The sequence below is a fragment of the Phyllobates terribilis genome, unplaced genomic scaffold, assembly GCF_046119375.1.
Source record: "Phyllobates terribilis strain yellow unplaced genomic scaffold, ASM4611937v1 Scaffold_12__6_contigs__length_324123572, whole genome shotgun sequence".
Classification (NCBI taxonomy): domain Eukaryota; kingdom Metazoa; phylum Chordata; class Amphibia; order Anura; family Dendrobatidae; genus Phyllobates; species Phyllobates terribilis.
The window spans coordinates 205,108,734-205,163,132 of NW_027362772.1; the positions used below are offsets into that span (position 1 = coordinate 205,108,734).

The 54,399-nt window shown below is 45.9% G+C and overlaps 1 pseudogene; it reads left to right on the forward strand.

Moving 5' to 3' along the window:
- The first annotated feature begins 21,884 nt into the window (after positions 1–21,884).
- Positions 21,885–21,986, forward strand: LOC141173239 (U2 spliceosomal RNA; annotated as a pseudogene).
- The last annotated feature ends 32,413 nt before the right edge of the window (positions 21,987–54,399 follow it).

Sequence of the window (54,399 nt, forward strand, 5' to 3'; positions counted from 1 at the left end):
GCTGATTCACAGTACACACGTGTGCGTGCTGATAAGGGAAAATTGAGGACTCTTTCCTACAGGCAATTACATCAGGTTAAAAGAGCAAAAAAGCCTTGTCATAGCAGCAGACAGGTTTTTGAAGCTTCTGGTGCCTCCAACGTCCCCCGAACATCAAGATGCAGGGTCCTTCAGAGGTTTGCAGCTGAGCGTACGCCATCCTGTCGACCTCCTCTATCCACTGCACACAAGCAGAAACGGCTCCAGTGGGCCAAACAATACATGAAGACTGATTTCAAAACTGTTTTGTTCACGGATGAGTGCCGTGCAACGCTCGATGGTCCAGATGGATGGAGTGGAGGATGGCTGGTTGATGGACACCCCACGCAAACACAGCTACAGCGCCAACAAGGAGGAGGTGGAGTAATGTTTTGGGCTGGAATCATGGGGAGAGAGATTGTCGGCCCCTTTAGGATCCCTGAAGGGGTAAAGATGAACTCCATAATGTATGTGGAGTTTCTCAAACAGCACTTCCTACCATGGTTCAAGAAGAAGAACCGTGTATTCCACAGCAAGATCATTTTCATGCATGATAATGCACCGTCTCATGCTGCACATAACACATCTGCATCTCTGGCTGATATGGGCATAAAAGGGGACAAACTTATGGTGTGAACCCCATGCTCCCCTGACCTCTACCCCATTCAGAACCTCTGGAGCATCATCAAAAGGAGTGTCTATGATGGCGGGAGGCAGTTCACATCTAAGCAACAGCTCTGGGAGGGTATTCTGTCCTCATGCAAAACAATTGAAGCAGAAACCATCCAAAACCTGACAAATTCAATGGACGAGAGAGTTCAGAAGCTCCTTTCGAACAAGGGGTCCTATGTGCAAATGTAACATCACCTAGAATAAAGTTTGGAGTTTAAACCTGTTTGATTTCAGTTTCTATTAACCTGCTAATGCTTATAATTTCAAAAATGACCATTTTTTTGGTCTTTATTAAAATGAAAAGGTTGATCGAAGAGTGTGGGTGATCTAAGAGTGTGGCAACCCAGTAGTCAGGATTACTTCGAATTCTGACAATCTGAGGGTCATGTTGCAGGTAGTGCAGCAAGAAGGCACTTATGTGTCTTGCGCATCTCGGAGCCCCAAAATTATTTTCCGGGCTAGATGTAGCTAAAAATTATTATTAATTTTAAATCTGGTGGAGCTTAGTATAGATGGCCTAATAGAATCAGTACTGCACACTGCTACAAAGCCCAAATTATTTTCCAGCCAAGATACAGATAAACATGATTAGTAATTTTAAATCTGGTGGAGCTTAGTATAGATGGCCTAATAGAATCAGTGCTGCACACTGCTACAAAGCAAAAATTATTTTCCAGCCAAGATACAGATAAACATGATTAGTAATTTTAAATCTGGCGGAGCTTAGTATACATGGCCTAATAGAATCAGTACTGCACACTGCTACAAAGCCCAAATTATTTTCCAGCCAAGATACAGATAAACATGATTAGTAATTTTAAATCTGGTGGAGCTTAGTATAGATTGCCTCATAGAATCAGTGCTGCACACTGCTACAAAGCCCAAATTATTTTCCAGCCAAGATACAGATAAACATGATTAGTAATTTTAAATCTGGTGGAGCTTAGTATACATGGCCTAATAGAATCAGTACTGCACACTGCTACAAAGCCCAAATTATTTTCCAGCCAAGATTCAGATAAACATGATTAGTAATTTGAAAGCTTAAAACGGTTGGTGAGGTGATTTTAACCAATCATCAAGCTTTTACTCTCCCCAGGATGACACAGGGGTAGAAAAGTCGTTTCGGATCCATGATTTGTTCATCTTTATGAACGTGAGTCTGTCTACATTATCAGTGGAGAGCCGTGTGCGCTTATCTGTCAGCACACCACCAGCAGCGCTGAACACACGTTCAGACAGAACGCTGGCTGCGGGGCATGACAAGATCTCCAAGGCGTAAGTGGCTAGTGTAGCGTCGGCGTCCCTGCCTCCTGCTAGGCAGGGACGCTGTTCCCCTCACCTCTCCGCTCTGTGCCCGGCGTCTTCCTTCCGCTCTGCTGGCAGCGCGCGCTGCTTCCCGGCCACGGTGCTTAGGGCGCGCGCGCGCGCGCTCCCCCTCTCTTAAAGGGGCCGCGCGCGCCGTCCTAAGGAGTCCCCGGCCAATGGCCGGAGGACTTCACCATATATAAGGCACCTCCTCCAAAATGGAGGTGCCCGAGCAATGTTGTTGCAAAGCCTTCACTCTGCTTCAGCCCTCAGGTCCTGTTTCCAGTTACCTGCCAGTCACCTGCCAGATTCCTGCCTGTTACCTGCCAGTCACCTGACAGATTCCTGCCTGTTACCTGCCAGTCATCTGACAGATTCCTGCCTGTTACCTGCCAGTCACCTGCCAGATTCCTGCTTGATACTAGAGATGAGCGTTGTTCTACTCGAACTGTTCGCCAATCTCAAATTCGAGCTGTTTTGGGCGGTGTTCGAGCCGTTCGGCGAACACGAACAATTTGAGAAAAATTCGGCTGTTCGAGGTTATGTTCGATAACTGTTTGTGCACCAAAATCATAACTGGATTTTTTCTCAGTAATGATGAAAATTAATGTTAATACGCAGTTTGAGTGTACAGCGGGGTGGGGGGAGGGGCAGGGGATGGATCTCTGCAGGAACAATGAAGATCTCCATTTTTTTTTCTCTTTCCCGCATTTGCAGTGGGGAGGTGCAATCTGTCAGCCTATCAGCAGCGCACACACGGAGCGAAGTGCTTTTTGTCACACAAGCAAGGGCATGTGTCATTGGCAGTGTATGTCACATGTCCTTGCCCTATAAGACCAAGCCATTTTCCCCGTCGCCACCATTTTCTCACTGCTGCAGCTGCGTGTTAGACGGCACCGCTGTTGCTGTGTGCGCTATACCTTGTTAATTTCAAGCCAATTTTCGCACAAATATACAGATAGCTTGGGAGTAGGGAATTGTTGTGATTGCAGTCCTTTTAAGGACTAGGTTACAGCATTTCCTACGACTTTTATCAGGGAGGTCTGTGCTCTTAAATAGATAGGTTGTGGGAGTAAAGACTAATTGTAATTGGAGTCCTTTTCAGGACTAGGTTACATGAGTTCCTATCAGTTTTTGCCAGGCAGGTCTGTGCCAGTGCTGTGCAAGTTTTTTTCACAGCATTTGGCTGAATCTAGCAAAGCTAATCCTTTTTGGCCTATTGCAGAGTGTGTTAGTCAGTGGAGTAGCCTATCTGTGTTGCAAGATATAACACCTGTGTATAGAATACCAATTTTTTTACTGCACCTAGTGAAGTAAAATCTTTTGGGCATAGCATCATTCTATTAGTCCATCTATACTGACCTCCATCAGGTTGCAAACTGAATATAATTTTTTTCTGCATCTAGCTCTGAAAAAATATTTGGGCTTCTAGCGGTGTGTGGGACTTGGTCTATTAGTCCATCTATACTGACCTCCATCAGGTTGCAAATTAAAAATAATTTTTTTCTGCATCTAGCTCTGAAAAAATATTTGGGCTTCTAGCGGTGTGTGGGACTTCGTCTATTAGTCCATCTATACTGACCTCCATCAGGTTGCAAATTAAAAATAATTTTTTTCTGCATCTAGCTCTGAAAAAATATTTGGGCTTCTAGCAGTGTGTGGGACTTGGTCTATTAGTCCATCTATACTGACCTCCATCAGGTTGCAAATTAAAAATAATTTTTTTCTGCATCTAGCTCTGAAAAAATATTTGGGCTTCTAGCGGTGTGTGGGACTTGGTCTATTAGTCCATCTATACTGACCTCCATCAGGTTGCAAATTAAAAATAATTTTTTTCTGCATCTAGCTCTGAAAAAATATTTGGGCTTCTAGCAGTGTGTGGGACTTGGTCTATTAGTCCATCTATACTGACCTCCATCAGGTTGCAAATTAAAAATATTTTTTTTCTTCATTTAGCTCTGAAAAAATATTTGGGCTTCTAGCAGTGTGTGGGACTTGTTCTATTAGTCCTTCTATACTGACCTCCAGCAGGTTGCAAATTGAATATAATTTTTTTCTGCATCTAGCTCTGAAAAAATAGTTGGGCTTCTAACGGTGTGTGGGACTTGGTCTATTAGTCCATCTATACTGACCTCCATCAGGTTGCAAATTAAAAATAATTTTTTTCTGCATCTAGCTCTGAAAAAATATTTGGGCTTCTAGCAGTGTGTGGGACTTGGTCTATTAGTCCATCTATACTGACCTCCATCAGGTTGCAAATTAAAAATAATTTTTATCTGCATCTACAGTACCTCTGAAAAAATATTTGGGCTTCTAGCAGTGTGTGGGACTATTTGTATTAGTCCATCTATACTGACCTCCATCAGGTTGCAAATTCAAAATAATTTTTTTCTGCATCTAACCCAGCCAATAGTTTTGGCCTAATACCACAGTTTGGCCACTCAGCTCTGCTCGGTTACCATCCATTGTTTTTTTGTGCAAACAACTCCAGAGTTGTGAATTAGTTAACCACCAAAATGAGTGGAAAAAGGCCTGCTGCTGGTGGAAAGGGGAATAGGCGTGTTGGGAAGGGGAAAAAAGGTTGTGTCCGTGGGGTAGGTGTTAAAGCAACAGTAACATCTGCAGAAGAAAGACCATCTTCCAGCCAAACTAAAATGTCTACTTCTTTTAGCGGACAATGTGATAAGATCCCTTTCTTACGGCCACGCCAATCGCTACAAATTCCAGATGAGGCACAAAAACAGCAGGTGCTTCAACGGATATCAAGTGCTCCTTTAAGTGGGCTCTCCTCCACATCAACTTCAACATCACAAATACTCCAGTCCTCAAAGGTGTCACCCAAATCGCACTTGCTTCCTCACAGCTCCCAAGTCTCCAGCTGCCCGTCTGAGTATGAGGTAGAACAGATGGTTGAGTCTGCAGAGCTGTTTACTCATACTATAGCCTGGGAATCAGAGGTCGACTCCAGTGCTTCTGTGAATCCAGACGAGGAAATGATCTGCACTGATGCCCAGAATCTTTATGAGTCGGATCCAGGACCAGACGCAGAAGGTTCTGACCATAATGTAGACCCTCATTCCCAAACTGTAACTCCTGTTGGTGGAGACAATGAGGAAGACGATGATAAGACTCAAATACCTGATTGGAGCGACAACTTTAGTTTTTTGTCAGGGCAGGAACAGGTTGGCTCTGAGGACGACGGGTGTGATAACGCACAGGGTGATGATGATGAGGTCGGAGATCCCACTTACTGTCAACCCACAGTCAGCCAAGAGATGAGGTCAGCAGAGGAGGTGGAGGAAGATGCTAGTGACGACGAGGTCAGGTTGCGCCTTCCTGGACAGAGACGTAGTACTGGAAGCACGTCAACAACTGCATCCTCAAACACAACTCTGCCTCTCACCACAAGTCGTGGTGGCTCTTCAGGTCGCATGGGTGCTAAGCCTTGCATAGCCTGGGCATTTTTTCAGATCGATAAAGATGACCCAACTCGTGTTATCTGTAACATTTGTCAGCAAAAGCTAAGTAGAGGCCAAAAAATACATAGTTTGAGTACTTCATGCATGAACCGGCACATGGACATGAAGCATAAGTTGCAGTGGGAAGCTCAGTGTGCTACAATGCGGCCTAGCCGGCCGGGCCAATCACCGTCTGCCATATCTTGTGCATCCGCGGCCTCTTCATCCTCTGTGACTGGGGGGACAGCAGTCACACCTGTTTTGGGGCGCAGACCTGCCACCTCTTTACCCGCAACAGCCAGCGTGATTGGCAGGTCATCATTTTCTTTGGAGGTGGTAACACCAGCTGGTCTTGAGCGCTGTCCGACATCGATAGCACCACCTTTGGATCAAGGCAACCTAACATGTCCGCCTGCATCTTCCTCACAGACCGGCAGTTTGCCGGGGACACCCTTATCAACCCCGTCTAAGCACAATAGCCAGCCCTCGGTCCCTCAGATGTGGACAAGTAAAAGACCATTTCCTCCTAGCCATGAGAAAGCTAAGAGGTTGAATTTCACCATCTGCAAGCTCTTGGCTACAGAAATGCTGCCTTTCCGCCTGGTGGACACAGAGGATTTTCGAGACCTTATGTCCGTCGCAGTGCCCCAGTACCAGATGCCCAGTCGGCACTACTTCTCAAAGAAAGGTGTGCCTGCGCTCCACCAGCATGTCGCACACAACATCACCGCTTCTTTGAGAAACTCTGTGTGTGACAGGGTGCATTTCACCACAGACACTTGGACGAGTAGGCATGGACAGGGGCGTTACATGTCACTGACTGGGCACTGGGTAACTATGGTGACAGCAGGACAAGGGGCTGCTGTCCAAGTCTTGCCGTCCCCACGAGTTGTGCGTCAATCCTCTTTATGTCAAAGTTCCTCCACTGCTTCTGCCTCCTCAACCTCCTCTCGGTCTTCCACCTGCACCCAAAGCCTGTCTGGTCATGCCACAAGCTTTCTAACTGCGCAGAAGGGACCCTGCACACCTCCTTACTATGCTGGCAGTAGGGCTCAACGTCATCAGGCGGTTTTTACATTGAAATGTCTGGGAAATGTGAGTCACACAGCTGAGGAGTTGTGGTCAGCTCTGGAGAACCAATTTCATGAATGGTTGTCTCCACTGGACCTGAAACCAGGGAAGGCCGTGTGCGACAATGCTGCAAACCTGGGTGCGGCCCTTCACCGGGGCAATGTCACACACGTGCCTTGTATGGCTCACGTGTTGAACCTGGTTGTCCAGCAATTTTTAGCCCACTATCCCAGACTAGATGGCCTTCTGCAGAGGGCACGGTCGCTGTGTGCTCACTTCCGCCGTTCGCATCCCGCAGCTCAGCGACTTACATCTCTACAGAAGTCGTTGGGCCTGCCACTTCACCGGCTAAAATGCGATGTGCCTACCCGGTGGAATTCAACTCTGCACATGTTGCAGCGACTGTGGCAGCACCGACAAGCCCTGGTGCAATACGTTCTGACGTATAGCCTGGGCCAACGAGATTCAGAGGTGGGGCAAATCACGCTGGAGGAGTGGTCTCAGATCAGGGACCTATGCACCCTTCTGCACAGTTTTGAAATGGCGACGAAGATGTTTAGTGCTGACGATGCCATTATCAGCATGACTATTCCGGTGATTTACATGCTGGAGCACATGTTAAACAGAATTCGGAGTCAGGTGGTGGCACAAGAGGAGGTGGAGGAAGTAGAGGAGGAGTAGTTGTATGCGGAAGGGCTAACATCTGCAAGGTCCAGACGGTCGGCAGCACCAAGGCGGCAGGCATGTGAGGGTGGGGGAGATGGTTTTACCAGGGCGCATGGTAGCAGCCAAACTAGTGAGGAAGGTGCAGGAGCCCAGGAAGAAGTGGAGGACGAACTGATGGAAGACTCATCAGATGAGGGAGACCTTGATCACATTTCTGTTGTGCAAGGTTGGGGGGAGAGGACAGAGGAAGGAAGCATGATTGTTACCTCGCCACCAACACAACAGGGACTTGGTGCTCCTGGATGCGCAACACACATGAGTGCCTTCTTGCTGCACTACCTGCAACATGACCCTCGAATTGTGAGAATTAGAAATAATCCTGACTACTGGGTTGCCACTAGTGTTGAGCCACCCCCGTAGTGTTCGAGTTCGGTTCAGTTCGTCGAACACCCGTGTGTTCGCCGAACTGTTCGTCGAACTGTTCGTCGAACACCTTCGAACACCGTTAAAACCAATGGCAGGCAAACAAAAACACATAGAAACACATAGAAAACACCTTCAAAGGTGTCCAAAAGCTGACAAACTGCTCAGAAGACACAACTAACACATGGAAAAGTGACAAGTACATATAGTCATGCGAAAAGAAAAGAGGTGGAGGAGTAAAAGGAGGGGGAGACACAGATATAGGCATGTCATGCCCTTCTAAAATCCAAAAAGTGAGAAGCCGACACGGCCAGTCCGCTCCTGCCCGTGCCACCTCCGTGTCGCCGGGTTTGTGCCAGAGCCGCGGTGAACCCTGACGGCCAGCCCCCCTTTCCCAATACTGGTGCCTGTCCGCTGGTGGGTCGAGAGAGCCCCCCTGTGGTGGAGGCAGCTCTAAGCTTTTTAATTTAAATTGTCCCTCTAATTTGAATGAATACACTTTAAATCCATTTACAAGGATCTATTGGAGGGCAAGTCTCATGCCAGCAGCCGCGTAATTCCAGCTCCAGTAGCGTCCACTAAAGCTGCTGCAGTTAAAAAGCTTTTATAAGGATCGAGCTCGGCTGTCCACCGCAAGGCATCCTAGTGCCAGTCCCAGCCCCTATGCCTTGGGGTGCCTCCTGATGCTCTTCACTGAGTATCCCGTGGTCCCGAAGCATTTCCTTTGAAAAAATTAAGTGTCCAAACTACAGGTGGTGTAGCTTGCTTAACAGCCGGGATAATCCGCTGACTAGCAGACACTGCTACTAGGCACAAAGTATTTCCTGGGATAGATGCAGTTAAAAATTTGTAAGTAGATACTCTCGTTGGATGCTGAGAAAGCATTCCATAGAGTCTCCTGGCACGCCATATATGATTCTCTTAAAAAGCTTGGGGTAGGGGTCTAGGGGACCCTTTTATAGCCAAAATCACGGCCCTGTATCACAATACGTCACCTAGGCTGAAGATAAATGGAACTGTAGCACCGAGGGCTCGGTTGCTACAGACGTATTGCACCTCACCCAGAGGTGTGATATCTCACTCTCAGATAAGGATGGAGTGTGGATCAGGACCCGACACCTGCATGCATTACACCACATTGCCGTGGGGCAGGGCGACCAATATGCCCCTGAGATGGGCACGACAGTCCCTGTCCCTGGCTGGAGTGGGGGGAGGGAACACTGAGGAAGGGGAACCCTGCAGTGCAGGAGCAGGGAGGAAGCAGTTCCTGGGTGCATTGAGAAGGGAGTATAAAAGGTGGGCACCATCTTAGTTCAGTGCAGAGAAGTCTGAGCAGAAGTGGCAGGGAGCAGGGGCTCTGCATGAGCTCTGCTCCGGAGGCGGGCCTAGTAACAGAGGCCCAGGCCTGCAAGAGGGAGAAGGAAGGAAGAGGAGCGGAGAAGGCTCCAGGAACGAGGAATGAAGGGATCCCAGGGGTGCGGACGGGCGAGTCGCCACCGCACGCCCGAATCCACCTGCGTGGAGGGGTCAGGCCAAAGGGGGAGACCGGTCCCCGAACTAGTGGAGGCAGGAAACGACCCTCAGCTAGAAACCGGAGGCTCTGACATTTTATGTGGCGCAGCCCCTTGCTCCACCCGCTAGGAAGGCACCACATAGGGTCAGGGAAACTGGCGCCAAGTTTACCAAGAGGAGGCCCGAGGCAGCCGGACAGAAGTGTTGGTAAGAAAGGCCAGACAAAGGACACACAAAGGGGGTCCTGTGAAGCGCTCCAAAGTTATCTGGGAGTTGTCTGAGCCCCTCACCTGGTGAGCACAGTACGACGTGGGCAGCCGTTACCTGCAGACGTGGTCTGCATAATAAGAACTGTGAGTAAAGGCCCTGAACTGCATCACTGACTCCGTGTCGTTACTGCTGCTGCCCTGCACCATCACCCCCATCCTCCGCATACACTGCCCTGAGGCTATACTCCTCCCGTGGGGAGTTATGCTACGCTCTGCTGCACCCACAACACCAGCCTTAGCGGTCTGCCCTGTAGCGGCGGTTCACTCTGACCGCAATCCACGGGTGGCGTAGTCGGACATTTAAACATCAAAACCACATAAATAGTTCCGCCACTGGTTTGACCGCCCTGAGCCACGGAACCGGATCGCCGCCACGAAGACTACAACCACCAGCATCCACCAAAAAGGGTCCGGCTCCGGGTGTCCCAAGGCCCAGGGGGTGCGTCAGAACATTTTCATCACCTTTCACAATCACCAATGGGACAAGGCAGGGATGTCCTCTGTCCCCTCTCTTATACATCCTAGTGACGGAGCACCTGCTCTCATCAATTCGCCATAACCCCAATATTAGGTGGATTGAGGTGGGAGGCACCGAGTACAAGTGCTCTCTATTTGCTGATGATGTCCTAGTATATATCACTCAATCACATATATCCATCCCTGCTGTTATGGCTGAAATAGATCACTTTGTTACATGGTAAAATTTTAAAATCAATGCAGCAAAGTCTGAGGCCCTCGATGTCTCCCTCCCTAAATCCATATAGGATTCCATCCAGTCCAACTTTCCCTTTGCCTGGCCCTCACAGGGTATCAAATACTTAGGAATTCCTATTCATAGAGACCTCTCCCATCTATGTTATCTTAATTTTGGGCCCTTTATTGAACAATTCCATACAGACCACGGTTGGCAAGTTAGAACTGTAAGATTCACTACGTGAACCACTGGTGTTTTGTGGAAAAGCACATGTACACCGCGTTCCAAATTATTATGCAAAAAGTGTTTAGGAGTGATAAGGGAAGAATTTGTTTGTTTGTCAGTTAAACTCATTGATGGTGATGTGTGTCAGGGCTCTTTATATCACTGTAAGCAATTGCAGACACCTGTGCTAATTAGTTTGGCAGGTGTGTCCAATGAAAGGCAAGACTACTTAAGAAGGCTCTCTCACATTATTAAGCAGCCTACATTTTCTGCCAAAATGGGAAAGAAAAAGGATGTGTCGGCTGCTGAGAAGCAACAAATTGTGGAGTGTTTAGGTCAAGGCATGACTACAATCAACATTGTGCGATGATCAGGATGAAGTGTCTTGGCAATCAAGAAGTATGTAGCTGATTCACAGTACACATGTGTGCGTGCTGATAAGGGCAAATTGAGGACTCTTTCCTACAGGCAATTACGTCAGGTTGAAAGAGCAGCGGCAAAAAAGCCTTGTCATAGCAGCAGACAAGTTTTTGAAGCTGCTTGTGCCTCCAACGTCCCCCGAACAACAAGATGCAGGGTCCTTCAGAGGTTTGCAGCTGTGCATACGCCATCCTGTCGACCTCCTCTATCCACTTCACACAAGCAGAAACGGCTCCAGTGGGCCAAACATTACATGAAGACTGATTTCAAAACTGTTTTGTTCACGGATGAGTGCCGTGCAGCGCTCGATGGTCCAGATGAATGGAGTGGAGGATGGCTGGTTGATGGACACCCCACGCAAACACGGCTACAGCGCCAACAAGGAGGAGGTGGAGTAATGTTTTGGGCTGGAATCATGGGGAGAGAGATTGTCGGCCCCTTTAGGATCCCTGAAGGCGCTAAAGATGAACTCCATAATGTATGTGGATTTTCTCAAACAGCACTTCCTGCCATGGTTCAAGAAGAAGAACCGTGTATTTCACAGCAAGATCATTTTTCTGCATGATAATGCACCATCTCATGCTGCACATAAAACATCTGCATCTCTGGCTGATATGGGCATAAAAGGGGACAAACTTATGGTGTGACCCCCATGCTCCCCTGACCTCTACCCCATTCAGAACCTTTGGAGCATCATTAAAAGGAGTGTCTATAATGGCGGGAGGCAGTTCACATCTAAGCAACAGTTCTGGGAGGGTATTCTGTCCTCATGCAAAACAATTGAAGCAGAAACCATCCAAAACCTGACAAATTCAATGGACGAGAGAGTTCAGAAGCTCCTTTCGAACAAGGGGTCCTATGTGAAAATGTAACATCACCTAGAATAAAGTTTTGAGTTGAAAACTGTTTGATTTCAGTTTCTAACAACCTGCTAATGCTTATAATTTCAAAAATGACCATTTTTTTGGTCTTTATTAAAATGAAAAGGTTGATCGAAAAGTTTGGGGGATCTAAGAGTGTGGCAACCCAGTAGTCATGATTACTTCGAATTCTGACAATATGAGGGTCATGCTGCAGGTAGTGCAGCAAGAAGGCACTTATGTGTCTTGCGCATCTCGGAGCCCCAAAATTATTTTCCGGGCTAGATGCAGCTAAAAATTATTTTTAATTTTAAATCTGGTGAAGCTTATTATAGATGGCCTAATAGGATCAGTGCTGCACACTGCTACAAAGCCCAAATTATTTTCCAGTCAAGATACAGATAAACATGATTAGTAATTTGAAAGCTTAAAATGGTTGGTAGGGTGATTTTAACCAATCATCAAGCTTTTACTCTCCCCAGGATGACACAGGGGTAGAAAAGTCGTTTCGGATCCATGATTTGTTCATCTTTATGAACGTGAGTCTGTCTACATTATCAGTGGAGAGCCGCGTGCGCTTATCTGTCAGCACACCACCAGCAGCGCTGAACACACGTTCAAACAGAACGCTGGCTGCGGGGCATGACAAGATCTCCAAGGCGTAAGTGGCTAGCTCCGGCCATTTATCCAGATTGGAAGCCCAAAAAGAGCAAGGGTCCAGTGACACAGTCGTGGCTTCAATGTTTACTTGGAGATACTCCTGTACCATCGTCTCTAGGCGTTGACTATGTGTCAGACTTCTTGTCTCCTGTGGCTTTGCAAAGGATGGGCTAAAAAAGTGGTGAAATGATTCCGCAAAATTGATGTTACCAGCAGATACTGTGGTTCTGTTACGGTTTGAGTGCTGAACACTTGACGGTCCCACGGTTGGCAAGTTGGAACTGTGAGATTCACTACGTGCACCACTGGTATTTTGTGGAAAAGCACATGTAAGATTCTGCAACAGTCTCTGCTGATACTCCTGCATGCGTGCATCCCTTTCTATGGCAGGAATAATTTCTGCAAATTTACTTTTGTACCGGGGATCTAACAGTGTGGCAACCCAGTAGTCAGGATTATTTCTAATTCTCACAATTCGAGGGTCATGTTGCAGGTAGTGCAGCAAGAAGGCACTCATGTGTGTTGCGCATCCAGGAGCACCAAGTCCCTGTTGTGTTGGTGGCGAGGTAACAATCATGCTTCCTTCCTCTGTCCTCTCCCCCCAACCTCGCACAACAGAAATGTGATCAAGGTCTCCCTCATCTGATGAGTCTTCCATCAGTTCGTCCTCCACTTCTTCCTGGGCTCCTGCACCTTCCTCACTAGTTTGGCTGCTACCATGCGCCCTGGTAAAATCATCTCCCCCACCCTCACATGCCTGCCGCCTTGGTGCTGCCGACCGTCTGGACCTTGCAGATGTTAGCCCTTCCGCATACAACTCCTCCTCCTCTACTTCCTCCACCTCCTCTTGTGCCACCACCTGACTCCGAATTCTGTTTAACATGTGCTCCAGCATGTAAATCACCGGAATAGTCATGCTGATAATGGCATCGTCAGCACTAAACATCTTCGTCGCCATTTCAAAACTGTGCAGAAGGGTGCATAGGTCCCTGATCTGAGACCACTCCTCCAGCGTGATTTGCCCCACCTCTGAATCTCGTTGGCCCAGGCTATACGTCAGAACGTATTGCACCAGGGCTTGTCGGTGCTGCCACAGTCGCTGCAACATGTGCAGAGTTGAATTCCACCGGGTAGGCACATCGCATTTTAGCCGGTGAAGTGGCAGGCCCAACGACTTCTGTAGAGATGTAAGTCGCTGAGCTGCGGGATGCGAACGGCGGAAGTGAGCACACAGCGACCGTGCCCTCTGCAGAAGGCCATCTAGTCTGGGATAGTGGGCTAAAAATTGCTGGACAACCAGGTTCAACACGTGAGCCATACAAGGCACGTGTGTGACATTGCCCCGGCGAAGGGCCGCACCCAGGTTTGCAGCATTGTCGCACACGGCCTTCCCTGGTTTCAGGTCCAGTGGAGACAACCATTCATGAAATTGGTTCTCCAGAGCTGACCACAACTCCTCAGCTGTGTGACTCACATTTCCCAGACATTTCAATGTAAAAACCGCCTGATGACGTTGAGCCCTACTGCCAGCATAGTAAGGAGGTGTGCAGGATCCCTTCTGCGCAGTTAGAAAGCTTGTGGCATGACCAGACAGGCTTTGGGTGCAGGTGGAAGACCGAGAGGAGGTTGAGGAGGCAGAAGCAGTGGAGGAACTTTGACATAAAGAGGATTGACGCACAACTCGTGGGGACGGCAAGACTTGGACAGCAGCCCCTTGTCCTGCTGTCACCATAGTTACCCAGTGCCCAGTCAGCGACATGTAACGCCCCTGTCCATGCCTACTCGTCCAAGTGTCTGTGGTGAAATGCACCCTGTCACACACAGAGTTTCTCAAAGAAGCGGTGATGTTGTGTGCGACATGCTGGTGGAGCGCAGGCACACCTTTCTTTGAGAAGTAGTGCCGACTGGGCATCTGGTACTGGGGCACTGCGACGGACATAAGGTCTTGAAAATCCTCTGTGTCCACCAGGCGGAAAGGCAGCATTTCTGTAGCCAAGAGCTTGCAGATGGTGAAATTCAACCTCTTAGCTTTCTCATGGCTAGGAGGAAATGGTCTTTTACTTGTCCACATCTGAGGGACCGAGGGCTGGCTATTGTGCTTAGACGGGGTTGATAAGGGTGTCCCCGGCAAACTGCCGGTCTGTGAGGAAGATGCAGGCGGACATGTTAGGTTGCCTTGATCCAAAGGTGGTGCTATCGATGTCGGACAGCGCTCAAGACCAGCTGGTGTTACCACCTCCAAAGAAAATGATGACCTGCCAATCACGCTGGCTGTTGCGGGTAAAGAGGTGGCAGGTCTGCGCCCCAAAACAGGTGTGACTGCTGTCCCCCCAGTCACAGAGGATGAAGAGGCCGCGGATGCACAAGATATGGCAGACGGTGGTTGGCCCGGCCGGCTAGGCCGCATTGTAGCACACTGAGCTTCCCACTGCAACTTATGCTTCATGTCCATGTGCCGGTTCATGCATGAAGTACTCAAACTATGTATTTTTTGGCCTCTACTTAGCTTTTGCTGACAAATGTTACAGATAACACGAGTTGGGTCATCTTTATCGATCTGAAAAAATGCCCAGGCTATGCAAGGCTTAGCACTGATGCGACCTGAAGAGCCACCACGACTTGTGGTGAGAGGCAGAGTTGTGTTTGAGGATGCAGTTGTTGACGTGCTTCCAGTACTACGTCTCTGTCCAGGAAGGTGCAACCTGACCTCGTCGTCACTAGCATCTTCCTCCACCTCCTCTGCTGACCTCATCTCTTGGCTGACTGTGGGTTGACAGTAAGTGGGATCTCCGACCTCATCATCATCACCCTGTGCGTTATCACACCCGTCGTCCTCAGAGCCAACCTGTTCCTGCCCTGACAAAAAACTAAAGTTGTCGCTCCAATCAGGTATTTGAGTCTTATCATCGTCTTCCTCATTGTCTCCACCAACAGGAGTTACAGTTTGGGAATGAGGGTCTACATTATGGTCAGAACCTTCTGCGTCTGGTCCTGGATCCGACTCATAAAGATTCTGGGCATCAGTGCAGATCATTTCCTCGTCTGGATTCACAGAAGCGCTGGAGTCGACCTCTGATTCCCAGGCTATAGTATGAGTAAACAGCTCTGCAGACTCAACCATCTGTTCTACCTCATACTCAGACGGGCAGCTGGAGATTTGGGAGCTGTGAGGAAGCAAGTGCGATTTGGGTGACACCTTTGAGGACTGGAGTATTTGTGATGTTGAAGTTGATGTGGAGGAGAGCCCACTTAAAGGAGCACTTGATATCCGTTGAAGCACCTGCTGTTTTTGTGCCTCATCTGGAATTTGTAGCGATTGGCGTGGCCGTAAGAAAGGGATCTTATCACATTGTCCGCTAAAAGAAGTAGACATTTTAGTTTGGCTGGAAGATGGTCTTTCTTCTGCACCTACCCCACGGACACAACCTTTTTTCCCCTTCCCAACACGCCTATTCCCCTTTCCACCAGCAGCAGGCCTTTTTCCACTCATTTTGGTGGTTAACTAATTCACAACTCTGGAGTTGTTTGCACAAAAAAACAATGGATGGTAACCGAGCAGAGCTGAGTGGCCAAACTGTGGTATTAGGCCAAAACTATTGGCTGGGTTAGATGCAGAAAAAAATTATTTTTAATTTGCAACCTGATGGAGGTCAGTATAGATGGACTAATAGAACAAGTCCCACACGCTGCTAGAAGCTCAAATATTTTTTCAGAGATAAATGAAGAAAAAAATTATTTTTAATTTGCAACCTGATGGAGGTCAGTATAGATGGACTAATAGACCAAGTCCCACACACTGCTAGAAGCCCAAATATTTTTTCAGAGCTAGATGCAGAAAAAAAATATTTTTAATTTGCAACCTGATGGAGGTCAGTATAGATGGACTAATAGACCAAGTCCCACACACCGCTAGAAGCCCAAATATTTTTTCAGAGCTAGATGCAGAAAAAAATTATATTCAATTTGCAACCTGCTGGAGGTCAGTATAGAAGGACTAATAGAACAAGTCCCACACACTGCTAGAAGCCCAAATATTTTTTCAGAGCTAAATGAAGAAAAAAATTATTTTTAATTTGCAACCTGATGGAGGTCAGTATAGATGGACTAATAGACCAAGTCCCACACACTGCTAGAAGCCCAAATATTTTTTCAGAGCTAGATGCAGAAAAAAATTATATTCAGTTTGCAACCTGATGGAGGTCAGTATAGATGGACTAATAGAATGATGCTATGCCCAAAAGATTTTACTTCACTAGGTGCAGTAAAAAAATTGGTATTCTGTACACAGGTGGTATATCTTGCAACACAGATAGGCTACTCCACTGACTAACACACTCTGCAATAGGCCAAAAAGGATTAGCTTTGCTAGATTCAGCCAAATGCTGTGAAAAAAACTTGCACAGCACTGGCACAGACCTGCCTGGCAAAAACTGATAGGAACTGATGTAACCTAGTCCTGAAAAGGACTCCAATTACAATTAGTCTTTACTCCCACAATCTATCTATTTAAGAGCACAGACCTGCTTGATAAAAGTCGTAGGAAATGCTGTAACCTAGTCCTTAAAAGGACTGCAATCACAACTATTCCCTACTCCCAAGCTATCTGTATATTTGTGCGAAAATTGTCTTGAAATTAACAAGGTATAGCGCACACAGCAACAGCGGTGCCGTCTAACACGCAGCTGCAGCAGTGAGAAAATGGTGGCGACGGGGAAAATGGCTTGGTCTTATAGGGCAAGGACATGTGACATACACTGCCAATCACACATGCCCTTGCTTGTGTGAAAAAAAGCACTTCGCTCCGTGTGTGCGCTGCTGATAGGCTGACAGATTGCACCTCCCCACTGCAAATGCGGGAAAGAGAAAAAAAAATGGAGATCTTCATTGTTCCTGCAGAGATCCATCCCCTGCCCCTCCCCCCGCCCCGCTGTACACTCAAACTGCGTATTAACATTAATTTTCATCATTACTGAGAAAAAATCCAGTTATGATTTTGGTGCACGAACAGTTATCGAACATAACCTCGAACAGCCGAATTTTTCTCAAATTGTTCGTGTTCGCCGACCGGCTCGAACACCGCCCAAAACAGCTCGAATTTGAGATTGGCAAACAGTTCGAGTAGAACAACGCTCATCTCTACTATTAAGCTCCGGGCCTTCTTGGTCATGGTCCTTGACCGGGTTGAGACATTCATTGTCTACAACCTGCCCCTCGACCCAAGGCTGAGGTACGAGGGACGTGTCTCCATCCTCTGCAGGCCCACACAGGATCTACGCTCAGGAAGGGAGATCACAATACCAAGACAAAAGACAAAAGACCAAAGACAAAAGACCAAGAGCCAAAATGGCTGTATATTAAATATGAAATTTAAAGTGTCACTAAAATGTGAGTCCTCCACCCTCACCCACTAATTTGGTTCCCCTAACTCTTGGTTCCCCAGTCTCCCTGTAACCAGGAGGGCAGCACCTATTGCATTCTAGCCCCCTCTGGTGGAGAAGTGTGGTGTTGGATGCGGAGGTTGAGTCCTGACCATCACACTGTTCTTACCTCAGCGGAGGAACACTACACTCCATTAAAGAAGCGCAGCATCCCTGTGGCGGTCGAACCCTTAGGGGCACCACATTCCCCCCTGGTGAAACACAGCACGTCCGCGGGCTGCAAAAGAGTAACACCTAGGAAAGTTTTCTTTTATATATAACAACAAACTATCTTCCCTTTATGGGAGGCACTTCTTCTTAAACGTTGCAAACATGACATAACATTATAAAAGTACAAAAGTATAAAATTATAAAAGTGCTAGCATTTTCCAGAGACATTTATGTGCAGACAGACGGGTTAAAGTGCAAGGACAAGAGTCAGTTCAGAAGCACGAGGGACCTGTACCAAACCCCCAACGTGGGCCCTGGGGTGGCTGCAGGGCATGAAGTTCCCGAGTTGGACCTCCAGGAGAGCCACCCTGACTGGTTTTTCTTCTGAGGTCTGAGGTACAAATATGTACGCGGTTTTATATATAACCAATATGGAGCACCTAAAGAGATGCAAACTATATACAGGAAAGGAGTCTGTCTGCTGCAAGTCCGCAGGGACCAATGTCTCCAGAAACTGGGGATAGAAAAATCAAAACATAAATGTCAACATTTTAACTTTTTAACAGGTTACAACCGCTGGGGCTGCTTAAATCTTGGGTTCCGTCCTGGGAAAAGGCTCATTCCTCCCGAAAGGGGCTGACCCGTCCCCTGATGCTGAGCGCGAGGGGGCGTCGCTCCCGAACACTTAGTGGACATCCAGGGCGTACCACCCCCGCACCCCATGGTGGCAAAAGTAAGTCACTACATCGCCCGGGAAGAGGTTCTGGCCAGGGTGTCCCTTCTTCAGCTGTGGCTCGACGTCCCGCCGGCTGACAAAGACATCGTACTGGTACTGGGGACTCCTGATGAACCCCCACCCCGCCTCATGGTGGAAGCGGATGACTTGCCCTTCCACACGGGGACTGGGATGGGTTGCCTCTTCCTGTCGGGCCCGGGACTTGGCAGCTTTGGCCCGCACCTCGAGGCGCTCACAGTGGAACTCCCTCTGGCGTTGCGCCTGAGCGAGTTGGAGGATCTGCTCACTGCACCGCTCACTCCTCCTCTGCGCTTCAGCCCGGGTCTCCCGGGGGAAGCCCATCAGGTCCCACCCCCTGGTTGTCCCAGGCCCACTCCTCAGCCTCCGGCCTGGTGACTGTCGGTGCGGGTAGCGGTGTCATTAGGGGCTGCTGCGGGTCCTCTGCAAGCGTGGACCAGTCCGGGTTGGGGCCGGTGGACACCTCTGCAGCTTCAGGTACTTCAGGTTCGGGAGTAGGGAGGCATCGCAGGTCCCCACCTAGAGTTGACGCTTACAGCTCCGGAGCAAAGACCTGCTCCCAGGTGACCGCACCAGGCAGGAGATATTCTGCCATGAGGTCCAGGATGGGAACAGTAGGCTCAGCAGCCGGGGCAGGGGTAGCACACTCACCCACCTCTGGGCCGCTCACGACCTCTGTCACCTTGTCTCCCTGAGCTTCAGCTCCTTGGCGGCGGGCCCGGATGCGCAGCAACATTTCTTCCCGCCACGCAGCCGTCGCCTCCTCCTGGGCCTCTTTCTGTCTCTGCATGACACCTGGGGCTTCCTGGTGGAGAAAATCCAAATCTCCCGCTGTTAGAATCTTGCCGCGTCGCTCCCTGCCGGGTGAAGGACCTGAACCGGGTTCAGAAGGCTCGGTAGGTTGCGCTCCAGAAGCGTCCATGTCTGCTCCCGAAGATTGCCAACCTCCGACTGCAATGGCCGCACCTTGTTGTTTTTCTTCTTCCTCCTCTTTCGGGGCGGATCCTGGGCGGCATGCTGACAGGCCTGCCTTCGTTCAGCCTATCCGGTTTGACGGGCATTGCCCCGCGGACAGTCTCTGATGGAAGGGGCGGTCCGCATGTTTGGTGCCATGCGGGAGCCCAGCCCACGATGGGGGGTGTTTGAAGACCGTCTTTTCACAGCATTATGACAGTTCAAGGTGTAAGGCACACAGTACCCGGTAGCAATGGGTAATTCCTTCCTTTGCTGCGGGCACGCTATTCTGCCGACTACGCCAAGTTTGTGATGCCTCTACTCGAAAGCCCCTTTTTACCCTGGGAGATGGGGACTAGGAGTCGGGTCCTAAGTTGGAGAGATGGGGTGCAGCCGTGGCCCATACCCGCTCCGTGCCCAGGGCTGTCACAATTAAAAGGATGGTATGGGCTTATCCGGGTTGAGTGGCTGATTACGACTACGCCACCTGTCGCACCTGGTGAGGGCCACCAGCGCCGCTGCAGTCCGCTGAGGCATGGTGATATGGCGGCCGTCATTGTTACTACTCCCCACAGGTGGAGCAAGGCCTCAGGGCAGAGAGGGAGGGGGTAGAAGTAGAGGAGACCGGGTGCTGCGTAGTGCGGTGTAGCGAAGAATAAAGAGTCCGGAGGCCATAGGGGTGAACTTCCAAGGCTTTACTCACATAAGAGATGGCAGAAGGAAGGCGACTCCCTGCTCCTCACGGAGTTCTGCGGTCACCAGGGACGGGGGTCTGACAACCTCCGAGTAAGTCCATCGTTCAATCAGGACCCTGCACCAGAGTGTTCCTGAACTACAGACCGAATCCTTTCCTGTCTGTGCGTGTCTAGATAGGCCGGGTCTCCCTCTGAACTTCTCTCAGAAAAAGGGTACGGGTGGCAGCTCCGCTCCTTCCGTTACCCAGTGGGATCCTCAGGGCCTACCGGCTTCCTCGACCAGGACATGGAGTAACAAGGTCGGGTGTCGGGGGCCGGTACCCCTCTTGCAGCCGGACTCCCTCTGAATATATCAGGCTGGCGAGGACAGGTGGCGTATACCGCTCCATCTGCATCCTCCCTGGGATCCTTTTGCTATGGAGCTACACTCTTAAGCTCCGGGCCTTCTTGGTCATGGTCCTTGACCGGGTTGAGACATTCATTGTCTACAACCTGCCCCTCGACCCAAGGCTGAGTTACGAGGGACGTGTCTCCGTCCTCTGCAGGCCCACACAGGATCCACGCTCAGGGAGGGAGATCACAATACCAAGACAAAAGACCAAAGACAAAAGACCAAGAACCAAAATGGCTGTATATTAAATATGAAATTTAAAGTGTCACTAAAATGTGAGTCCTCCACCCTCACCCACTAATTTGGTTCCCCTAGCTCTTGGTTCCCCAGTCTCCCTGTAACGAGGAGGGCAGCACCTAGTGCATTCTAGCCTCCTCTGGTGGAAAAGTGTGGTGTTGGATGCGGAGGTTGGGTCCTGACCATCACACTGTTCTTACCTCAGAGGAGGAACACTACACTCCATTAAAGAAGCGTAGCATCCCTGTGGCGGTCGAACCCTCAGGGGCGCCACACTTGCATGAGCAGCTGACACATATTCTGCTTCTGTAGAAGACAATGCGACTGACACTTTTTTTCTGCTGGACCAAGAAATTGAATTTTCTCCTCACTTGAACAAGTAACCACTTGTTGATTTCCGATCACTTGTATCTCCAGCCCAATCTGCATCCCCATAACCTCTGAGAGTGAGATCTCTTGATGCAGATATCTTAAGATTTAGCCTTTGAGTTTCCTTAAGATATTGTAGAATTCTCTTAGTTGCATTCCAAGTCTCTTTGGCGTGGCTTGCTTACACGTCGGCAGAGAATTCCTACTGCGGCTGTAATATCTGGATGAGTTGTGGTTGCTATATACAAAAGCGCCCCCACTGCTTGTCTGTAATTCTCATTGGTGGGTAGTAGAACCTCTTCTCCTTCCAACTTTAAGTAAGATGGATCCATTGGTGTTGACGCACCTTTGGCTTCTGACAGTCCAAATTGGTACCTTTGTTTGGTGTTTCTGATCTCCTGACCGGAGGTTGACTTGGTTCTTCTGTTTCTTTCTTGCTGGCTTCGGAGCTTATCCAGACTTCAGTGTTTTCTTTTTCAGTGTCTGGGTTTGGTGATTCAGATTCTTGTTCTTGTTTCTTGGCTTGAATGACTGGTGTAACTTCATGGAATTTGAGCGAAACTGAGTTCTCATCAATCACTACGTCTCTGCTGATTGTTACTGTGTTGGTCTCACCCAGGCAGATAGATTGCTTGCATCTATCGCTTCTCGGCCTTTTGGCTAACATCAAGTGTAGTATCTGTTCTCATTTAGTATATGTGCTTTGCTTTTACCAATATATTGTATTTTATTGATATCTATCTATCTATCTATCCCTTCCTTCCTGAGATGAGCTGCAATAATGCATTTGTCCTTTGCCACACCGTTGCACACACACCGTATACCTAGTCAGTGGCCTTGTTATCAGCTGCTACTCTTTTAATTCAACTGTCCCATCAGTTGGGTGTTGCTGAGTACCACGCATTTAAAAAAAATGTGGGGGCCGTTATGATTTCTTTAGTGAAATGCTGGCTCCCTCTGGTGGAGCACTGACTTCTTTAATTTTCTATCTGTGGATGAAAAAAAGATTAAAAAAAAGTTTGGTCTGAGATGTTGTTTTAAAGTGCTACCTATGTCTGTCAATCAGAGCATCCTATTGGTTTTCACCCAAGCAGATAGATTGCTTGCAATAGATGTAATGAGTGAATCTAACTGTAAAGGACATATTGATACTCATGCTAGAGCAACTCCATTTTGTCTGCTTGCTTTAAAATCATGTTATTATCATTCCTTGCATAACATACATTCTTTCTTTCTCTTTCCATCGAACTTCTCTCACACTAACTTTTTCTCAAGAGAACATTTTGTCAGACACTCTGTTATCTAACTTGCTTACGCCAGGTTTGACCTTGTAAAATTTCCATAGTGCTTCGAACTAACGATGATAATATGACCGTATATGTGTTTCCGTAATAATTGTACTAACATTAGTAAGCATATAGTACTGTAGTATGGCTGCAGAGTTGATTGGCTATTAAAATACTCAAAACAATATAAAATGCTAAGCAAAATAAACGGGATCAGAGATTCTTTGAATCCTCCCAATACAGAACATTGTTTCCGTTTGGTTTTCTGTGGATTGCAATCAACATAATAATTTGACACTCACTTGGTCAACCGTGAAGGGTTATTGCCCTTCCTTAACAGTTGGTGCCCTGACTCGGATCCCTAACCAGGGACGCCCCTCCACCTCTGGACGTCCACAAAGAGAGACTTGGTTTCAGCCTCCCCCACTTGAATTGGGACTGATCATCCCCCACAAAAAGCCACGGTAAGTGCACCAGTTCTTTACTGATGATACTGACCGTTTGGTGAGGTTTCCACGTGGTGTGTGGTTGTTTGCAGTGTCTTCGGACGTCCTGGTTGGATATAGTCAAAGGTGAGACTATAAGGGGTGTAGTCTCATTAGAGGTCTGATATTATTTAACTTCCAAGCAGTATCACCTCGGATTGACAAGTGAATATTGTGTGAATCTTCCCTTCTTTAACTTCCAACAAAGATTCTTAGAAAAGACTGTACATTGTTAGTTTCAGTCGCGACAGGTGATCGAAGATTGAGGAGGACACGCAAGTAGATATATGTATATCGAGTGTCCAGAGCGCTGCGAATTTGCAAAAGTGCTCCTCCTTTCATTAGCCGTCTGTACGATTCCCCCGACGGGTGGGGTGAATTAAAAGGTAGTAGGTAGTAGGTAGTAGTTAGTAATTAGTAGGTAGTAGTTAGTAGGTAGTAGGTAGTAGTTAGTAATTAGTAGGTAGTAGTTAGTAGGTAGTAGGTAGTAGGTAGTAGTGGAACAGCTGGGAGCTATGGCCAGACTCCGCTGTGCACAAAAGTTAAGAATCTTTGTTGGTTGTGAAGCCGCAGTAGTGATTAATCAATGTTTCCATGGAGCAGAAAGAATTTTGTCTCCCCTGCAGGAGGGGGAGGATGTGATTAATATCATGATCAGTCGAGAAGGGAAAAGATCTTTTAAGAATGCGCCAAAAGTGTTTAAGGTGTTAAATTTTCCTGTGGAGGGGAGGATTCAGCCTGTGTTGTGGGATGAAGGCATCCGGCAGCAAAGGGGCAGATTAGTTGACTGCTGTGGATTGTTGGAAGATGCTGAAACTTTAGGAAAGTGGCACATGAGATTTGTGATGAAGGATATGTTGAAATAGAGGAGGAGATGAAGCCTGGTTATTTCAATTACTTTTATGTCAAGAAAGGAAAATTACCTAGCACTGTGAGAAAAACTGTTTGTTTTGTGTTACAAAATGAAGCTGATGGGGAAAAAGTACAGGAGGAAGTACTTATGTGTCCACAACCCGAATCTAAAGCCCCTAAAGAAGCATTCCCTACCGCCACAAATGTAGCAGTACCCCAGCCCCTCAATCTGGAAACTGAGCGAGCAACTTTTACTTTATGAGATTAAATACCCTGCACTTCCCACTGAGAGCCAGCCACCATCATATAACCCAGACGGTTGGCTCTGTAATGTGTGTTGGGTCACTAATCCAGGATGGCGCAAGACGTGCTATAATTGTGGAGCACGTAAACCCGGTGTTGTAGCACCAACCTGCCCATTACTTAACGCTGACGGGGGTATTATAAATCACTACCCTCACCTGCCCCTACCATCATACTCCATTCAGAGGGACCCAGGGGGGGACCTACAATACAAGTTGCATCTAATGATTACATCCGTGACCATGGTCCGTTAAGAGAAGGAGAGGTGATAGCTACAAGAGCAGGATAGCTATCATGTTAGTTTGTTATACATGTAGAGAAAACCAAAAAGAGTAATGTCATTGTGTAAGATTACAGTACAAGATGTTAAATGCAGCAAGGAAGATAATGGAATGTTGAAATGTTGAAAAGTGGTGAATACATGTGAGGAAAGGTTGTGCTGAGTTTGTTGACCGAAGTAAAAAGTATGTAGATATGTGGAGGAACTTAAATGGTTAACTGAAATATGCTCGCTGCCAGATAAGCGCCCAGTTACAGCTGCTAGCATAGCAAAATGGCCTTGGCTTGATAGAGAGCAGAGAAAAAAAAAGGGTGAATGGAGGAAGAAAATACAGACAATAAGGGAAAGACGCTATGTTATGTGTATTACAAAGATACTGCTCTCCGATAATGGGGGAGTAATGAATTGTTGGAATCCATTGTCAGCAGATTATTGTGTTGCATGTCACGTGCCCCCCACCCCCACCCCATCCAGGAGACACACCCCTTGCCACTACCCAAGCCACTCCTAGTGCCCCATCCTCATCTGTTCGCCCAAAGTTCCAACCCTTGCTGTAGTGGCCATGTTGCTACACCCATTGCATCACCTCCAGCCTCTGACCATATGTCCCTTTGGTGGTGGCCATCTTGGTGCACCCTTCCTGTAGTATGCTTCCTTCTGGTGGTAGCCATCTTAGCACACCCAGAATACAGGCCGCAATACACACTACACCCAGAATCCCAGAATGTGTATGAGGAAGATCGTCATGATCAGTGTATGACAGAGCATTATATATGTTTATGTAAACTAATTCTCTAGATGGTTTTATATCCTTAAGTTTCTAATAGATGCACATACACGTTGTCTTGTCTGGTTTACAGTAATTGATTTAGCAAACGTTTTTGTTTTTTTTTATTAGAATTGCACTACACAAAGACTGTCAGCTTCTGTTTGCATTTACATATTACATTACATATTACATTTACACGGAGCAAATGTCCATCAGGGCCAGTGTTAGTCTCCTCAAGCATCTAGCAAAACTGAATTGTCGAGTCTCAGCCTCGAAGTTTCAGTTTTGCCTTGGTCAAGTGGTCTTCTTAGGCCATTGCCTTATTCAGCCAGACATCTCACAGAAGAAAGGAAGACAGTCATCTACGCACTACCATTCCCAAAAGATTCCATAGAGCTGCAACGGTTCCTCAGACTATGTACATACTGCAGACAATGGATCCCAGACGTCTTACGTCTCATGCAGTCCCTGTATGATGCATTAAAAGAAGACACTCTGGCTGATGTAAACAACAAGGACCACTAAAAACAGCTGCAACAAGCCTTTGAGCAACTAAAGTCAAGGATAATGACAGCCCCTGCCCTTGGAAATCCGGACTATGCTCAACCTTTCCATTTGTATGTCTCTGAGACAGGAGGACATGCAGCCGGGGTACTCACACAGATACACTGTACAAAGCAGCGCCCAGTCGGGTATTACTCAGCGCATCTGGACCCAGTAGCCAGGGCCTCCCCCAGCTGTCTACCTGTCTACGAGCGGTTCACGCCACACAGCAACCTAAGCATCTGTCTATATAGAGACACCTGCGGCTGCAGTGCTCGTTGATTTTGCCAGAAAATGTGAAATTACATCGGTGCACCATCATCAACCCAGCCAGCACCTGAAGGAGAGGGGAAAGAGGCTCCACTGCATGATTGTCCAGAATAAATTACTGCAGAGTCAACTCCACTTGTTCTAGTGGGGGAAGTACCCTTGGATGACCCAGAACTTACATTATATACGGATGGATCCAGATATGTTGACACCTCTGGCAGGTTTCATACTGGATATGCTGTCACAACTGAAGATACATTGGTAGAGTCTGCAATCTTACCTCCCAGTATGTCAGCACAGGAAGCAGAGCTCAAAGCTCTGACTGCAGGTTCTCCTGTGAAAAATGCGGAAAGCGTCAGACAATTGATGGAAGCAGTGCAACTACCAAGACAGCTGGCTGTCGTAAAGATAAAAGCTCATACCCGACCAGATGCCCCTGAAGCAAGAGGTAATGCACTTGCTGATCTCCATGCTAAGCGAGCAGCTCTTCTTCTGACATCCATGTCCATAGCTCTTACGCGGCAACAGGCCAAACAGCTAAATTCCGTGCCAACCCAGGATCAACCTGCAGAAGAGCATCAACCGGTCCCTCCAATCACAAAGCTATGCTCCACACAGCAAAAAGTCTCTAAAGAAGAACGCCGTCGTGGAAGGAGGCGGGTGCTAAGTTGGTAGATGGGCTATATAAGAAGAAACAACTGTACTGTTTGCCTCGACTCCTGTATCCAGCCGTTGCGGCCTGGGCCCATGGACCGGTACATCGAGGGAAGAATCAAGCTTTGTTACTGGTACAGAAACTCTATTGGGCTCCAGGAATTTCCACCGTGTTGAGTGCACAGCACAAAGGTTGCACAATATGCCAAACCTGCAACCCAGGTAGATTACAGAATGTACCGACAAAACACCTTGCCAAACCTTGCAAGTTGATCATATCACTCTCCCTAAAGCAGGACGATATGAATACTGCTTAGTGGTAGTGGATATGTTTTCCAGTTAGCCAGAAGCATTCGCCGTTCCAAACATGACTGCCAAGACTACCGCCAAGAAGCTGGTCTCTGAAGTTGTTTGCCGGTATGGTGTCCCAGAAGTTGTTGAAACTGATCAAGGACCAGCCTTTTCCTCATGCATATATCAAGAAATACTTACCATGATCGGATCAACAGTGACGTTACATACTCCTTACCATCCACAGTCAAGCGGCAAGGTGGAGAGATTGAATGGCACACTGAAAAGGCAGTTGACCAAAATGATGCAGGAGACTATGGCCCAGGGGCCTGAGCTCCTCCCCATTGCACTATATCACATACGCACCACCCCCATGGGGAAACACTAACTGTCACCCTATGAGATACTATTTAGGTCACAACCAGCTATAGCTAGATTTACCCCCACAACAATTATCAGAAGAAACAGATTATGTTGTGCAATATGTGATTCAGCTTGCCAAAGCCCTAACTAACACACATGCGTTAGTATCATCTTCTATTCCAGATCCAGCTGATGCAGATGGTTGTCATACCCTCAGGCCTGGAGATTATGTGTATGTGAAGAGGCATGTTCGGAAACACGGACTAGAACCATTGTATGACATTGTATGACGGACCATACCAAGTGCTCCTGACAACCGTAACAGCAGTAAAACATGAATTTTCTGAATATAAGTCTAGTGATTCAACATGTGGCAATCCGAATGTTGGATATTGTAGCCCCTGGGACAGATGCCTTCGTGGTGTATGTTATCAAATAACACAGTTTTTATTGATTTGGTACATAAATTAGTATTACAGCATTCTGCTTTATGGGATTTACCATCAGCCACATATTGGGTCTGTGGGAATAATGCGTACAAATGGCTCCCAGTCGGAGTAGGGGGACTTGTACATTGGCCCCGCTAACTTCAGCCACTTATCTTATTCCCCATAGTAAAGTAGATATGAGAGCCATCCCTCTTTGTTTTGTTTTAAATGTTTTATTTAAATTGAATCAAGGACACAGATAACAAATACAAAATAATCCCATAGAGAAGCAAGATCTGAGAGAACAAAGGTATTATACATACAATAATAGACATGTAATCAAGAATGTAATATAAAAGGCTAGAAAATGGGAGGGAACTCTGTTGAGTAGAAGAAAGGGAGATGATTCAAGATTAATGATTTTTTGAGAAGTGAACCAGGGATGAGGAGAAGGAGTCAGATGGGTTGGGGGGAGGGGGGGAAGGGGGTAGGTCCTATAGCAAATTAGTGATCAGATATCGTAATGGAAAAACTAGGAGTTTAAGGAGATAAAATTGACAGATTTCCTAAACTTTTCCCAAGGTGCCCATATTTGAGTGAATATGGGGAGGTTTCCTTGTGCCAGAGCAGCCACTTCTTCAATGAGGAATAGTTGATCAACTTTAAGAATAAGTTGTTTTTTGTTTGGGACGTTAGTTGAGCGCCAGAATGTAGGAATAAGAAGTTTACAAGCTGATAGAATGAAAAAAGCCAACTTTGAATCGGTTTTCCTGCTTGGATCTAAAGGGAGATTCAGAAAAATATGTTCTGGTGTCAAGGTAGTAAGTAAGTGGAGGACTTCATAAATAATTTGGGAAACTACCGTCCAGAAAGTTTGGATGGCCTGGCATGACCACCAAATATGAAGGTACGAACCCTGTCTAGTACCACAACGCCAGCATAAGTCTGAGGAGGTGGGAAACCATCTGTGCATCTGAATAGGGGATGTGTACCATTGAGTAAGTATTTTGTAATTATTTTCCTGAACCCTAACGCATTGTGAGGGGCCATGGGAAAGTTTATAGATCTGTTTAACTTGAGAGTCAGTAAAGGAAGAATCCAGTTCCTTTTCCCAGCTCAGTAGAAAGGCTCTTTTCAGAGAAACATCCCTCGTGTTTAAAATATTATAGAGTGAGGAAAGCAACTTTTTTGGGGTCTTTATTTGTGAGCACATGGATTCAAATATAGTAAGCGGTCTTGTGGAGTCTCCACCAGCAACGAGTTGTCGTATTGTTTTCTTAAGGGATTCGTAATGAATAAAGGTGTAATTTGACAATGTTGGTAATGCCTTTAGATCTTGAAAGGATATAAAGGAGCCTTCGTTATATAGTTGATCTATTAAGGGTGATGTAGGGGGTGAAGAATCGTAATCCAGGTCTGAAACTATTATGTCGGACACTCGGGTTAGTGGAGATGGGGCTGGCGCAAGGTGGGACACAACGAGTTTCCAATTTTTGACCGAAGCTTTGGTGAGAGGGTTAGAGAATGAAATTTTACTGGTAAGTATGAAAGGGGAAAAAGTAATTGAACGCAATTGGATAGGGGACATGTATTCTTCTAAGGAGAGCCAAGGTTTCTCCCTTGGTTTCCGTACCCAATCAGTAGTTCTAGACAGTGTGGCAGCTATATAGTAGTTATATATATTGGGAGCTCCCATGCCCCCAAGCCTTTTTGGTAGTGAGAGAGTGTGAGAGTTTAGTCTCGATCGATGTTTGTTCCAGATATAGTTAAAGAATATAGAGTTGATTTTGTTGAGGAATGATTTTGGAAGGGCAATGGGTAACATTTGAAAAAGGTAGAGGATTTTAGGTAGTAAAATACTTTTAATTAGGTTTTTTCTACCCATCCAGGAAAGAAAAGGGGCTTTCCATTTTTTAATCTGATCAGGGATTGTAGTGAGAAGTTTTTTATAGTTTAGATTAAAAAGCTCTTTATTAGACGAGCTTATTTTAATGCCCAAATACTTTATATATTTATCTGGCCAATTAAAGGGAAATTGGGATTTGAGGTGGGCTAGTGTACTTAGAGGAATATTTATTCCCAATGCTTCGGATTTAGTTATATGCTCTAAATTTGCATAATGGCCGGAATGCCTTTGCAAGGTTGCGACATTGTAATAAGAAGGTCGTCAGCAAAGGCCATAGTTTTGTGATGGATTCCTTGTATATGAACGCCCTTTATGTCTTTGCAATCATTAATAGACTTAATCAGAGGTTCCATTACCATTATGAAAAGTAGAGGTGAAAGTGGGCAACCCTGTCTAGTACCATTTTAAATATTGAATGATTGGGTAAGAGTGTTGTTGAGTTTAATCTTGGCGTAAGGGTGGGAGTACATCTGCAGGATAGCTGCCGTCACTGAGGGGGGGGAATTAAAGCAATTTAGGGTTTCTTGTAGAAAGGTCCAGTCCACTCTGTCAAACGCTTTCTCTGCGTCCGTGCCAAGTAGCACCAAAGGGAGTTTATGAATAGTAGAATATTGGATCAAGTGAAAGACTCGCCAGGCGTTTTCCTTCCCCTCCCTCCCTCTGATGAAGCCCGTTTGGTCTGGGGAGACCAAATTTGGTAGAAAGTCAGCAATTCGTTTAGCCAACATACTCGCATAAGTTTTAAGATCCACATTTAATAAGGAGATGGGTCTATAATTGCTACAATATTCTGGGTCCTTGCCTTCCTTATGGATAAGAGAAATATGGGCTTCCAGAGTTTGGGGGGGAAAGGAATTACCCCGAAGAACCTCATTACACATTTTGAGAAAAAATGGTTCTAATGTCTTTGAAAAAGTCTTATAGTATACTGAAGGAAGGCCATCAGGGCCCGGGGCTTTCCCCTTAGGGTTGCTAGTCAGAGTGGATCGGACCTCGTCCAAGGTAAAAGGTTTGGAGAGAGCTATTTGTTGTTCCAATGATAATTTAGGTAATTTAAGTTTATTTAGGAATGATCGTATTTCTAGATGTTTCTTTTCTTTTTGTGCGATAGATTCATCAGGGTGAAGATTATAGAGGTTAGAGTAATACTTCAAGAATTCTGAGGCAATTGTTTTGAAATCTGATGAAGATTGGCCAGTGGGAGTTTTTAAAGAATGGATATAGGTTTTAGCTTGTCTGGTTTTAATTAGTGACATCATGAGTTTAGAAGCTTTATCGCCATGAACAAACATACGATTTCTCCAGTTTAGATATTGTTTTGCGGATTGTTTGTTAAGCAGGTCTCTCAATTGTAGACGCTTGGCGGTTAAATCTACCAGACTTTGACGTAGTAAGGTTCTTTTATGTTGTGTTTCAAGAATGGCTATTTCCTCATATAGATCCTGTGTAATCTTTTTGCGTTGTTTATTTAAATGGGAAGCCAAAGAAATCAACTCACCTCTGACTACTGCTTTATGGGATTCCCAGAGGATTGGGTAGCTTATTCCTGGCGTATCATTACATTCAAAGAAATTGGAAAGGGCTATTTGAATTCTCTGTCTATTTATATCGGAGGCTATGAGCGATTCATTTAATCTCCATGTACGTTGGTTGGAGAAGGGTTTAGAAAGAGAAAAGCAAACTGATACTATAGAATGATCTGAATGGATTGATGGGAGAATTTCTGCTTTTGATGTGTTTGTAAGTAATGACTTTGGCAAGAAAACATAATCAATCCTGTGGTAAGAATTATGGGGATGGGAGAAGAAGGTGAAGTCCAGGTCATTAGGGTATAGATAACGCCATACATCTAAGAGTGAAAGAGAGTGAAGCGATTTTTTTATCCTAATGATATTACGATAGGAAATTGGACACTTTTTTGAGGTAGAATCAAGAGAGGGGTCCAAGGGGATATTTAGATCACCTCCAAGGATTGGTGTTCCTTCTATAAAGGAATGAAATTTGTTTAATTTTGAAACGATCCATTTAATTTGTTTCTTATTGGGGGCATAAAGATTGCCAATAGTAATTAAAGAACCCGCAAGGAGACCCTTCACAAAAATAAATCTCCCTTCCGGATCAACTATTGAATCAGATAATAAAAAAGGGGAGTTGTTAGCGAATGCTATTGACACTCCTCTTGAGCCTTTTTGCGGGGAGGTGGCGTGAAACCATTGATTATAATAATTTTTTTCAAAGGAAGGAAGTTTTTCCGTTTGAAAATGAGTTTCTTGTAGGATGAGAATGTCATAGCTATCTTTCTTAAATCTGTTCAGAATCTGAGATCTAGGAATTGGGGAGTTTAAACCGTGCGCGTTGAAGTTTGCTAATTGTAATACTATTGTAGGAACTTGAGGATTCTGATAGCGTGGGGCAATGAACAAGCAGAGACGGGTTTCTTTAATGCAAATAATGTATTTGTGCAACAGCAATAACACCCAAAAACAATATACAGATAACCCGTAGTGACATACAATGAAATAAGTCCAGCGATATTAAGTCTTTGGAACCTATATAGCAGAGTCTGCAATGTTCTTACGACGGAGTCCTCACACAAATGTGATCAAAAGGAAAGTCTAACAGACTGGTGACGTGGCCACAGGGAAGTCCAAGAACAAGTTCACAAGTTAATCCTAGATGAGGCGTAGATTCAGGGAAGTCCAGAAACAAGTTCACATTTAAGTAATATTCCAGTAAATAGTTCCAGCAGCCCTCACCAGAGGGAGTGAACGAAGGGTTAAACAACAACACAGTTCAGAAACACAGTTCTTACCGGGTGGAGTGAGGCAAGGGTTAAATTCCAAAGTCAATAGGTTAATGATAACACAGTGAGTGTAGCTTACATAGGCAGAGAAAGTCCAGAGGCGTGAAGATTAACCTGGTAAATACACAAGAGATCTGGGAGATAATAGTAGGACAAGGCAGCTTGACTAAAGGGAAGCAGAAGCAGAATACTCCAGCAAGGAAGCCAGCACCTGAGCCGGGTTTTAAACAAACGAACAGGAAGTAGGGCATACAAAAACAGCAAACTCCATCTTAACAAAGTATTAAAAAATACTGACACTAATTTAAGAGTGGCTAGTTTGTCATTCATGAGGGTGTTGGAGGAGGTGGTGGCCTTCATTTTTTGTAATTGGAGAGGAGGACCTGGGTGAGGAATAAGAAAAAATATAAGAGGGAATGGGGGCAAAAGGTTGAGTCAATGTTAGGGTAGAGCACATAAATGAGAAATAACATGAAATAACATGAAACATGAAACAGTAAAACATAACATAATTAATATGTTAAGGTTAAACATCAGACCATGAAGGGAACGTGTTGATGTCATAACAATAAGCTTATAGTAATTAGACCGTCTCCGCATCCCCCGGACCAATCCCGTCGAAACATCCAGCATCAAGTCGTAGCTAGATATCGACAGGAGGGATCCCGCGGGAGGGGAGAAGCCAAACTCAAATAGGAACAAAGGCCTAAAAAATAAAGGCCTAAAACATAATCAAAGGCCTAGAAAATAAACAAGGAAAGTTAAACTAAGGGAGTTGAGAGGCAAAGCGCCGACCTCAACTATGTTGTTACTTTGGAAGAACAAGTCAAGTCTAAGAAACAAATAAGTTCGCGCAATCAAGGAAAAGATGAGATAAGTGAGCCTAGTAATATAGAATATAGTATTACAATAAGAACAAATCCTGAATCATTAATTCATCCGTTATCACCGTCATCAGGAACGTGTGAAGGCTTCGTTGATCTGCGTCTAAGCCTTTGGGTTTTAGATGGTGGGACCACATTCCATGGTGCTGGTTGAGCCAAGGGCTGTAAGGCGGATGAAGACTGGAAAGTCTCTAGGTCAGGATATTTCTCCAGCGTGATCTCAAGTTTTTTGCATACTTTTTGAACATCTGACGAGGTCCTGACTTGAAGGCGTTTGTCTTTGGCCGTTATTGCGATACCGAAGGGAAAAAGCCATCGGTATTGAAATTGATTGCGGCGTAGGGCCTCTGTGAATGGTTTTAGTAAGCGTCTTTTGTAGAGGGTTGAGGCTGCAAGGTCTTGAAAGATCAAAATTGGCGAATCTTCAAAGATGATGTTATCAGACTCTCTTGACCTTTTAATTATTAAATCTTTGGTGCGGAAGTCTAAAAAACGACAGATGACATCTCTAGGCGGTTCCCCCGATTTAGGCTTGGGTCTCAATGATCTGTGAACTCTCACTATCTCAATTTGAGTGGCATCTTCAGAGCGTAGAAATTTAGAAAAGATCCCAATTAATGTCGGGGTTAAAATTTCTGCTGCTACTGATTCAGGAATACCTTTGATTCGTAGATTATTTCTCCTCTCTCTATTTTCGTACAGGTTATGGTAGCATTGGCTTGCTGAATTAAAGTAGAATTTGTTGCTTCCAGAGTATCTACTCTGTTGCCAATTTGTGTAATTTCTTGTTTGATGTCAGACAAATCTTTTATGACTGGTTCTAGAGATTTAGCAAGGATTCTTTTAATGAAAGAACGTGAGATTGGGTGAGCAGTTGATAAACTGCATTCTTCTGCGTCGCTATCCATTTCAGAATCAGAGTTGTCAATTGAACGCGAGTCAGAGGGTAACTGGTGTGTAGATTTAGATGTGGAAGATTTTGATTGTTTTTTGTTGAGAAATTTGTTTAGGTCAGCTTGTGTGAGGGAGTTATGAGGCCCAGAAATTGCACCTGAGGCTTTGTTGCCGATCTTGACCATTATGACTTGCTCAAATTTGCCTTATTAGGGTAAATGACAAAATATCAGACACGTTCTCTAATGCATAAGGTCGGAGATGAGAAGAAAAAAAAACTGTTACATCTTAAAGTGGAGGAGGAAGCGTGGAATTCTCCTTTCTCTTTTTACTGGGGGATTCTGTATGAGATTGAGACAGTCCTATTAAATGACCACTAGATATCACTCTTATTCTTTGGAAGACAGAAATGGAGGAATTCAGATTGCCTGAAGAAATGTATGAGAGACAATCATGGAGCACAGACTCTTGATTTAAGAGTTCACTGGGACAGGGAAAACAAAGGGGAAACAGCAAACAGTATATATATCCTCTGTGAACCCTTCAGCAAACAGAATGAGTTGTACATCCCCAGCCCTTTCAAACAGCACTTTCTGATCTGTGTCAGTCGAGATAATAAAAGTGACCGGGTTAATCCCAGCGATTGTCTGACAACTTGTCGTCTCTCTTAGGGGCACAGTGCAGCTAAGATGGCGGCTGCCGTGGCGGGAAAGCCCCAAACTGCAGGGTCGGAACTGACAGAGCCGCTCAGCAGGGCCCTTGTGCTCAGGAACACGGGAGCAATCAGAACCAGAGTCCCGGGGGTTAACTGGAGCAGAGTCTACAACGTAGGTTTGCTCGGCTGCGGGATCTGGGCAGGTAAGTATGGTAGACCTTCACCTTCAGGATAAGCGGTGGCGATGTAAAGTAAGAGCGGGGGGCAGCGGTACCTCGTGGACGGGATACGGGGTTCCCAGGTCGGCTGGATCCAGTTCGGTTTCACGGGATGCCTCTGGGCTCAGTCACGTTCAGCTGCGGGCCGGCACGTGACACCCGACGGATCTCCCTCTCCAGCACCGTCAGCCGCGCACCCGGCTCCGTTCGGAGGCCTAACTTCTCCCCGTCGTGACACACCGCCGGCTCACCCACCTCAGAGGAGAGACAGGCGGCGTCAGATCAGCTCCGTCGTTCGACGGGGACCCGCACACGATGAAGTGCTTCTCAGATCCGCAGCGCGCACGTGGAGAGGGCCGCGGTCCCAGCCCTCACTGTAGGCCTCAAACCCCTATATGGGGGAGATTCACTCAAAAAAGCTCTATTTGGGGACAAAAGAGTCTATGAGAGCCTCCAGAGCTCCTAGATGTATCAGATGGGGAGAAACTCCCTTACAAGTAAGAGGATTGAGGGAGATTAGTCAGCATGCACAGGAGCTCCTCAGGATGAGACTGTCTCCTTCAGTGGCTCGAGAGCCATCCCTCTTTATACCATTTTTAAACATGCCAAAGACAACACCCCACGCCCATCAGGAAGACCTCATTTAGTACAAATGAGTATACCCAATAAGATAGCCAGTACTGTCTTCATCTACCCTATGGTAACACAAATGTGGGACAAATTAGTGGAGTCACTGATTACTTAGATTACCAGATTTGGAGTGTATTGGAAGTAATTAATACTGCTGTTGCGGTGCAGAATCAACTTATTATAGTGGCTAATCAAAATACTTTAGTGCTGGACTATTTGACAGCAGCTCAAGAAGGGATGTGTCAGGTTATTGGCCCAGCCTGTTGTCACTATATTGATCCCGACTCTACCATACGGTTAAAGACTAAAATGGAAGACATTAGGAAACTCAGGGAAGAGTATAACAAACATAACGAATTGACCAAAGAGTGTTGCATATTGTTGCTTGCTTGTTAATATATGTTTTACTAAAACTAGTCTTTTATTGTATCCCATTTTGCATGAGGAAAACCTGTCAGTCAATAGAGAGCAAGGAGAACGCTGTTAACCGACATCCAGTGCTACTATACACATGTAACCAGCATTGAGGAACTGGATGACAAGGGAATGATGACCTTTACCCGCTTGCCCCAGCCAACCTCAGATCTGAGCTTATGATTATATTGACTCGCCCCTGGGCCGTGGGGCACTCGGAACCAGGCAACAGGGCAATAATGGGAGTAGTAGTGGCAACCCGATCCGTGGCTCAGTGTGGTCAGACCAAACGTTGTGGCAGTCTATTTGTAGGGTTTTAAATGTCCGACTACGCCACCCGTGGATTGCGGTCAGGGTTAACCGCCGCTGCAGTGCAGACCGCTGGGGCAGATGTAGGTGTGCAGCACTAAATAGTATAACTCCCCACGGGAGGAGTGTGGCCCCAGGGCAGTATATAAATGGATGGTGGAGGGGATGATTCCGATCGCAATAGCCAGGAAACGGAGGCCTCTTAAGCAGTTCAGGGTCTTTATTAGGACAGGTGAGATGACCCAAAAACAGTCCCGGCTAGGAGGGGGTCTGGATGTCTGAGAACAAGTGGGAAGCTGGCCCTGGTCAGGGTGAGGGTGAAGGCCTACCGTATTCTCTGCGCTCTTTCTGGCTATTTCCCTCCTTGTGGTGTAACAGCCCACGTTCCTGAGCTCACCGTGTCTTCTCGCCCGTATGGCTTGCAACTTGGATTTCTTTCTATTCTTGGCCTGGTGCAGCTTTGCTGGTCCCTTCTGCTGTGGCGGAACCTCCGGGCTTCTTAGGCCAAGGGACATACAGTCCCCTGCGGGCTGGTTATATGCTGTAGGACTTAGAATCCTAACAGCCTCGGACACCAAGTCCGGTCGTTCAGTTTCTCTCTCAGCCAGGACAGGCTCACCTCACCTTCCGTCCCTGGCTCGTGGCTCCTCTGCTGCCACACGACCTCCTCAGCTACAGCTGAACTGACTCTCCCTTCTCTGGGACACCTCTCACTCCAGAGACAGGTCGTCCAGAACTCTCTAACCCTGCCCCCAGTTCCAGCTTTTATAGGGGCGGCCTGCTCCCCCTACTGGCCTGGGACATGAGGTGCTGAATGCTAATGGTCCCTGACCAGAGAACCTCCCCCTTGCTCTCAGCTTTATTATACATTTGTGGCATCCAGGCCAGGGTGACACATCCCCCCCTAGTAAAACTTAGTACTCCGGGACTAACAGGAAACACAAATACAGGTTATAAACAACAACATAACATATGTACAAGTGCATTTTGTCCTTAAGGCCACGGCGCTTCTGCGACCGGGTGTCCATTTCACCCAACAAGGCGAAGTCTTTGAGCGATGTGGGGACCTGTCCAAAGCAAACCACAAACGTTGGCCCTGGGCGTGGCTGCAAGGCGAAACTACCTACTTTGGACCACACGGGGCCACGCCAGACAGGTTTTTCTTCCGTGGCCGTCTTCGCAAGTGGCACCAAGTGCAACTATCTACATGGTAGTTCCAGTTATTCACCATCCATAACCTATCAGTCCAAGAGCTAGAAAAACTAGAAAAACATAATTAATAACCAGGGTACAACATAACACATTAAATACATACATTATCCATTTAGATCTTCCAACGAGCTGGCATTTGCCCCTTAGTGCTTCGGGTTGACCTACGTAACCCACTGTCTGGTGGTGGTCTAACCTGGTCTTTCTCACTAGCGCTCGGGGTGCAGTCACTGGCTAGAGTTACAGGCAGGGCAGGCAGCTGCCTGCGGGTCCTCTGGCTTACCGCAGGTATGGCAGGCTCACCGTCAGCAGAGGGTTGACTCTCCTGGGCTGCTGGTACAGGCTCTTCTGCCTCTGGAACTGCTTGTTCTTCTTCACCTTCCTGCTCTGGTGTAGGTTGTTGCTGGGTTGGTTGCAGGAAATGCAGGACGGGTACCACTATGGCATTGTTTATCTGAGTCCAGGTCTGGGGGAACTCTCCGAGAATGGTGCTGATCATTTCTTCCTTGTCCTCTGTGGGTTCAAGGTCACTTTGATCCTCTTCTGCACTCTGTAGTTGCTCGGGGCACCTTTTTAGGTGGTCTCTGGAGATGGTACTAGTGGTTTCTCCTCCATCCTTAGTGACCACGCACACCTTCGGGTTGTCGTGATCAGACTGAAGTACTGTGTAGGGTTCCCTTTCCCACTGGTTGTCCAGCTTGTGTAGCCTTCTCTTTCACTTCAGGACCTGCTCACCAGGTTCCAGGGGACCAGCAGGGGCGTGTTGGTTGAAGAGCCTCTCTTGCTTTTCTTTCGCCTGGCCAGGCTCTTCTCCACACTCTCCTGTACCTTCTTGTACTGCAGTCGCCTTTCCGTATCCCAGTCCGCATCTGGGGAGGTCCTCGGGTGTTAGGACTCCCATCTCCAGGTCTATGGGCAGCTTTCCTGGTCTGGCTCGCATCAGGTAAGCCAGGGTGCAGTTTGTAGCATTCACCGGGATATGGTTGTATAAGTCTATCAGGTCCTGCAGTTTTTCTGGCCACAGGCTGCGTTCCTCCAGGTGCAACGTCTTCAGGAGATCAATGACTATATTGTTCATTTTCTCACACATCCCGTTGGTTTGTGGGTTGTAAGGCGTTGTCCGAATCTTCTTACAGCCATAGAGGTTGCAGAACTCTTGGAAGATTTTGGCCTCGAATGCTGGACCTTGGTCTGTCAGGACCTGTTCCGGATACCCGTGTGGGCGGCAGAAGTTTTGCTGGAAGGCTCTGGCCGCCGTTTGAGCTGTCAAGTCTTTTACAGGGACCATCACTAGAAATCGGGAATAGTGGTCCACGATTGTCAGGGCATAAACGTATCCTGACCGGCTTGGAGCCAATTTGACGTGGTCCAGAGCTACCAGCTCTAGAGGCTGCTTGGTGACGATGGGCCTCAAGGGTGTCTTCTGGCTGGTGCGGTCCTTCCTCCTTAGATTACAAGGGCCATAGTCTCTGCACCACTTCTCTACAGCCCCTCTCATGCCGATCCTGAAGAACCGTCCTCTTAGCAGGAACTCCAGTTTCTTCCAGCCGAAGTGCCCCGCTCTGTCATGGTAAGCCTCCAGGACCATAGCTGCATCTCGCCTTGGGACCACGACTTGCCAGGTCAGCTCGTGCGTCTGGTTGTTGACGAGTCTTCTGCACAGCTTACCTTCATAGAGGAACAGCCTGCTCTTCTCTTTCCATAGCTGCTTGGCTTCCTCTGGAGCATCCGGAACAAGACGGGCGTCTTCTCGGGTCAGCAGGTCTTTCACCATGCGGATTGCAGGGTCACTATCTTGGGTCTCAATATGTAAAGAGAGGAGAGAACAAGGCGCAATGGGTGACTCAGTATTGCAATTGTAGAGGGGTGTGGGGATGGCTACTAACCTTATGAAGTTGTGCACCTTGAGGGGTATAACTTTCATTCTTGAGAACAATGTATTTTCTTTTGAGGGGGTGATGTATCGGCAGCTGAGGGGCTGCGCGATGGGGACGAGGTTTGCCCCCAGTTATGCAAATCTATATAAGGGGGCATTCGAGTCTATCCACATCGCGCAATCCCTCGGCGCCGATAAACCCATCGTTATGTACCGCCGCTTTATAGATGATCTGTTTATCATATGGAGGGGAAATACTGTGGAGGCTGCCAAATTTATTGATGAATTAAACTCTAACGACTGGGGTCTTTCCTTTACCTCTACCATATCTGAGAGTAATATTCAATATCTTGACCTTCAGATAAATATAGACAATTCGAGTAAAATATCCACATCTACCCACTTTAAGGAAGTGGATGTAAATAGCTATCTTGAATTTGACAGTGGCCATCTACCCAGCTGGATTAGAAATATTCCATATGGTCAATATTGGCGTGTCAGAAAAAATTGTACACATGATTCGGATTTTTTTCTGGAATCTAAGGTTTTACAAAAACGTTTTAGAGCTAAGGGATACCCCCGGAAATTATTAGAGGATGCTTTCTCCAAAACTAGATCCCTATCACAGAACCTGTGTATCAACAAATCCAAGAATACCAGCCAAGAGCCAAACAACGATTTCAGTTTAAATCTGATTACTACTTATGGTAAACCTACGCAAGTGTTATCCAGTTTATTAAAAAAATACTGGTTCATTTTAAGTAATGATCCAATATTAACTGGTCATTTACCGGAATTTCCTCATGTCATATATCGGAGGAGTAAAAATCTAGGAAACTATATAGCCCCTAGCAATACAACAATTGGTAGAAGACCGAACCATCCAGCTCCTATTAGCAATAATGGATGTTATAAATGTAATGTCCCTAAATGCTTATGCTGTCAATCCATTGATAACGGAGCCAAAACATTCGTCTCTGCGGTCACTGGAGAGATATATCCCATTCGCTTTAGACTTACATGTCAGTCCTCATATGTGATCTATCTGCTCCAGTGCACCTGCGGCCTGCAATACATTGGCCACACTATCCAGGAAATGCACTCAAGATTAAATAAACATCGCCAAAACATTAGAAACGGCTTTCCCCTACATAGTGTTTCTAATCATTTCTTAAAAGAACATCAAAAAAATCCTAATAAACCTAAAACTAACTATCATTGATCATATAGTTGATACACACCCTGATAGACTAAATCGTCTCATTACACGTGAAAATTATTGGATTTTCAAAATGGGAACCTTGTCTCCTGAAGGTTTGAACCTTAATATAGAGAAGACAACTTTTTAAACAATTGTTTTCATATTTTAGCAAATTTATTATATATATCTTTTATATGGAGGAGGAGGGGGGAGGAGAGAGAGAAGGAGGGAAGAGGGGAAAGGAGAGAGGGAGGGGAGGAGGGAGGAGAGAGAGAAAGGAGAAAAATTTAAAGAAAATTTTTTTTTTTTTTTTTTTTTTAATTTTTTTTTTGATTTTTTTATTTTTTTTTTTTTGATTTTTTTTTTTTTTTTTTTTTTTATTTATTTTTTTATTTTATTTTATTTTTTATTTTTTTCTCTTTTTTTCTCTTTCCTTTCTTCGTCTACTTTTCCTAATTACAATGATAGAAACTGATTGTAATTTTATACTTTATATTTATGCATTGTTTTATGTTGTATGTAAAAATTATTATTATTATTTTTTTATATAATCTAAAATATAGGGTGGTAGATGACAATATATCCTATGAAGTATTAAGATTACAACTAAATAGACCCTATAGGGGTAAAGTTGGCATATCCGGGGAAGGGTATATCCCAGATTTGCCAATCTAAGCCAACTCATGAAATACATAAATATATAGGAGAACAACGAGTAAATTGGCATAAAAAATATATAAATCTTTATTCCATCAAATTTAAAAGCGTACATAGTAGAGAGAAAAATGACATAATACGGATAATGTAGAGACACTCATTAGATTATCAGTGTGGCAAGATATGTTACAGAGTATACATATATAGTCACGCGTGTAGTCATAGTGGGACATGAGCAACATTGATCATATAGCAAAAAGCTGATATATCAAAATAATCGAACAAGTATAATAGTATAACCAGTAATGGTCCATAGGTATTCCATATTTATCAGATTTATCCTTGCCATATATATATCGGGTCTCCACCTAAATGACGCTCCCGCCCATAAGTAACCAAATACGTGCTACATAGAATATATAAAAGTGGTCTCTTACCACAGAGAGTGTAAACAAGGGGAAGGTAAAGTGCGTGAAGAACGCACAATACCAGCCCCTAGTCTAAAAACACTACTTAAATTACCAGTGTGGCAAGATATATTGCAAAATATACATATATAAACACATACATGGTCACGAAGGGACGAGGGCAACATATACAAAATAGAGTAAAGTTAGTATGTCAAGATAGTCTAATGAGTATAATGATATGTCAGAAAAAAATCCATAAATATTACCATGATCAGTAAATTTACATTTGCCACATGCATCAAGCGTCCAACTCAGTAATGTTCCCGCCCACAAATAGTCAAATACATGTCACATGGAGCAATAAAAAGTAGTCTCTTACCGCAAAAATTGTCAAAGAGAAAGTAAGGTGCATAAGGGAACGCACAGTGGTAACCCTGACGCGCGTTTCGCGGTCCGCAACGAACGCTTCCTCAAGGGGAAGTGATGTGTACAGGAAGAACAGACCAGTATATACCCCAAGATGTCGGTCACGTGTGGCCCCACGTGACCGATCATCTGATAGCAATGGGCGCGTGCCAATTGACGGCGCGCACGCTGTCGTAATCCGCCCACAGAGGCACGGCCAAGCCGTCAGGAACAGGTGCGCAAAGCGCGGGCGTGCGGCACAGAATATGTGCACGGGCGCCCGCGCGCGCACCCGCACCGCAAAGACAGCTGATCGCAAGTCCACAGGCAGAGAGGACAGCAAGCGCGCACAGCACCACTAGATAGTAGGTCCAGATGGAGAGTCAAAATACATAGATAACATAACATAAGGTAAATATCGGTAACATCAGTGTATATCTTCATATGATTCAAAATGAATGATGAATCAAAGTTATGTTGCCACGGGCCCATCCAAGATTTAAGGTGCAGATCAATCCAAATACGATGGCGTCACATAAATAGTAAAACATAGACAGTTCGATCCTTGGGTCCACCTTATATTATTTACTATCTTCTGGCCCAAGCAATGTATCTCTCCTGGGGGATATCCGGATCAAAGTGAGAGAATTAGAAGAACTGAAACAAGGAAGTAAACGAATAATAAAATTAGAACAACCAGTATTAAAAACTATACCAAGGCGTTCATATCCATGAAATAGAGGGAGGACAGTAATACGATCGCAAGGAATGCTGTAAATAATAAAATATGACTTCAAATTTATAAAAAGGATGAAAAGGAGAGGGACTCATTAAGGCCATGGGGAGATAAAGTATTCAATATAGTGATCCATCGTACTTCAGCCTGGGCTAGCAACTTTTTCACATTGCCACCCCGGGTGCCCATGTGTATAACGTCAATGCCACGAACTTTAAGGCACCCGGGGTCGCAATTGTGAACCATCTTGAAATGCCTCGGGATTGTTTTAAGTTCCGTAATGTCGCTCGCCGTCCTGGCTGCGCCATTGTCCCGCACATGCTCCCGCACGCGTACTCGGAGCTCTCTGGATGTTAGACCAATATAGATCAATGAGCAGTCGCAAGTCGCATAATAAATTACATTATTAGTACCACAGGAAACATACTGCTTAATCTTAAATTGTCTTGAGCCATCTGAGGACGCGAACGTGGTGCACCGCAGGACATTGGCGCAGGCACGACAGCGACCGCACGGATAATTGTCCACCACAGGGCCACGAGAGCCAAAGAAATTTGGTCTTACAGGGACATAATGGCTGGATACCAAGATATCTCTAAGATTACTGGATCGCCTTGGGGTCATAAGAGGGTAGTCACCAAGAATAGATCCCAGGGAGGAATCGGTCGCCAATATACTCCAATGTTTCATCATGATGCCCCTCATATTATTCCACTCGTGATTGTAGGTGGATATATACCTAATTTTTCTCCGTCCATCACCACTGTAACGTTGTATATTTGGATAAAGTAAATGGTTTCTTGTGGTATGTCTTGCTCGTTCGTACCCACTTTTGATACATCTATTGCTATATCCTCGGGATGTAAATCTAGATTTTAATGCAATTGCTTGCGTTTCAAATTTGGAGTCCGAGGAGCAGATCCGCCTCGCCCTCAGGAACTGGCCCACCGGGACGGCCCTAATCGTGGACGGGTGATGAGCGCTGCTAGCATGAATGAGGGAGTTGGTCGATGTGGGCTTTCTATGGACGTCCGTCTGGAGGCGTCCATCAGGATCAACCTCCAGGCTGACGTCCAGGAAATCCACCCTATGTCGGTCATACTTATAAGTTAACCGAATTCCCCAGAAATTTGAATTCAATTGTGACATAAAGCACTCGAGCTGCCGCACCGACCCACGCCAAAAAAATAAAATATCATCTATGTAGCGCAACCAGCACAGCACATGGTCCGCGACCGCCGCGCCTCCATCGCCAAAAATCTGTCTCTCCCAGGCACCCAGGAAGAGATTGGCATATGAAGGCGCGCAGGCCGCCCCCATGGCTGTGCCGCGTTTCTGCAAGTAGATATGGTCCTTAAATAAAAAATAATTATGTGTGAGTATAAAGTGCAGCAGCTCGAGAATTAGCTCACACATAGGGCCGCCCAGGTTAGAGGCCCCGAGGAAGAGGCGTACCGCATCAAGACCAATAGTATGATCAATACAGGTATATAATGATTCGACATCCGCTGTAACGAGCAAGACATCCTTATCCAAAAAGATGCCGTCGACCCGAGTGAGGACGTCCGTCGTGTCACGGACATATGAGGGAAGTGTGCCCACGATAGGTTTTAAATAAAAGTCAATAAATTTACAGATCGGTTCGCACAGTCCATCAATGCCGGACACGATCGGACGCCCCGGCGGGTCGGCGGCATCTTTATGGATTTTAGGTAGAAGGTAGAAAGTTGATGATTTTGGAAAGCGGACTGTAAGTGCCTCCACTGTTTTCTTAGATATTACACCCACCTCACAAGCACGAGCAAGAATACCTTGGAGCACGGCAGAATACGAGGCGGTCGGATTATGACTTAACCTACAATATGTATCCATATCTCGTAGCTGCCGAAAGGCCTCTTTTTCATATTTACCACATGGCCAGATCACAATGTTCCCCCCCTTGTCCGCCGGTTTAATGATAATATCAGTGTAGGTTTTCAGTTCTTTAATTGCTATACGTTGTCTTGCTGTCAAATTATCATATTTTCTCTTGGTAGATAATTTTTTAAAATCCTCAGCAACCAGCTTAGAGAAAATCTCTACAGCTGGACATAGGGACAAAGGGGGAAAACATGTCGATTTGGGAATGGCACATTTGGGCAACCCACCTGACTGTGAAGGGTTGTGCTCATGTGATAGTTCTTCCAAACTTCCGACCGCCTCCCACTCAGCCGCACTCCAGGTCTCAAGAGGGGCGTTTTTCTTGGAGTGGAGCTTGTGTAAAATAAGTTTCCTAGAGAAGAGCTGGAGGTCCTTTAGGGCTGTGAAATAATTGAAATTATTAGTAGGTGAAAAAGTTAAACCCATACTAAGGACCTCCAGTTGATCACCAGAAAGAATATGAGTGGATAGATTGACGATCCGTAATCCCCCCTGGGTGTGGCTTACCCGCTGTACTGTGGGATCTTTATTTTTACTTGTCAGTCTCGTTTGTATCCTCTTAGTCATCAGCAGCGATGTACTGGGATTGTCCGTCCCTAGAGGTCCATTGTGTGAATCTTCATTTGAGGCCGCAGATGATGCAGAGGTAGATCGAGATCGAGATTGGAATTTATTTCTCTGATGGGGGCGAGAGCGTCCTCCTGAGTTACCCCATCTGTATACTCTCTGCAACTGTCTATCCTGTGTATCTCTCAAAAATTTTTTTGATTTTACTGTTTGAGTTTCTTTTACCCATTTTTGGGATAAAACTTCTATCTCTTCATTTAGTCTTTTTATGGAATCCATAGACATCTCATTTTTTAAAGAGGTCTGTAATTTCTCAATTTGAGTTTCGATACCAGATAGAGATACCTGATTCATCTCAATAATCAGTTTCATGTATCCAGTCGAGCAAGTGTTAGAATACTGTTCCCATTTGCCCTTTATAATCTCATCATCTATATTGAAAGAGGGAAAAATTTGTACCCTCAGTCCACGAGGTATGAGTCCCTTCTCAATATATTTTTTCAAAAATGCGATATTCCACCACAATTTTGTTCTTTTCCTAATTAGTTCCTTAATTTCATTAATCTGTATTGTTGTATGTCCTCCCCCCATATATGCACCATTAGAGCTATCCTCACTACAAATACTGTCCAATTGTGAGAGCCAGGTCCCATCCTGAGCTCTAAAGTCCATCTCGGGTCTGAAAAAGACTGTGAGAAACACAGAAATAAATAATACAACTAAATAGACCCTATAGGGGTAAAGTTGGCATATCCGGGGAAGGGTATATCCCAGATTTGCCAATCTAAGCCAACTCATGAAATACATAAATATATAGGAGAACAACGAGTAAATTGGCATAAAAAATATATAAATCTTTATTCCATCAAATTTAAAAGCGTACATAGTAGAGAGAAAAATGACATAATACGGATAATGTAGAGACACTCATTAGATTATCAGTGTGGCAAGATATGTTACAGAGTATACATATATAGTCACGCGTGTAGTCATAGTGGGACATGAGCAACATTGATCATATAGCAAAAAGCTGATATATCAAAATAATCGAACAAGTATAATAGTATAACCAGTAATGGTCCATAGGTATTCCATATTTATCAGATTTATCCTTGCCATATATATATCGGGTCTCCACCTAAATGACGCTCCCGCCCATAAGTAACCAAATACGTGCTACATAGAATATATAAAAGTGGTCTCTTACCACAGAGAGTGTAAACAAGGGGAAGGTAAAGTGCGTGAAGAACGCACAATACCAGCCCCTAGTCTAAAAACACTACTTAAATTACCAGTGTGGCAAGATATATTGCAAAATATACATATATAAACACATACATGGTCACGAAGGGACGAGGGCAACATATACAAAATAGAGTAAAGTTAGTATGTCAAGATAGTCTGATGAGTATAATGATATGTCAGAAAAAAATCCATAAATATTACCATGATCAGTAAATTTACATTTGCCACATGCATCAAGCGTCCAACTCAGTAATGTTCCCGCCCACAAATAGTCAAATACATGTCACATGGAGCAATAAAAAGTAGTCTCTTACCGCAAAAATTGTCAAAGAGAAAGTAAGGTGCATAAGGGAACGCACAGTGGTAACCCCGACGCGCGTTTCGCGGTCCGCAACGACCGCTTCCTCAAGGGGAAGTGATGTGTACAGGAAGAACAGACCGGTATATACCCCAAGATGTCGGTATTTGACTATTTGTGGGCGGGAACATTACTGAGTTGGACGCTTGATGCATGTGGCAAATGTAAATTTACTGATCATGGTAATATTTATGGATTTTTTTCTGACATATCATTATACTCATCAGACTATCTTGACATACTAACTTTACTCTATTTTGTATATGTTGCCCTCGTCCCTTCGTGACCATGTATGTGTTTATATATGTATATTTTGCAATATATCTTGCCACACTGGTAATTTAAGTAGTGTTTTTAGACTAGGGGCTGGTATTGTGCGTTCTTCACGCACTTTACCTTCCCCTTGTTTACACTCTCTGTGGTAAGAGACCACTTTTATATATTCTATGTAGCACGTATTTGGCTACTTATGGGCGGGAGCGTCATTTAGGTGGAGACCCGATATATATATGGCAAGGATAAATCTGATAAATATGGAATACCTATGGACCATTACTGGTTATACTATTATACTTGTTTGATTATTTTGATATATCAGCTTTTTGCTATATGATCAATGTTGCTCATGTCCCACTATGACTACACGCGTGACTATATATGTATACTCTGTAACATATCTTGCCACACTGATAATCTAATGAGTGTCTCTACATTATCCGTATTATGTCATTTTTCTCTCTACTATGTACGCTTTTAAATTTGATGGAATAAAGATTTATATATTTTTTATGCCAATTTACTCGTTGTTCTCCTATATATTTATGTATTTCATGAGTTGGCTTAGATTGGCAAATCTGGGATATACCCTTCCCCGGATATGCCAACTTTAACCCTATAGGGTCTATTTAGTTGTATTATTTATTTCTGTGTTTCTCACAGTCTTTTTCAGACCCGAGATGGACTTTAGAGCTCAGGATGGGACCTGGCTCTCACAATTGGACAGTATTTGTAGTGAGGATAGCTCTAATGGTGCATATATGGGGGGAGGACATATGACGCGCCCCCTGGGCCAGTGTTGTTTGGGGGATACCCGGAGCCGGATCAGATGGGGGTTGTAGTCTCCGAGTGGCGGTGACCCGGTCCGTGCCCAGGGTGTCAAACTCAGTGTGTGGCAGTCCTTATGATGTTACTAGATGTTCTTTTGTTTCGACTACGCCACCCGTTGAATTGCGGTCAATACGGCCGCCGCTGCAGCAGGGTCCGCTGAGGCTGGTGATGTATGTGCAGCTCAGGTAGTATAACCCCCAACGGGAGGGGTATAGCCTCAGGGGGTCAGTTGCAGAGGATGGGGGTTGTGGTGGTGCAGCAGGGATGGAAATGAGACTCAGAGTCGGGCTGTGCAGTTCAGGGTTTGTTTACTTACTGCAGTTGTTCTGGTCACTCCGGCCTTAAGTGACCACCCGAGCCGTGCTGCGTCCACCAGGTCCTGGACTCGGCCAACCCCCAGGTGATTCTGGAGCATGGTCCTGAGCTCCCTTTCTGTCCTGTCCTCTTCTCTGGCCTTCCCCACCAGGGATCCACCTATGTCCGGCTCCCTCGGGCCTCTTGGTGGTAAACCCTTGTCTCTGGGTTCCCTGACCCTATTCCTGGTCTGCCTTCCGGGTGGATTTAGTGGGTGATCGTGGCAGATCGGTCCTGCCCACGACCTCCGGTTCCTGGCTAAGGTGTGCTGTAGCCTCTGCCAGCTTGGGATCCGGTACCCTGTTGCCAACTCTTCACCCTCTGGTCTAATTTGGGCTCTTGGAGTTCCTTCTTTCTCCCCCTCTGGGTCCTTCTTTCTCCTCTCTCTCTCTGGGCCTTGGAGCTGCTCTTCTCCTCTGCTCTTCTTCTCTGACTCAGCTCTGACAGACTGACCTCACTCTGCAAAAGACCCTGTCCTAAGATGGTGCCCACCTTATATACTCCCTCTATGTGTGAGCTCAGGTGACCAGCACCCAATGAGCTCCTAGCACTACCCAGACTGCTCCCCCTATCTGCCCCTACACTACTGGGATGTTCCACCCCCCTCCCACTCCAGCCAGGAACAGACACTGTCGTACCTGCACATTTCTCTAGTGGGAGTACCATCGGTCTGTTCCTCGGAAATGGGATGTGTGTAGTGCATGCAGATAACTGAGCTCAGTTCCACACTCCATCCTTACCCGGGAGTGGAATATCACACCTCTGGGTTGAGGTGCAATACCCCTGTAGCAGCCGAATCCTCAGGGTGCTACACATACAACAATACAGATTAATGAAATTAAGGAACTAATTAGGAAAAGAACAAAATTGTGGTGGAATATCGCATTTTTGAAAAAATAGATTGAGAAGGGACTCATACCTCGTGGACTGAGGGTACAAATTTTTCCCTCTTTCAATATAGATGATGAGATTATAAAGGGCAAATGGGAACAGTATTCTAACACTTGCTCGACTGGATACATGAAACTGATTATTGAGATGAATCAGGTATCTCTATCTGGTATCGAAACTCAAATTGAGAAATTACAGACCTCTTTAAAAAATGAGATGTCTATGGATTCCATAAAAAAACTAAATGAAGAGATAGAAGTTTTATCCCAAAAATGGGCAAAAGAAACTCAAACAGTAAAATCAAAAAAATTTTTGAGAGATACACAGGATAGACAGTTGCAGAGAGTATACAGATGGGGTAACTCAGGAGGACGCTCTCGCCCCCATCAGAGAAATAGATTCCAATCTCGATCTCGATCTACCTCTGCATCATCTGCGGCCTCAAATGAAGATTGACACAATGGACCTCTAGGGACGGACAATCCCAGTACATCGCTGCTGACGACTAAGAGGATACAAACGAGACTGACAAGTAAAAATAAAGATCCCACAGTACAGCGGGTAAGCCACACCCAGGGGGGATTACGGATCGTCAATCTATCCACTCATATTCTTTCTGGTGATCAACTGGAGGTCCTTAGTATGGGTTTAACTTTTTCACCTACTAATAATTTCAATTATTTCACAGCCCTAAAGGACCTCCAGCTCTTCTCAAGGAAACTTATTTTACACAAGCTCCACTCCAAGAAAAACGCCCCTCTTGAGACCTGGAGTGCGGCTGAGTGGGAGGCGGTCGGAAGTTTGGAAGAACTATCACATGAGCACAACCCTTCACAGTCAGGTGGGTTGCCCAAATGTGCCATTCCCAAATCGACATGTTTTCCCCCTTTGTCCCTATGTCCAGCTGTAGAGATTTTCTCTAAGCTGGTTGCTGAGGATTTTAAAAAATTATCTACCAAGAGAAAATATGATAATTTGACAGCAAGACAACGTATAGCAATTAAAGAACTGAAAACCTACACTGATATTATCATTAAACCGGCAGACAAGGGGGGGAACATTGTGATCTGGCCATGTGGTAAATATGAAAAAGAGGCCTTTCGGCAGCTACGAGATATGGATACATATTGTAGGTTAAGTCATAATCCGACCGCCTCGTATTCTGCCGTGCTCCAAGGTATTCTCGCTCGTGCTTGTGAGGTGGGTGTAATATCTAAGAAAACAGTGGAGGCACTTACAGTCCGCTTTCCAAAAACATCAACTTTCTACCTTCTACCTAAAATCCATAAAGATGCCGCCGACCCGCCGGGGCGTCCGATCGTGTCCGGCATTGATGGACTGTGCGAACCGATCTGTAAATTTATTGACTTTTATTTAAAACCTATCGTGGGCACACTTCCCTCATATGTCCGTGACACGACGGACGTCCTCACTCGGGTCGACGGCATCTTTTTGGATAAGGATGTCTTGCTCGTTACAGCGGATGTCGAATCATTATATACCTGTATTGATCATACTATTGGACTTGATGCGGTACGCCTCTTCCTCGGGGCCTCTAACCTGGGCGGCCCTATGTGTGAGCTAATTCTCGAGCTGCTGCACTTTATACTCACACATAATTATTTTTTATTTAAGGACCATATCTACTTGCAGAAACGCGGCACAGCCATGGGGGCGGCCTGCGCGCCTTCATATGCCAATCTCTTCCTGGGTGCCTGGGAGAGACAGATTTTTGGCGATGGAGGCGCGGCGGTCGCGGACCATGTGCTGTGCTGGTTGCGCTACATAGATGATATTTTATTTTTTTGGCGTGGGTTGGTGCGGCAGCTCGAGTGCTTTATGTCACAATTGAATTCAAATTTCTGGGGAATTCGGTTAACTTATAAGTATGACCGACATAGGGTGGATTTCCTGGACGTCAGCCTGGAGGTTGATCCTGATGGACGCCTCCAGACGGACGTCCATAGAAAGCCCACATCGACCAACTCCCTCATTCATGCTAGCAGCGCTCATCACCCGTCCACGATTAGGGCCGTCCCGGTGGGCCAGTTCCTGAGGGCGAGGCGGATCTGCTCCTCGGACTCCAAATTTGAAACGCAAGCAATTGCATTAAAATCTAGATTTACATCCCGAGGATATAGCAATAGATGTATCAAAAGTGGGTACGAACGAGCAAGACATACCACAAGAAACCATTTACTTTATCCAAATATACAACGTTACAGTGGTGATGGACGGAGAAAAATTAGGTATATATCCACCTACAATCACGAGTGGAATAATATGAGGGGCATCATGATGAAACATTGGAGTATATTGGCGACCGATTCCTCCCTGGGATCTATTCTTGGTGACTACCCTCTTATGACCCCAAGGCGATCCAGTAATCTTAGAGATATCTTGGTATCCAGCCATTATGTCCCTGTAAGACCAAATTTCTTTGGCTCTCGTGGCCCTGTGGTGGGCAATTATCCGTGCGGTCGCTGTCGTGCCTGCGCCAATGTCCTGCGGTGCACCACGTTCGCGTCCTCGGATGGCTCAAGACAATTTAAGATTAAGCAGTATGTTTCCTGTGGTACTAATAATGTAATTTATTATGCGACTTGCGACTGCTCATTGATCTATATTGGTCTAACATCCAGAGAGCTCCGAGTACGCGTGCGGGAGCATGTGCGGGACATTGGCGCAGCCAGGACGGCGAGCGACATTACGGAACTTAAAACAATCCCGAGGCATTTCAAGATGGTTCACAATTGCGACCCCGGGTGCCTTAAAGTTCGTGGCATTGACGTTATACACATGGGCACCCGGGGTGGCAATGTGAAAAAGTTGCTAGCCCAGGCTGAAGTACGATGGATCACTATATTGAATACTTTATCTCCCCATGGCCTTAATGAGTCCCTCTCCTTTTCATCCTTTTTATAAATTTGAAGTCATATTTTATTATTTACAGCATTCCTTGCGATCGTATTACTGTCCTCCCTCTATTTCATGGATATGAACGCCTTGGTATAGTTTTTAATACTGGTTGTTCTAATTTTATTATTCGTTTACTTCCTTGTTTCAGTTCTTCTAATTCTCTCACTTTGATCCGGATATCCCCCAGGAGAGATACATTGCTTGGGCCAGAAGATAGTAAATAATATAAGGTGGACCCAAGGATCGAACTGTCTATGTTTTACTATTTATGTGACGCCATCGTATTTGGATTGATCTGCACCTTAAATCTTGGATGGGCCCGTGGCAACATAACTTTGATTCATCATTCATTTTGAATCATATGAAGATATACACTGATGTTTAGTGTTGAGCCACCCCCGTAGTGTTCGGGTTCGGTTCGGTTCGTCGAACACCGGGATGTTCGAGGAACTTCTCAGTGTCTGCGGGATGACAGGCTGGATGGCAGCGTTCTGCTGCGGTCCAGCCTGTCATCTCGATGTAGCAGAGCTGAAGCTGTCCTGGGAACCATGGAAAGGTAAGGATGAGGTTGCTTTATTATTTTTCTTTTATTGCAGGAGATCGTTGGCTTCAGCTGGAATGGGCGTGATGGTAAGTATGGTTTAATTTAGAACAATAAAGAATTGTGTGTTTATTTCAATTAAAGGACTTTTTTCTGGGTGTTGTGTTTTTTTTAAATACTTTACTAGAAATTCATGGTGGTCATGTCTAATATTGGCGTGACCCCATGAATTTTGGGCTTAGGGCCAGCTGATAATGCCAAGCTGGCCCTAACCCCTTTATTACCCAGTGAGCCACCGCATCAGGGCCCTGGATGAGTTGGGTACAGCGCCAGAAGATGGCGCTTCTATGAACGCGCCATTTTCCGGGGTGGCTGCGGACTGCAATTTGCAGCGGGGGTGGCCCAGAAAGCTTGGGCCTCCCTGCGCTGCGGATTCCAGCCCCCAGCTGCATAGTTGTACCTGGCTGGACACAAAAACAGGGCGAAGCCCCACGTCAATTTTCTTTAAATTATTTCATGAAATAATTAAGAAAAAAAGGGCTTCCCTATATTGTTGTGTCCGGCCAGGTACAAATAGGCAGCTGGTGGTTGGGGGCAGCCCGTTCCTGCCTGCTGCACCTGACTGGACACAAATATAGTGCGAAGCCCCACGTCAATTTTTTTTTAATTATTTCATGAATTTCCTGAAATAATTAAAAAAAATTGAAGTGGGGCTTCGCACTATATTTGTGTCCAGCCAGGTACAGAAGGCAGGAACGGGCTGCCCCCAACCACCAGCTGACTATTTGTACCTGGCTGGACACAACAATATAGGGAAGGCCTTTTTTTCTTAATTATTTCATGAATTTCATGAAATAATTAAAAAAAAAATACGTGGGGCTTCGCCCTATTTTTGTGTCCAGCCAGGTACAACTAGGCAGCTGGGGGCTGGAATCTGCAGCGCAGGGAGGCCCAAGCTTTCTGGGCCCCCCCCGCTGCAAATTGCAGTCCGCAGCCACCCCGGAAAATGGCGCGTTCATAGAAGCGCCATCTTCTGGCGCTGTACCCAACTCATCCAGGGCCCTGGTGCGGTGGCTCACTGGGTAATAAAGGGGTTAGGGCCAGCTTGGTATTATCAGCTGGCCCCAAGCCCAAAATTCATGGGGTCACGCCAGTATTAGACATGACCGCCATGAATTTCTAGTAAAGTATTTAAAAAAAACACAACACCCAGAATAAAGTCCTTTAATTGAAATAAACACACAATTCTTTATTGTTCTAAATTAAACCATACTTACCATCACGCCCATTCCAGCTGAAGCCAACGATCTCCTGCAATAAAAGAAAAATAATAAACCAACCTCATCCTTACCTTTCCATGGTCCCCACGACAGCTTCAGCTCTGCTACATCGAGATGACAGGCTGGAGCGCAGCAGAACGCTGCCATCCAGCCTGTCATGCCGCAGACACTGAGAAGAGCAGGCATGCTTGCGCTCCTCAGTGTCTCGCTGTGACGGCATCCAGATGAGCCGAGGTCATGTC